Below are 72,089 nucleotides of genomic sequence, written 5' to 3' on the forward strand. Positions count from 1 at the left end.
TTAGTCCATATCATGTTCAGTGAGGTTTGGTCCTCATGGAAATGTCAATTTATTACTTATAGTTTAAATAGTTACTTTCAATTCTGTATTTAACTCACCTTTAACTGGTAACACAATTTATGGGTTGCCACTGGTCCACAATTACACTTCAAACATCACTCTAAGGCAAAATATGACATAAATAAATTATAATTGCTATGATCAGGATCTTTTTTTAAAAAATGGACACAATACTTTTATTTTTTTAAGGTGGTACTGAGAATTGAACCCAGTGCCTCACATATGCTAGGCAAGTACACTACCACTGAGCTGCTACCACTGTCATAACCCCAGCCCCTGATGAGGATATCATTATCACAGAAACTCTGGATATGTTACTATATAAGCTGATCAATAAAATCCCAGAAATGTTTTTTATTTCAATAAAAAATATCTTAGTTTTTTTTCTCTTTTAGGCCTTTTTATTACAGTTTCACCATCTAGTACTTTATATATCACATTTCACACATATGTTTGCAATTTGTTAATTCAATTAGATCATAATAAATAAAGAAGATTTGAGCCAGCTTCCCCAACCTTTTCAAATAATTATTTCACTCAAAATCCATTTACATTTTATGGGCCTGTCATAAAAAAAATCTATGATCACATGCTTTTTTAGGTACCCTCCTTCTTACAAGCAAAAGATTATAATACATGAGGTAAAACATTGCCTTTCTTCTGAGGACAGGAGAATTTGGAATGCAGCTCCAAGAATTAAGAGCTCTGTGCCCATGAAGTAATTTCTTTCTGAATATATAAAATAGGCATTGATTAAAACTGCCTTCTCTGATGATGTTCCTGAGAAGTATGGTCAACATGCAAGGCCTGCAGTCAGATCCTTTATGCCTGTCTTTTGGAGTTTCAAAAAATAACCAAAAAGGGTTAATTTCAAACTATTATGATGCACTCAAACTCTGTTTCCTTAGACACTTTTCTGTATAAAAGGCATGTTATACTAGGTATACCTATCCAATCTTTATTTTTACAGAGAAATGCATGAGTTTTCTTATTTCTGAAAAAAATCCTTACTCAAAAAAGTGAAAAATCCCTAATAAGCAATAATAAAACAGCTATATTTATATGTATTAAATAATGAAAAGTATCTTTCTTATTTCCAAAAACAATTAAGATAGAAACGAATAGCTAAATATGATATTTTAAAAATTAAAAATGGGGGTAAAAATCTATGTTCCAAATAGCTGATCAGTTCAACTATTGGATAAAATTATTATTATACATACATATAAATAGTAAAATATTTCATAGTGAATAAACTAATAATTTTTTAGTTTTTAACATCATATTTCCTAAGAGAATCAAAAATTACAGCAAGTCATTGAGGTGCTACTTCTGAAATGTGACAGAAACCAGTGCATTGCCACTGAATGAAATTGTTATCTGACTGTATCCCGTGGCAGAGGATGTCTGTCTTTTCTATATACAAGCAGCAGCAAACTACAAAGTGGAAGATGATTAGAGGTTCCTATGTCACTGGGCTGAAAACAATTCACTGAAAGACATCTACTTTTCTTTCTTTTTTAAAAGCATAATAGACTTTATTTTGAGTAGTGTTACAGTTTGGATATGGATAGGCTCCTGTGTCAAATTGTCCCCAGTGCAGCAATTTTCAGAGTCCAGGAAGTGATTGGATCATGAGGGCTCTGATCTCATTGAATCAGTGATCAGTTAATGCTATTAAGAAATGGGTAAAACCACAGAAGAGATGACCATTGGTGGCTCTCTCTCTCAGTCTCAAGGTGAGTAGCTGTGCTCCACCAGCAGTCTGGCTTCATCAAAGGCCCACAGACATGGGGGTAAGTGACCACAGACTGAAACCTCTGAAAACCTAAGCTAAAATAAAATTTTCCTCCTTTAAATGAATAGCTTCACCATCTAAAATGTAATCCCTTGTGTTCCACATACACATCTTTCTCTGCTCCCAGTTCAGAAATCTGGCCTGGATCCAAGGCTCTGATTGGTTTTCCTGATTCCCCAGGTTCTGCCTCCAAATTGGGACAGGGGTGTCCCCCCACCATTCCTCATCACAGGGTTAGGGGGTCCAGCAGATCTAGGAACAGGAGCTGCCAGTCAGAGGAGGGTTAAGTGTCCTTGGCCAGCCTACAAAGCCTTGCCTTCCTGTTTTCCAGTTTCCAGGGTTTTCTCCTCATCCATTAACATTACAGAGACACAAAGGTATGGAAACTAAAAGCAAACCCACCACAGAGTGCTGGTGAGACTGGCAGGCTCAGCCCAGAGGGCAGAGGCCTGTAGCAGGAGTGTGGACCAAGAAAAAGGTCAGGATGAGGGACTTGGACACCTTAGGCTTATCTATTCCCCCTGTCCCTGAAGATCACTTTCCTTGATTGCATGATACCTGAGCTTGAAAGGTATTTAGATACATTTTATGCTTTCTTTAAAAGCTGATTTCAGGAGATTAAAACTGGCCTTTTTTATTTCATCTTGGAAGGAGAGAGGTCTCTGAAGTTAAAATAATAATAATCATCATCATCATCATCATCATCAAATTTTAAAAACATGTTTCAAAAAGTTAAGAAAGCATTTTAGAATCTTAAAGCATTTATCAGTTTAACTTATTTTGTTTATGCTCCCCTTAATTTGGTTCCCTAATTCCTCTATTTTGAAATGTTCCTTCTCTCAGGGCCAGAAACTCAGTCAGTAAATTATTCTGATAATTTGCTTGAATAAGTGGTTTCAAAGTTCCTCCCAGGGTGGGCTTTAGGTTTCACAATGGTTTTCAGCTTCCTGCTTAGCCAGGAGGTGAGCAGCTGTGCTCCACCCACAAACCAGCTTCACCAAGAGATCACTAGAGAACTCCTCCCCTGTCTGAGCACCAAGATGACAGCTGCAGAGGCTTCAGTGGAAATGTTAAAGACAGACTTTAGATTCACAGATGGCCTGGAGAAAGCAGGACCTGGTAAAGTAAAAAATGAAATTTGAAAAATACTAAAGGGGATATTTTTACTCTCCAGCCTCCAAATCACAAAGGGAGCTAAATTTCAGTCTTGTGAAATGTCAGGCCCAGGAAGACAAACTCTGGAAGACTTGGAACATATGTGTAATATCATGGAAGTTTTGTATTTTAAAAATAATAGACCTTAAACTCTTTAGATTGCAACCAAAGAAAATGGATCATACAGGGACCAGCTAGAAAAAAAATAGATCAAATATTATTTTCTTGGATTTGAAGAGAATTTTTAAACACAATGCAAAACCCAGAAGTCATAATCAACTCCATTCCTATCAAATTTGAATGAGTTGCTTTAAATTAATTTGAGGACTATGTGTGTGGGGGGATGGTGGGGCAAATAAGAAATGCATATGAAACAAATTGCTTATATGTTGATAATTTTGAAAATTGGTGAAAAGTTAATAGTTATATAGGAACTTATTATATTGTTTTCTTTTTGTATATGCTTGAGATTTTTTTCAATGTCAAAAAAGTAAGTAAAAAAAAACCAAGAAGAGATACATTATAAGGAAAAGGAGATGAGAAAGGAGGGCCTTTTTGAAGACTCGTCAGAGGGGCAAGTTGGAGCTTTATTGAAATTCAAGGAGAAATTTATATATTAGCCCAATGACAATAAAAAATAAATAAAAATTAGGATGCATTGAGTTGTTAAGATACTTTTACTATACAACTAAAAATAATGAGTTGAGATGTTTATGTCAAGCTAAAATCCAAATGACAAAACACTGTGCTTAAAATCAGATAATCCTACATATCTTTGTCCTTGTGTATGCTTTAAGCTGAGGCTCCCTGGTTTATTTGGAGATGTATGCAGAATGAGTATAATGTAATAGAGAAATGGAACTCATCAGAAACTTTTCTAAAAGCATAACTTATATTCAATAAAACTAACTTTTTTGGTGTATGAATTTTGAGTTTTGACAAACACATATAATCATGAAGTCACGGTCACAATCAAGGTAAAGATCCACAACCCACTCCCAATCCCCTCAGGCCCCTTTATAGACATTCTCCTCCTCTGCTCCAAGCCCTTGCCAACTGCTGGTCTGTTTTCTGTTTGCTTTTCCAGAATGTTACATAAATAGAATCCTGCAGTAGAGTCTGTAGTAATGCATTTGAGATTAATCCACACTATGGTACGGATGGATAGTTTGTCATCTACAAACAAATTTGGATTTAGAAAAGGAGGGACTTTATTCAAAAGGACCAATGATATAGGAATAATGCACTTATTTCAAAATATGCAGTGTCTCAAAAATCAAACAGGAAGAGGCCTTGGTTTTATAAAAGAGGTTAAAAATTGTTATCAAAAAATATGTGTGTGAGAGAGCCTGAGATGAAAGAGAGAAGCTTTGTGGTTAAGATCATTCAAGTGAGGTATAAAGGACTTTTGCACATTGCAGCCTTTTTAATCTTTTGAACAAGTCTGACTTTAGGAGCCCCTGGGAAAGACACTTGAAATTTGGCATAGATTTGGTCAAGTCTGTATAAGGTTTTAATAAAGTGTTTTTTTTTTCCTTTGCTTTGCTTTTTCTTACTGCCCCAGTTTAATTTTAACTTTTCCTCATCCTCCCACCCCATAAATCCTGGTGGTATTTTTTTTATCTCTCCCCAGCTAAAGAATATTTGAATTGTTGCAAATTTTTCAGTTTTTCATAATTATCAATAAAACTGAAAAAAAAAGTTTATGTATAGGTTTTTGTGTAAAGTCAAGTTTTTTCCCCAAGTGTAGAATACCTAGGGGCAAGCTGCACAGGGCATATGACAAATATATGTTTTTTGGCCTTTCCAAACACAATAGAAGGACATTCCATTTGCATCTTTTCTTCACCAACACTTGCTGTTGTGACTTTGTTTAATTTTGTTTGCTACTCTGAGAATCATATGGTGACTACCCATTGTGTTTTAATTTGTATTTCTCAAAAGTCTGTTAACATCAAGCATTATTTTATGTGTTTATTTACCACTATGGTATTGTCTTTATTCTTGTTACTTTGTAAGTCATGAAATCTAGAACTCTGATTTCTCCAAATTTGATCTTTTTTTCCAAAATCATTTGGCTATTGTGGTTCTTTTACCTTATCACATAATTAAAAAGTGACCTTCTTGATTTCTACAAAAAATAAAATAAAGTAAATCATGCTGAAGTGTTTACTGGAATTGCACTGGATTTATAAACCTGTTTGGAAATAGTGTGAATATTCCATCCATGAGTTGAACATTCCAATGTATGAACATCTTTTGTTTCTCTATTGTTTAGATCTTCTTTGAGCTGTTTATTGTTCTTGCATGTAGTTTTCATTATACTGATTATGAACATATTTTGATAGCTTTACAGTTAAGTATTTTATCCTGATATTACTACAAATGGTACTGAATTTGTATTTTAATTTGCATTTGATAATTGCTAGTATATGAAAATAGAAATGATTTTTAATGATTAGTATTGTATCTTACAGTTTTGCCAAAACTCATTTATTACATCTACTAGAATTTTGCTCGATTCCTTGACATCATCATCACAGATCAGGCTGAATGGGTACAGCTGGAGGGATTAAAATGCTGCTCTTGCAGGGGGCCATGCTGAGCACCATCAACCAGACACCAGTGATCCTGCAGGTGCAGGACCTGATGACCTCCCAGGTGCAGATGGGCGGCCACCCTACTGAGGTCCTGTGCCTCATGAAGTGGTGCTGCCAGAGGTGCGCCTGGTGGATGAGGAGTACAGGAGATGGTGGGGGACCTGCGGGGTGAGTGCAGCAAGTACAGCTCCTCAAGTCCACCTGGATACAGATGGTATCCAGGTGCCTGACTGCAGCAAGATCCTTGTGGAGCTCACCTCTGTGTGACTACCAGAAATCCATGCAGGACCTTTGCAAATTCGCCAACAACCAGGTTGTCACAAAATATTGTGATCTTGACTCTTAACCATGGGTGAGACTTATGGTAGGGTAGGGGCAGAGCTGGCTGGAGGTTTGTCTCTTCACCTGTCCCCCTCTCCCTCCCCCTCTGAAGATGATGGGCAGAGGAGTGGGAACAAAATGACAGGGGGGTGGAGGGGTGGGAGGTTAGGGAAGGGAAGGGACTGCAGAAGTGCACACAGGCCCACACAGACAAGCACCCACACAGACACAGAGGGAGGGGGTTGGGATGGAGAGGGGCGCACAGCAGGGCAAGTAGGACCCCCAGGACCTCTCCCAAAATAGCCTCCCCACCTTCGACCCCTTTCTCCTCCCCATGGTAGGAACACACTGTGTTTATATTTCATGGCCAAATTATTTTGGATTTTGTTGACTGGCCCTTAGTGCCCTGCCTTCTCCCCTTTGCAGGACCACAGCCCCCTCCCTCTGTTCCTCCCTGGTCCCAGCTCTGGTTTTCCTTGTTTCTTAGTTGGTTCTCTTTTGCCTTCCCCAACAGGCTCCCACCCCCACAATCCTGAGGCCCCTGTCCCTCTCTTCCTCTCAGGGGCAGTTTCATATTTCCTATGACAAAATTGCTCTTTAAACATTTTGTTGTATTAAAAATAAATAAATAAAAATTTTAAAAATAAAAATTTTCACATGCTTTTGCTGCATTTTTGAGATGCTCCTATGTCCTTTCTTTTCTTATTCTGTTAAAATGGTGCATTATATCCCCTCAGAACGGCAATTATCAAGAATACAAGTAACAATAAAAATTGGCAAGGATGTGGGGAAAAGAGAAATTCCTGGTAGAACTGCAAACTGGTGCATCCACTCTGGAAAGGAATATGGAGATTCCTCAGAAAACTTGGAATGGAACCACTATTTGACCCACTCCTTGGCATATATCCAAAGGACTTAAAATTACCATACTATAGTGATGAGCCACATCAGTGTTTTGAGCAGCTCAATTCACACTAGCTAAGCTATGGAACTGACCTAGATGCCTTTCAACAGATGGATGGATAAAGAAAATATGGGACATCTAACACAATGGAATATTAGCCATAAAGAAGAAGGAAAATATGGCATTTTCTGGAAAATGGATGGAACTGAGGACTCTCATGTTAATCTCCAAAAACCAAAGACCAAATGTTATCTCTGATATACAGATGACTCACAATAGGTGGTGGTGGGGAGTGGAAGTTCACCAAATTGGACAGAGAAGAATGGTGGGAAGGAAGGGGAGATGGGAATGGGAAAGACACTAGAATGAATTTGATATAACTTTCCTATGTTCATGATCACTGTAACTCCACATCATGTACAACCACAAGAATGGGAAGTTCTACTCCATATATATATATATGAAAGATATGTCAAAATACATTCTACTATCATGTATAACTAAAAAGAACAGATAAAAAATTAAAAATAAAAAAAGAAATAAGGCCATAAGTTGTTTTACTTGAAGTTAAAGGCATGTGAAAAAAATTCTTTTTTAAAAACAAATCTAGCTTTTTAAATAGAAAACAAAAAGGTGAATTACTATTGTTTATCTTCTAATGTATCCCTCAGTACTTCTAACCAGGTCGTTTATTATGGTGGCAAATCTGGATTGTTTATATGTCCCTTTTTCATCCTGATTTGTCCTCTTTTTTATCTTATACTTTCATTGCCCCTTTTTCCAATAACTAGAAAATCCTGGAGAGGAAATGTTCCATTTCCCTTGTTTGTAGCCCTCTTTCATGGATATTATTGATTGACAGGAACTTTTGTAGAAGAGACTTGCACTAGGAGAGTACAAACTAAACTTGGAGTTGATTCTGTGGCTAATTAACTTTTTTCCTCCCTAAGAGAAAGTATTTTGGTATTTATGTTTTGCAGAAAAATATTTTTTGCAAAAAAAATTTTGCAAGAAAAATTTCTAGCAGTTATATACCCTGTAACTCCTATCAAAATTTATTTGTGCTTTTTTATTACCTTACTCCTAATTGCAAGTGTCATTGCACTTTCCATTATTTTGTCAGGTAAGTTTTTCTCCAAACTATGCAGTATTTTGTACACATTTATAGTGTCAGTAAAATTTATTTAATTTTGAGCTCTGTTTTGTGTATCAGTATCAATCGGAACATAAAACTAACTTAAAGTAATAAGATGCAGGTTCTAATACAAATTTTCTAGTTAGTCATTTATCAGTTTAACTTATTTTGTTTATGCTTTCCTTAATGTGGTTCTCTGTTTTGAAATGTTTCTTCTTTCAGGGCCGGAAATTTGTAGATCAGTAAATTGTTCTGAAAATTTGCTTAAATATGTGGTTTCAAAGTTCCTCCCATGGCGGGCTTTAGTCTCACAGTCCTTTTCAGCTTCCTGCTCAGTCAGGAGGTGAGCATCTGTGGTTCACCCACAATCCAGCATCACCAAGAGATCACTAGTGAATTCTTCTCAGGTCTGAGCACCAAGATGACAGCTACAGAGGCTTCAGTGGAAATGTTAAAAACAGACCTTAGATTCACAGATGGACTGGAAAAAGCTGAACCTGGTAAAGTAATTGATGAAATTAGAAAAATTATAAGAGGGGCATTTTTACTCCCCAGCCCCTGAATTGCAAAGGGAGCTGAATTTAGACATGTTAGTATTTTACAATCTCCGAAGAAGTTCCGGAGAGAGGGGAATAGACTAGGTGTGAGGATAGATATAGAATTGCTACATTAGTTATTGTATTATGATATATGTTTCTTAAATACTCATGAAGCAAGACTAATGAATAGTGAATTTGGTTGCAAGAGGAGGAGGAAACTGTTCCTTGTGTTCAGAGCACTAGTACTCTCTCTTGCCTATGTCTCTGGCAATTTGCACACTTGTAGGTCACACCATGACTTTCAGTAATATGCTCTTTATATTCCGGGTTAATGGCAGACTTCAATGCCAATGACTCTATAATACACCTACTAAGATAATTTACCCTGCAAAAGCTGGAACTTCAAGTTTGCAGATTCTTTGTGGGCAAGATGATTAAAATGAGCTATAGAGGAAGCTTTTTCAAGTTGGGACTCCTGCAATTATTTATTCTTTTGAGCAAGTCTCCATTTAGGCGATCCTGGGAGAGAAACTTGAAATTAGACACAGATGTGGTCAAATCTGTACAAACTTGTAAGAAAGTATTTTTTTTCCAATTTCATTGCTCTTTCTTACCTCCTCCATTTTTTTTATCTTTTCCTCTTATTATTTTTTGTTTCTTTATAAGTCCTGAGTAGTGTTTTTTTTTTTTTTACCAATTCTTCTACTGAAGAATATTTGAATTGTTGAAAATTTTTTATTTTTAATAATCAATAAAAAATAAAACTGCTATAAATGTTCATGTACAGGTTTGAATATAAACTTGAGTTTTTATTCCCCTTGTTTAGAACATCTAGGGGCACCTGAACAGGGCATGTGGCATACGTATGTTTACCATTTTTCCTTGCTAAACACAATACAAGGACCTTCCATTTGTGTCTGTTCTTCAGCAACACTTGCTGGTGTGACTTTGTTTAGTTTTGTTTACTACTCTAATAATCATATGGAGATTACCAATTATGGTTCTAATTTGTATTTCTCAAAAATCTATCAACATCAAGCATACTTTATGTGTTTATTTACCATTCTGGCATTGTCTTTATTGTTGTTACTTTGTAAGTCATGAAATCTAAAACTCTGATTTCTCCAAATCTGATCTTTTTTTTTTTTCCTAAAATCATTTAGGCAATTTTGGTTCTTTTACCTTTTCACATAATTAAAAAGTGACCTTCTTAATTTCTACCAAAAAATAAAATAAAATAAATCATAATGCAATGTTTACTGGAATAGCACTGTATTTATAAACCTGTTTGGAAATAGTTTGAATATTTAATCCATGAGTTGAATATTCCAATCCATTAATATTTTTTTATTTCTCTATTGATTTATGTCTTCTTAGAGCTGTTTGTTGTTTTTGCATATAGTTTTCATTATACTGATTATGAATATATTTTGATAGCTTTACAAGTTAAATATTTTATCTTAATTGGTGTTGCTATAAATGGTCCTGATCTTGTATTTTAATTTGCATTTAGTAATTCTAGCATATGAAAATAGAAGTTATTTTTAAAGATCAGGACTGTACCATAGCTTTGTAAAAATTAATTTATTACATCTAATATCCTTTTGGTAGATTCTTTGATATCATCATCATGGATCAGGTCATTGCTGGGTTGAATGGGATACAGCTGTGGGGATAAAAAGCTGCTCATACAGAGGACCAGCATGGGATCCAAGAACACCAAGCTGAGCACCAGCAATCAGACACCAGTGATGCTGTAGGTGCCTGGCCTGATGAGCTCACAGGTACAGATAGGGGCCCACCCTACTGAGGTCCTGTGCCTCATGAAGTGGTGCTGCCAGAGGCACTCCTGGCTAATGAGGAGTACAGGAGGTCATGTAGGACCTGTGGGATAAGTGCAGCAAGTACAGATCCTCACGTCCGTTGAGATCCCAGGCCTGTGGATGGTGTCCAGGTGCCTGACTGTGGCAAGATCCTTGTGGAGTTCTCCTCTGTGTCTGACTGTCAGAAATCCATGCAGGACCTTCACAAATTCACCAACAGAGTGGTTGTCAAAAAATATTGTGACCCCTGACTCTTAACCACTGCGGAGACATCTGGTAGAAGTGGCCTGGGTAGGGTGGGGGCATGGCTGCCTGGAGGCTTCTCTCCCCATTTGTCTCGCCTTTTCCCCCTCTGAAGATGAGTGACAGCCAAATGACCACCTGATAGCCAGCAGAAAATGGAATGGCAGCAATTAAGTGTGGGGGGTGGGGAGTAGGGAGGTTATGACAGGGAAGGGACTGGGGAAGTGCACACAGGCCCACATAGACACAGAGGGAATGGGTTGGGATGAGGAGGGGTGCACAGTAGGGAGATAAGACCCCCACAGCCCTTCTTAAAACAGCCTTTTCTCTCTTAGACCCCTTTTCTTCTCCCCTTCCCATGGTAGGTAGGAACATACTGTGTTTATATTTTATGGCCAAACTATTTTGAATTTTGTTGACTGGCCCTTGGTGCCCTGCCCTCACCCCTTTGCAGGACCACAGCACTGGTCCTTCAGTCCTCCCTGGTACCCCACCTGTTTCCCCTTATTTCTTAAATAGTTGGTTCTCTTTGGCCTTCCTGACTCTCTCTAACACCCTAGTCCCATGGCCACTTTCCCTCTCTTTCTCTCTGTGGCAATTTCATATTTGCTAAAACAAATTGACTCATTAAACATTTTGTTGTATTTTTTTTTTAAATTCACATGCTTTTACTATATTTCTTGGGATGCCCCTATGTCCTCTCATTTCTTATTCTGTTAAAATGGTGCATTACATACAGTCAGAATTGCAATTATCAAAAATACTAGCAACAATAAGAGTTGGCAAAGATGTGGGGAAAAGGGTACAGTCATACATTGCTGGTGGAACTGATGGTGGAACTGCAACCTGGTACAACCACTCTGGAAAGGAATATGGAGATTCCTCAGAAAACTTGGAATGGAACTACCATTTGACCCAGTTATCCTACTCCTTGGCATATACTCAAAGGACTTAAAATCAGCATACTATAGTATCACTGTTACATCAATGTTTAGACCACCTTCACAATAGCTAAACTGTGGAACCATCCTAGATGCCAATAGATGAATGGATAAAGAAACTGTGGTATGTATACAAAATGGAATATTACTCAGCATTAAAAGAGAATAAAATTATGGTATTTGCATGTAAATGGGTGGAGCTGGAGAATATCATGCTAAGTGATGTAAGCCAATCCCCCCCAAAACAAAGGCCAAATGTTCTCTCTAATATGCAGATGACCCAAAATAGGTGGTGGAATTTCACCAAATTGGACAGAGAGGAATGGCAGGAAGGGAGAGGAGATGAGAATGGAAAGATAGTAGAATGAATTGGACATAAATTTCCTATGTTAATGATCACTTTAATTCCACATCATAAACAGCCACAAAAATGGGAAGTTCGGCTCCATGTATGTATGATATGTCAAAATGCATTCTACTGTTATGTGTAACTAAAAAGAACAAGTAGAGTGATTAAAAAAAGAAGAAGAAGAAATTAGACCATAAGTTATTTTACTTAGAGGCATGTGGAAAGAAAATTTTTTATCTTTTTTAAAAATTAAATCTAACTTTTTAAATGGAAAAAAAGTAAATTACATTGGTTTATCTTCTAATGTATCCCTTAGTACTTCTAACTGGGTCATTTATTATGGAGGCAAATCTGGATTGTTTATATGTCTCTTTTTCATCCTGATTTGTCCTCTTTTTTGTCTTACACTTTCATTGCCCCTTTTCCCAATAACTAGAAAATCCTGGAGAGGAAATGTTCCATTTCCCTTGTTTGTAGCCCTCTTTCATGGATATTATTGATGGACGGGACCTTTTGTAGAAGAGACTTGCACTAGGAGAGTACAAACTAAACTTGGAGTTGATTCTGTGGCTAATTAAAATTTTTCTTCCCTAAGAGATTCCTCCCTAAGAGAAAGTATTTTGGTATTTATGTTTTGCAGGTAAAAGTCTTCAAGAAAAGTTTCTAGCAGTTATATATCCTGTAACTCCTATCAAAATTTATTCATGCTTTTCTATTATCTCAGTCCTAATTTCAAATGTCATTGCACTTGCTGTAATTTTGTCACGTAAGTTACTTTTCCTCCAAACTATGCAATATTTTGTACACATTTATATTGTCAATAAGTATTTATTTAATTTTGAGCTCTGTTATGTGTCAGGCACTGTGTAAAGTGCTTGAGATATATTAGTATATAAAACACACACACACCCCAAAATAAACAATTTCAGCTGTCTTCAAAGTTAATTTCTTAATACAGGTAAAACTAAATAAAGGTAAGAGTGGAACAGGTTGTAATATACCTAGGGTTGCAATATGATCTTCTTTGGGAAGGTATTTAGCAGCATTTTGAAGGGAATGGAAAAGTCATGGTTTACTGGGGAACTGTTCCAGAAAGAAAAAGTAAAGTAAAGCCCTAAGACTTTGGGAGTGTGCTGTAGATAAAGTAGAGTAAGAATGGAGAACAGGAATATAATAGGGGAAGGTACAGCATCCCCTCATTACCTGTGGTTTCAGTTACACATGGTCAACTGTTTTCCAAAAATATTAAATGGAAAATTTTAGAAATTAAACAATTTATAAGTTTTAAATTACACACTTCTCTGAATAATGTAACAAAATCTTGTCCCATTTTTTGTTATCCTGCCCCAAATTTGAATCATCCCTCTGTCTAATGCATCCACAACCTGCCTATGCATCTGATAATGGAGCTGCCTCTATTATCAGATTCATGGTCATGGTATCTGTGTTCTAATAATTTTTATTATTAACAGTACCCCAAAGCACAAAAGTAGTATGTTGGCAATTTGGATATACCAAAGAGAAGTCATAAAGACCGCCTTTTAAATAAAAAGGTTAAACTTTATCAATGGGCTGCTTGTATGTATAGGAATAAAAAGAAAACATAGTATATATAAGGTTTGGTATTATCCACAGTTTCAGGCATCCACTGGGGATATTTTCCATGGATAGCAGGAATCTTGTAAGCTATTTAAAAACTGCCTTTCACTCTGAATGCAATAGAAAGAGAGAGGTGGCAGCATTGAAATTTAATGGCTGAATTACTGATTTCCATACTGAGAATAAACTTTTAGGAGACCAGGATAAAAGCAGGAAGACTTTTCAGAAAAATCTTGTAGAAATCAACTTGAGATGATGATGGCTTACGCCTGATGAAAAAAAGTGGGAGTTGTGGGCAGGGTTGATATTTTGGAAGTTAAGCCAACAGTATTTCATATTAGATGGAATATTGAGTATTAGGAAGACAAAAGTCAATCATAATTTTAAGAATTTTCTTTTGAGCTTGAAAGAATACAAGTGCAATTCACTGATATGAGCAAAGCTGTGGGTAGAGAAATTCCATTTAGGTAAGTATTTCCTGACATGTCCCAATCAGAATTGTCATTCCATTAAAGAATAAAGTAGAGTATGTACTTGAAATATTCTCAGGCAGAGGCTTATCCTTTGACCTTAAGTATTTCATCTTACACTTAAGAAGACTGAGAATGCAGGACAGTATAGAAGAACTATAAATCTCTTTAAAAAATATTCATCCTTTATATATAGGAGCAATATATCACCAGCTTTGCTTGGGGTCTATTAAAGAACTGCTCAGGTAGAGATGACTTTACATGAGAAAATATGTGTATTTTGATTTACAAAAAGTGGTATTCAAATTTTTGTTGTTTCTACAACTTCTGCTATCCACATTTTTTGGAAGGGGGATTGAACTCAGGGATGCTTAATCCCTGAGCCACATCCCCAGACCTTTTTATGTTTTAATTTAGACACAGAGTCTCACTAAGTTTCTTAGAGCCTTGCTAAGTTACTGAGGCTGACTTTGAACTTACTGGCCTCCTGCCTCAGCCTCCCAAGCCATCTTACAATTTCTAAAACATGACCTAAAATAATTTTAAAAACTATATATTACCTGGAATTTTTCATCAGATATTTAAATAGTTGTAAATGATGTAATTTCTAGCACATCAAATATGTTGGCATATTAAAACTTATCTTTATATTGTCATTTTAAATATATCTATTGGAATACAAATTTTGTCATGATTTGAAATCCAATCACCCCCCCAAAAAAAATTAACTTTTTTTTTTTTTAAATAAGCAGGAACAATGTGTCTCGGAGTGTAACTCAGTGGTAGAGTGCTTGCCTAGCCTGCATAAGGACCTGGGATTGATTCCCCCACCACAAAATGAATGAATGAATGAATGAGTAAATGAATGAATTAAAATTAATAATAAGAAAACACATGAAGCAAAACCTTTCTAATGTTTGAAAATTCTGGTTGATTTGTTTTCTTCAAATGTATTTATATCCTAGAATTTTATCATAGTGTAATATGAGATGCCTATTTAAAGTTTATTTCTTCATGCTTAATATGTTGAATATGTAGAAGTTTCATTTAAAAAATCATATAAGACTCTCTTAAAATATTTTTTCAGATTATTTAGAATTATAATTTTAGTAATATTTTATATTTTAAAACAATTTGAGGTGGCTGGGGTGTGACTCAACAGTGGAGTCCTTGCCTCCCATGTGTGAGGCACTGGGTGTGATCCTCAGCACCACAATAAAGATACTGCATGTATGTAAAATTAAAAAATAGTAAAAAGACTATTTGATATAAATTTTGAAAATTATCAAAAGAAAATGCAATTTAATTTTTATCAAAATTTAAATTGTGATTTAGCACCTATCCTGCTCTCAACAATTTGCCATAATGTAATATTATGTGTAGCTCAAATTATGAGTATGTATTAGTTGGAGAGTATGACAGAAAGAATACTACTTCTTCAGTAAATACCTGCACATAGTGTATTTGATTCTGGTATTATCCTGCTACAGTAATTAAAATAAATGATTGATAAAACTCAGAGACTTTCTCATTAAGAAACTCATCCTCTGATGAATTTTTTCTGTGAATATGAGAATTGTATAATTTGCTAATTCTCTCCCACAACATTTAATTCATCCAGCATTTATCATCTACTTTTATGTTTTGTTAATAACAAAAGAATATACTAAGCATTTTACATGAGGAAATAAGATGAGAATTGACTACAGTTGGAGTAACTGTTTCATAAAACTACATAATATGAAAAACATTATTTTCTTAAATTAGCTTTAACTAGCTCAATTAATAATACACAAGTCTAAAAGTCAGATAAATATTTTACCAAAGGGTTTTATTCAATGTCGCCTAAAATATTTAGCAGTCTCTGAAAATAATTCTGTTAATTTAAAAGGAATCAGTGAGAATAATCTTTACAGCTCTTTGTTTTTATCTTCTTACCTAATGACTTATTCTAGTGATCAGAGTTAGGAAGAGCTGTAAAGAATTTCCTACTATTAAATCTAAAGGAAAATAAGTCATTGTTGTTATTTGATAATTTTGCCTGATCTCTTTTCATTTTGCTTTCACTAAACATTCTAAAAAGCAATTTAAAATTTTTAGATGTTAAGGGAGAGAAATTATAGAGCTATGGAATTAAAATATGTGTTCTTCTAGAAAGCTATACTCTGAAATCCTGTTGGTTTCAGGATACCTAACAGTGGCCTTGGTCAAAATATTTGTGCACATATTTAATAGCGCGCTTGCGCGCGCACACACACACACACCAGAAAATTTAGGAAGTCCTTGATCGTACTTTTGGTATCAAAACCAGTATTTTGAATGGTGTCATACACTATATACTAGAAGCTTCTTCATCCCTCAATAAATGCATGATAGTAAAATCGAGGACGGGTAAGGAGTTTTCCTTTCTGTTGTTAAGAACATGGAGGTTGTCCACAGAAAGGGGAGCAGATACCTAAATTGAAGGTCACTGGGCACATGATGATTACACTTGGGATAAGACTTGGTGATGAATCGGGAAAGCAATAATCAATAGCATACTTCAAAATGGAACTCAGAATTAGAATAGAAAAAAACTAAATAAAAGAGATAAAAAAGTTTGCTAATTATCATTCCTTCTGGTTGTCTCAATTTTAGAAAAAAATAAGGAGCAGACCTTAGAGAACTCTGTGTTGTCTTCCTGCCCAAAAGATTGGATAGCATTTGGAAGCCAGTGTTTATATTTTGCTGAAGATATGGGGAATTGGACATTCAGCCAGACCTTTTGCGCTAACTTTGAAGCCGGTATTGGTCAGTTTGAAAGCCAGGAGGAACTGGTAAGAAAAGGTTTGGGATCACTTTTCTTTTTAGAATTCTTTGTGCCCCCTGAGTGGTTTGGGCTGCATAAAGCTAAAGCTGAAATATGAGAAAGGACCCCATCTCAAACAGAATTTGGGGCATGAGAAACATTTTAGTGTGTGCCATTTGTTGAGGTATATACTTGGCCTGGAATTCTGTGAGTCCTTTCAGATATGTTGACATATTAACCTGCAAATTTAGATATACTGTTCTCCTTCTACTCAGAAATATGCTAATCAGATAATTTGTCATCTGCATTGATACATGTTGGATATTGAAGGTGGGCACTAAAAACATTTTGCTGGAATGATAGAAATGAATATATGGTCCCTTATGAAGAAATTTAGGATCACGGATATTAAATGACTTAACTGAGAATTGAGGACTGGTCTTACTTCAAAATCTGTGCTTCTCAATTATACCATGATATCACCTCCAAAAGAGAAGGCTGTAGGGAAATAAACTCAAGATCTTTTTAAAAACATGAACACAGGGCTGGGGTTGTGGCTCAGAGGTACAGAACTAGCCTAGCATGCATGAGGCACTGGGTTCGATCCCCAGCACCACATAAATATAAAATATTGTGTCCATGTATAACTAAAAAAATGTTAAAAAATATGAACACATGTTTTCACTTTCTGTGTTGTATAGCAGAATTTCCTGAAAAGATATAAAGGTCTTTCTGATTATTGGATTGGCCTTAACAGAAAAGCATCGTATCACATATGGAAGTGGACAAACAACACTAAATGTAAAACCTGGTAAGTTTTCAGAGTTTTTTTTTTACTTCCATTGTGTTCATGTGTGCGATTTGTGTGTTTGAGATGAGAAAATTATCCACATGTAAAGTGCATTGCACTAGCAGATAAAAAAATATGAATCCTGGACTCAGTAGTAGACAGTGTGCTTAGTATGCTCAAGGCCCAAAATTCCATCCCCATTAAACTCCACACACACCCAAAATACAAATATTTTTATGCTCTTCCATTTACTACCTGTGTCTCTAGAAAGAAATTATATTATTGTGATTTTGCTTGACATCTTTAGCAGGATGATGGCATCTAGCATAGTTCTTGTAGTCTCATGCATACACTAATTTAGAACTTTGCTGATAAACAGAGAGGACTGTGATATCTAGCCATTGAAGGACTGACATTTGTAAGACTCATATATGTCCACTCTTTACACTGCTGCATCCATTCATAAAAGCAAAGTTTCCAGAGAAACATTGTGAATCTCTTCTAATGTTTCATTATCAGAAGGAAATCAGTGGATAAATCCATTTGATGGGTAATAATTTTAATGGATTCTTGGTAACTGGGGCATGGCTCAGGGAAGTAGGTACATTGACAGAATAATCTGAAACATCAAATACACTATTCTCCTTCTATTTTGAAATATAGTAATTAGATAATTTGTCATCCCCAATGGCATATGTTGGATATTGAAAGGGGCATTAAAAATGTTGTGCTGGAATGACAAACATAGGCTGATAATTTCCCAAATTTTTAAATATAGATATGTAAGAAAAAAAAAAAGGAGACAGAAGCATAGTTATTAGGCAAAAGCAAAAGCTGCTCGCCCAAGCTGCTAGCTTTATTTACATCCTTAGGTTACTTTAGATCATTGACATCATTGGTACATATTGTTCATTGTATTACTAGGCAGGTAACAGACTCAGCAATATTATGAAGCTTATTCCTCAGTTACATACTAAGTTGCAATGGGCAATGTTAGGAGCTTTGTGTAGTTCTCAAGAAAGTCCATTGTATAAAGTTACTGTCATGTGGACAGATTTAGGCACAGTGAAACATTGTAGTTGTCTAATAAGAGAGTTCCATTATTCCCAGGAGGCGTGTGTGTGAGATCAAGGTCAAGGCTGATAAGACACTAACTCAGAGCCTCCTCCTGAAGGACATTGCTCCAGTAGCTGGACATTCTGGGTCTTTGTACAGAAGTTTTCCCAGCAGCCAGGTATTCTGTGTCTTTGCACAGAAACTTCCTAGTCAACCACCATGCCACAGTCATGAAGCTATTAGAGACCTCAATCCCAGACACAGAATCCTTCCATAGATAAATGGCATACACTAGGGGTATGTACTTGGGGAAATCTTAGCTCCTGGTCCCTTCTGCTGTGCCTATCCCTGCTTCCTGAGTGCCATGAGCTGAGAAGGTTACCTCTGCCATGCTCTTCTACCATGATGCTCATCCTCACATCTCTTGGGGTGGCCAGGACCTTGCCAATGAATTCTTACTGGTTTGGAGGGATAAGCCTCCTAAGAAATGAAAGTCTATAAGAATTATTGAAGAACAAAGGACAAAGTCAGAAAGCTATCTTCAAAAAGTTGGAGCCCCTGATAGGTCCAGTCCACACAGGAGCTGGAGCTAGACAATTAGAAAATGACTCCTGAGGTTTATATAAAGGGACACCAAAGGCAGGGACAAGTTTTCAGGAGTAGAGCCATACTTCATGATGTCTTGTAGTCAGCATGTTGATTGGCATCTTGGAAGGTCACACCCATCTAAGAAGGGCTGTGTGGCTACAGCAGGTTACCCCATATACAGTGCTCTGTGGGATCATTGACAGAGCTTCAATGGAGCTCAAAATATGTCTCAGAAGAGGAAATGTTCACTGGAAGTTCCTAGACACCATCTTATCCTTTTCACTAGTCTGTGGAATACAATTGAGTCTACAGAGCCCATGGATGGCTCTCAACACACATAAGGCTGAAAGCACTGGACCTAGCTGACCATGGACTGAAACAATGAGCCAAAAGAAATCTTAGCACCTTTAAATTGTTATAAACATTTCAATTATGGTAAAGTAATCATCTATCAGAACAGATAAAATATAGGGGCACAATCACTTTCATCATAAATGTTAAACTCTTAGGAATTTAGTAGTAAGTGATTTTTAAATATCTTCAGACATTTATGAAACAAGTGGAGATCAAACTAAAAATAATCTTCAGAAAAAGCCACCAATGACAACAGTTTGGAGACAACAGCAAGCACCAGTTAAATACCTAATCAATAACATATAAGTGGGCTTGGGATAGATGAATGATAAACTTGTGTTATTCAAGCAAAGACCTTGAGAATGTAAAGGAAACTAAATGCAGAAATAGTATATATTACCACTGGCACATTTCTCTTGTTCACATTAAAAAAACATGGAGGGTTGATGCTGGACAGTGTAGTGGAGAAGCAAATGTGGATGTCCAGCCTATGAATATTTAATATTTTTGTGTCAGATTTTAGGTTTTCCATCAAAGGATTTGGAGGATGTACCTACCTGAATGGTAATGGGATCAGCAGTGCCAGGAACTACACAGAGAGTGTCGTTGCACCCTCTCTTCCACAAAAAAATCTTAATTAAGCTTCTCCAGAAACCCTTACCATAATTATTCTTAGACTTTTGGCAAAAATTCCTGCAAAAGAATTCTCAGGTGAAGGTATGTTTGCAGAAGCATTGTGAGATAAGACTTATCCAAGGCTTTCACAGAAACATTCGCATTTTAAAAAAAGTCTGGCCAAGACTGTCCATGGGCAGGGAGAACCTAGGCTACAACAAACCCCACCACTACAGCCCACCACTGGTGCTGAAAGTTGGAGCAAGTGAAGCCAGAATTAGACAGGCAGTCATTGTAGATAGGTAGATCAAGTCAGTTGGGTCTTGGAGGCTAATTTTGAGTGAGTCTGGGAAGTTGAAGACTGTGTTACCCCTTCCCCACCCCCAGAGATCTTATCAAGAAGCTGCCCCTGCTCCAACATCATGTCAAGGTAACCTGTCCCAGGAATTTCCCCTCCCTACATGGAGCTATAAGGTTGTTAATGTGTCCTTGGCTACTACACCCCACCCTTCCCCCTTCAGCCCACATATTTCACACCTTTTGGCCATCACACTCAGCATTTCTTGGCCTAGTCAAGTACTCAGGAAGGAGAAAGATAAGGGTGGGAAGGCAGGAGAACATAGGAATCCTAGGACATATAAAAAGAGGTGAACACCTCTTTGCTTCTTGGAATGCCAGGATACCAGCTATGACCCCCTTCTCCTTTGTGGGAGAAGTCTATGTTACCCCTTTTCAAATAAACCTTGCTTCATATGCTTGCCTTGGCGTGCTTCTCTGATGTTCAAAATTCAACATGTGGGGAAACAGGACTCATCACCAATAACCACAGTATCACAAGGAGCCAGCAAGGGGCAAAGAGAAGTGGCCTATGGGGCCACACAGTGCTGCCACAGGGGGATACAATCTGAGAAGGCAAGGCAAAACCATCACTGGGTAGTTGGAGCCAACTTGCTTGTGGTGCACAGAACAAACATGGTGGCTCCCAGCCCAACAGAGTTCCACCAAAAAAGGATATTGTAACTTCAGATGGGCAGATTTGGGAAATGCTCTGGGCAAGATGGCAGAGAGGGTGGAAAGCCCAGTGCTGTGGTCATATTTTCAGATCACATAGAAAAGCAACTCTGGCCACACAGCAGCAGCAGAAGGGTGTTTCCACACAAATGAGTTTTCTTTTGTGCAGGCTTCTTCCAAACCCTGCCTTCCATGGTCACAGCATGGCATGCCCACACAAAGTGTGCTTTAGCTGGCTTCCTCTCAGTCCCTCCCACCATCCCTCAGAGGGGCCTTCCAGCTCTGCTTCACAGAGCGTGCATCTTACAGCCTCTGTTTCTTAAAAGCAAGCACTCAGGTGCAAATTTTCTTTTTCTGTTCCAAATAAATATTAACAACAAATATATATATATATATATATATATATATATATGATTTACTCATCCTGAATCCATCTTAAGATTGGAAGATTGGGAGCCATCTCTATCACAAAGTCATGAAAACTTTATTTCTGTTTTACTGTAAAATACTAAGATTTCTATTTGGCCTGACCATACTTTGATGTTTAATATTGCTGGAAATTCCTGCCCATGCCTTGAACTTACCCCTGCCTGGCTCTCCTTTATTCTCAATGCTTCATTAATAAAATGTAATTCACAATTCCATCAACAGGTTTCTTCATGAAATTGTCTTTAAAGCTACAATGCTAGAGTTCCAAAAATGTTGTAGCTTTAACAAGAGCTGTTCTACTTATGTTTTCTAAGACTTTTTTGTTTGTTTGTTTGTTTTGGTTTTTAGAAATGTTATTAAAAGTTAATCTGACAATTATGAAAACAAAAAGCTGGAAACCTGAAATATTTTGCTTCACAAAGTTTTCATAATTGCCATATTTTTTTTATTTTTCTGATTATTAAATGTATGTATGCAACAATTATGTTTACATTATAACTACATTACAAAATGTTGTAGAGACAGAGGAGGCAGGACACTTAAAGACAGCAGGAAGCAGATTTATGATTTATTTTTATTGGTTGCAACCAGGCTCAGAGGGAAAAGTTTTCACTGTGATCAGTTACTCCCTCTGAACCCTGAGTTCAGGCAGTTTCAGAACTTTCCACCCAACGTGTAGAGGAGGACTCAGAAGTTCACATCTGCCGAAGTTCACACAAAAGCAGCTTTTTCTTTCACTGTTCTGGGCAAGTTAATCCTGAAGGAGAGCACCTGAGAAGGGAAGAGCCTCTTCTCCCCTTTTTCCCTTCCTCCTATCAGCTGTTACAATGGGGCCCAATTAGTAATATCTTCTCTTATCTTTGAAATGTAAACATCTCTGTAAAGCTCTGGCCCAAAGACAGAGGCCTTGTTAAATCATCTGTCTTTCTTATCACACTTTGCATCTGCAAACACACTTTCCACTTGAAAACTATTATATATTATTCCAATACAAAATAGTCCATAAATGTTGTTAAAAAAAAAAAAACAAAAAAAAACTAGTAAGTGGTGTTTAGCACCTGGAATGCTGATCTCTTTCAGTCTTATGGCCAAGTAAGATAGAGGAACAGAAAATAGAAAGCTTAACTACATTGAACTCTTTTGTAGAGATTCTTTTGCTAATATTTCTAATATCAATTATGGTGTGAATTTCTGGGAAAAAAAAACTAATTAAGATTTTCTGTGGAGAAGGGGGTGCTACTACAATAATATCAAAGTTAGCATTAATAAATGCATGCACTCACAATATAAAAATAAAATAAAAATTGATAAAAATACTTTTAATTCACATGATTTGATAAGGTTCAATTTGAATTGGGTAATTCAATAATAAAAAAAACAATGACTTTATCATTAATACACATTTTCCAGCTGGTTAAATGATCTGTTTTCTAATTTCTATAATAATGTTTATATCCATTTATTGTAACACTTTCATTCAACAGGAAAAACATAACTAATATTATTATTTGCATTTACCTCATGCCCTGACTATTAAATTTTAGGTAAATGACATTAATTATATAAATATTCATTACAAGAGACAATTATTGACTTAAAATATTAAGAGGCTAACTATTCGACATAATATCAAGTACACTTAGCTCCTTAAATGACATAAAGTAACATATTTTAGATTATTAATGTTTTCTTAAGCTTATAAAAAAAGTACACATTTATGATTGTCTTATGCCATCACTAAGAACAAGGCTTCTAAAAGTTAAGTCCTAATAGATATAATTCTTTATACAAAAGTGTCCAAAAGTTTTGGCTACATTTTAACTGGAATATTTTCTCTTATTAAAATATAATAATTTGTCTAGATTCAGAGTTTTATAGGGATAATTCTAGAATACAATCACAGTGGATTCTACAGATGAGAAAGACATATTACAAAATTCTAGAAAGAAAGAACAATGCTTCCACACAGAGAAAAGAAAAAAAATGGAGAGTTCTAGAAGCAAGAAAGAAAATGTCTCTGGGTAAAAAAGTCTTTATATATTAAATACTTTGATAGTAGGAAGGAAGAGATTTTTCTAAATGTGAAAATCTTTGTATGGTTATATACAGGAAATTCTAAGTAAGTAATTAAAAAGGTTTGTAAGTAATAAGTTTGTGTGTAATTAAGTTGCAAGTGAATATATGGAACAATAAAAAATATTTAAGGTTTTTCTCCAAGATCAAATACTAATATGTAAATGTAAACCAAAATATAGAATAATTTTTTATGCCTGGTAAGTTCTATTATTTAAAACAGGGCTAATTTAAAAAAAATAAAATTTATATAATTTTGACAAGACAACAACTATTCTCTTAAAATTCTTTTTAAATTTTATATTTAAAGCTTTTTTGAAAGCTATACTTGATTGATTTGAAAACATCAATGTAATAATGACAATTATTTCTTATTTTTATCTATAAATTGTATCTCTGTTTCCTAAATATGTCTTTTATTTATTGATTGATTGATTGATTGATTGATTGGTTGTTCAAAACATTACAAAGCTCTTGACATATCATATTTCATACATTTGATTCAAGTGGGTTATAAACTCCCATTTTTACCCCGTATACAGATTGCAGAATCACATCAGTTACACATCCATTGATTTACATATTGCCATACTAGTGTCTGTTGTATTCTGCTGCCTTTCCTATCCTCTACTATCCCCCCTCCCCTCCCCTCCCATCTTCTCTCTCTACCCCATCTATTGTAATTTATTTCTCTCCCTTGATTTTTTTCCCCTTTCCCCTCACATTCTCTTATATGTAATTTTGTATAACAATGAGGGTCTCCTTCCATTTCCATGCAATTTCCCTTCTCTCTCTCTTTCCCTCCCACCTCTTGTCCCTGTTTAATGTTAATCTTTTTCTCATGCTCTTCCTGTCTGCTCTGTTTTTAGTTGCTCTACTTATATCAAAGAAGACATTTGGCATTTGTTTTTTAGGGATTGGATAGCTTCATTCCCCTCACATTCCCCTCACATTCTCTCTGTGGGCAATAAACCCACAGAGTCCTGAGACTTCTCATGAGACCATGTTGCAAGGGATACCCCATGATCCTGGCTGTTGCCTCTTTCTCAGAATCCAGGTAGAAGTGATGTGGACCCCCTAGAGTGTAGGGAGCTACAGGACTTGGGCACAGGGCTGCTTTGGAGATTGGGAGCCTTCGTAGTGCACCCACATGATACCATGGAAAGAGACATGGGTGCTATTCAAAATCTCCCAGAAGCCACTGGCAGTTCTGGGGTAAATGAAGGCTCTCTCTGAAAATCAGTCCCTACACACTTCAAGTCATGCACAGTCAGGCACAATCAGAGCCAAGAGAGGAGTCCACTCTCCCTCTCTCACTGTAGGACTCAGGGTGGGGTAGAATTGCATGTCATCCCTGGTTCCCCCCCTTCCTGTGTTGTGTCACCTCTGTGTTTGTGTATGACAGACACATGACTCCAGCATGAGGGTTGCCCAGGTGGTTCACACATGCATGGGCACATACAGGTGATGACCATCTCCAAAGCAGAGGGTGGAAGGATCCCGAGGATATATTAGGAAGCTCTGGAGAGCCTGTGAGGCCCCCTGGATTCTTGAGACTCACACCCATGGTCAGAAGGAGGAGATGGGTCTGAACCCAGCTCTGTCTCCCCCAACCAGGGCAGCTTCTGGCAAGACCTAGATCTTCCTGGGGAAGAGATCCAGGCTGTGTTGGCAGAACTCTGTCCACTTGTGCATAGGCCATGGGAAGATGGCAGCAGCCAGCACCCCAGGTGGCCTTTGGAACCATCATGTGTGAAAAAGGGACTCAGGTAAGGAGTCACAGAGGAAGTGACCTCACTTCCTTGGCGATGGAACATACAGAACTTGGAACCCTCCTAGCTAGGTCCCAACAGTCCACCTCCAGCCCCTGTCCGTTCACTTGAGTTGACAAGACAAGCAGAGAGCCATGAGCTGTTGTGGTCCAGTCCTCAGTGGACACACTGGCCTCAGGAAAGCCCTTCATAGTGGCCTTTCACGTGTGTGGAGGCGCTGGGTCAGCCGTGGGTCCAGAACACTCGGGCGACTTTTCACAAGGACACTGGAGGTGAGACAAGACAGACAGTTGCAGGTGACCAGAGTCTAACCCGCTTCTGCGACTCCCCTTGGGACAGCCTCAGAGCCTCACCAAATGCGAGTGGGTGTGGGTGCCTGTGTTTCCCTCATTTCAACTGAGAATTAGAAGGGAAGGAAAGCGTTTTGTTTGGTTTTTCACTTGAATGTATGACAGTGAGACATTTTGCAGATGATACTGTTTCCTGGTTGAAATGTCCCTCTTTGATCCCTGAAACTAGGGAGGTGACAAGCGTTCGTCCCTGGCTGTGTCCCGTCTGGTGGACAGCTTCACCTCACTGGTCCGCCAGGAGTTGGAGAAGGACCTCGTGAATGTCCTGCAGAGGGGGCACTCTTCTTGGCTGGAAGGATTGTTGTGCAGACGCCCAAAGGTGCTCAGCATCCAGAAAGTGCTGGAGCTCCTCAGTCAAAAGTGTGTATGACCTCCAGGCCCCGGGACATGGCCATCTCTTGGGTGGATGGGATGCCGGGCACCACTCTGGACCTCTGGCCACTCTGTGGGATGTAGGATATTCACAGGAGAACCCCACTGGGGTGTCGAGCCAACCAAGTAGGATGAGCCCTAGGAGTGTAGGTCTCAGGCCTTATCCACTGGGCCAGGCTTCCAAGGCCTCAGGACTTCCCCCGGGGTGCCTGTCCTGCCCCTGTGGGGAACTCTTCTGCCTCAGCCCAACTGGACAGAGGCCTCAGGAAGAGCAGTTTGCACGCTGGGGAAGGAGCATGTGGCTTGCATGTGGAAGGGCCGCTGACCTGCCTGGAGGCAGAGCGGGGACAGCTAGGGTGGATGGAGGGGGACCTGGTTGGGTTCATTCATGGGCCCAATAGATGTGAAGCACCTGCCCTTGGCAGGCACATGGCTTATCCATTAGGAAGCAGTGCACACACACCTCCCAGCTCTCCTGAGCTTTCAGTATTGGCAGAAAGTTAGTCAAAGCCACCAGGCGTCTTGGCACATGCAGGGCACAGGATATACGAGGTGACATTCTCCTGGCCTTCTCTAGGTATGAGGACCAGCAACAATGCATGGAGGAAGTCTTCCTACCAGGACAGATGTGAGTGGTTTGGGGGCCACGAGAGTGGGCTTCTGACTCCAGGGTCACTTGGGGAACCTTGGCAGTGGATGGGTGGGCAAAAACGCAGGCGTCCACCTTCTATGATTTGTGGCCCATGGATGTGGTCTGTTGATTTCCCTCTGGAGTGGGCACAGGTAGCTGTGGTGGGACTCTGGGTAGCTAAGGACCGCAGGTGGGGCTGGCGTCTCAGAGCCTGGCCCTGTGAGCTTCCCTCCCCTCCACAGCCAATCCCAGCCATAATGGCCCTCACTTTTCTCTATTGAGGCAAATGTGGGGAGCCCCCGATGCACAGGAGATGGGAGCCTCTTACCCACACATGGCCCTCACAGGATGTCCCCCTTCTCGCCCTGCTGCATGGGACACGCTTGGCCACTCTATGGGAAGCCCATCATCCGGGTGGTCCAAAGGGGCTTCCAGCTCAAGGAGATGCCCAGTCGCTCATGGCTCCCTGCCCCACTCCTATGTCCCCAGGGCCTTCTGCTCCACTGTCCAATTGTGGCTCTACCTATACCCAGAAGATTTTGTGGGGTCCATGGACAGCCTGAGGAGCCTCAGGACCTTCTTGCTCCACACCATGCCGGAGTCAGGGCTGACAGTCCAGGTGGAGAGCCTCCTGACAGGGCTGGAGAACACAGATCCCAGTGAGTCCCAGGCTTGTGATGAGGGGGCCTCGGGTGGGTGACTGCATGTGTGTGTCCGGGAAACTCTGCCGCTCCTGCTGGGAACTGGCCTGTGGTCCCCAACCAAATACTCCTGACCCCACCTGCAGCTGGAGGGCCCTCGTCCGGGAAGAAGTCCTGGTGCCAGGATAGGGGCTGGGCTCTTCTCACAGCCAGGGTTCTTCTGAGAATCGGGAAAGACCCAGGGAAAGGCAGTCATGTTGGGGCTCTTTTCTCTTGCAGCTGCCTCTCCAGGAAAAACCTTCAATTAAACACGGCCAAACACCAGAGGCACCAGGTCACCCATCTCTCAGGCCAGCACCCACTCCACGTGTGCTGGAAAGTTGACACTGCCCTAGAGCTCATGTCTCCTCTGGCCCCTCTACCTTTGTGAGCTCTTGAGGACTACTGAGATCCAGATCCCCACCATGCCTCTCCTCTTCCTCTCCTCCAGAATTTTTTGGATTTCTAAAACTTATTTATTTACTTCCTTATTTATTTATTTATTTATTACCTTGTTTGGTTTAAGGTTTGTTTTGTTGTTTTGGGGTTCTTTCATTGTTGTTATGGTTATTTCGCTATAAGTTTTCATTGTTGAGATAGGTGTGTTAAAAAGTATGTTAATAAATTTTTACATTGTGTGATATCAAGTTGCCTGCTCAATCCATTCCCAAGGCTGTGCCACCACCAACACTGTGTAGCTTCCATGGGAGAGACCCCAGAAGAGCACATGTGTCTTGTGGGGGGGAACACACAGGTCATTCTAGAGGAGGTGAGATAGAGGCCCCTGAGTATGGGGGAAAGGTGACTGCCTAAAAGGTTGAGGATTCCATGCCACCAGAAGGGGCTGCTTTTCTGGGGGCAATGTCCCTTAGGACCATGGACATGGAATGTAGAATCCGAGAGAAGATGTGTCTTTGCCAGTGTGGTCACACTTAGGTCTCCTGCTCTCCAATGTGGAGTGGAACCACCACCCCCTACCTGGGTGGTGTAAACCCAAATGGAAATGTGATGGCACCTGGAATTACCCTGCCAACTCTGGGTCTCAGGCTTTGGGCACATGTCATTGAATCTATGCCAAGACACCATGTAGAATTGGAAGAGCACATGAGTTCGTGTTTAGGAGCCACATTTTCCTCATGCATAGCACTGAAAGCGTCATGGTTGACCTATTTCAAACAACATCTTTCTTCTTTCTTCCTTTTTTTGTTTTGTAAAGTCCTTAATAGTTGAGATATGTGAATATATTTCCTATCTTGAAAGCTTCATCATATATTATTATCTAATCTGTGCCTGACAGTGACTGTTAGTTTCCAAGAGGAAATGGGTGTATACACAACTCAATTTTTCACAAATACTTTCTCCCCTACTTTAAAGGAATGAATTTTTCTTCTGGAAGCTCAGTATCACTTTACTTTTTTTTATTTTTAATATAAAGCCTGAAGGAATAGAAAAGGAAGAAACTTACAACACAATGTCATGTGCATCAGGCAATTATACAAGTAGATAAAATTCTCATGTTAAGCCATTTACAAAGTATATAGATGTGGAATAAATGTCCATTGGTCCATTCCTCCCTCTGAAAAACTCTCCTGTGAATAACTCTAAAGACATTTGACAAAGGACATCCTTTTTCTGACAAAAATCACTTAGTATTAGGCTCTATTTTCTCAGGGGAGTGAAAAAGAAATATTATTAGGGTATTAATTTTTATTTATTTATTTATTTATTTTAATTAGGTATATATGACAACAGAATGTATTTTGGTTCATTGTACATAATTGTAGCACAACTTCCCATTTCTCTGATTGTACACCATGTAGTATTGTACCATATGTGCAGTTAGTCATACATGTACCTAGGGTAATAATGTCTATCTCATTCCACCATCTTTCCTGCACCCATATCTCCTCCTCTTCCCTCACTCTCCTCTACCCAATCAAAATTGCTCCATTTTTCCCATGCCCCCCCATTATGGATCAGCCTCCACTCATGAGAGAGAACATTTGGAGGGTGTTATTATTATTGCCATATTTTAAGGATAAAGGTAAAAGGCACAGAGAATCGAGAAGACTTGCCTTAAAGCTATTGGCTAATAATAAGGACTAAAGTTGTTGACATATATTAGAAATTTTTCTAATATATCTGTATTTTAAAAACTTCTCCTGAAACTGTATTCAAAATATTTAAATATTGGTATGGTGCTTAATACTATTTATTAGTAGTATTTACTATTATTTATTATTATTACTATTTATTATTGAACTAGTAGTTAAAAATTACTCATATTTGTGTAAATCTATTAATTCCTGGGGAACTCTATGAAATTTACATGCACAAAAAAATCAGTATTTCACTAATATCATTAATGTAATCATATAAAATAACTACTACTAAAAATTTAATTCTGTGCCATCTAGTAACATTTTGAAGACAATGCACCATCTACACATCTTTTCTCTATGCAGATGCCCTCAACTTATTATGAAATTACAGTTCAAGAAACTCACCATAAATTGAAAACACCATGAGTCAAAAATGCATTTTGTACCAAGTGGGGTGGCACACACCTGTAATCCCAGCTGCTTGGGAGGCAGAGGTAGGAAGATCAGAAGTTCAAAGCCAGCCTCAACAATGGCAAGGAGCTAAGCAACTCAGTGAAAACCTGGCTCTAAATAAAAAAATACAAAATAGGGCTGGGGATGTGGCTCAGTGGCTCAGTGGTCAAATGCTCTTGAATTCAATCTCTTGTACCCCCCCCCCCCGCAAAAACAAACAAACAACAAAAAAAAAAACTCATGCGTTTTGTGCACCTAACCCAACATCCTAGTTTAGTAGATAGTACAGAGTAGGGTGTCTATTTTCACCATCATGATCCCATGTCTGGCGGGGATCTGTGCTCAGTGTCATGGCCCAAAATTGCCAGAAAGTATCATATTGCATATTGCTACTCCAGGAAAAGATCAAAATTCAAATCCACAGTGTCTGTAGTTGCTACTGAATACACATCACATTTGCATAATGTTAATTCGATCATCATTTGTCAATCACTTCTAGGTTTGTAGCTTTAGTACCAACTATGTACTAGAGACCATAAAATTGACATTTTGATGCACATCTCCTTCCTGAACTCACAGCCATGATTTCCACTTCCCACTTATTATCTGCACTTACGGGCATGCAGGTCTAATAGCATGTTTAAAAAACAGAAGCTCTCCTCATTCCTATAATCTTACTTAACCCATACTTTTCTCCATTTCAAGTAATGGAAATTTAATTTTTTCTGCTTTCTGGGCACAAAATTTTAGAGTTCTCCTTGTTTATGTTCTCTTCCACTCCACATCCAATCCATTAACAAATCTAGTGAGCTCCACCTTCAAGTAACATCTGAAATCTGCCCACTTCTCATCATGGGCACTTCTCTCTAGTCTTTTCTTCCCTGGCCTATCTCAATAACTTCCTCACTGCTCTCCTGATCATCTCCCCTTGTTTCACTACAGCAAAGGGATCCTTTAAAGCATATATCAGATCAATCAGATCATATCTTTCCTCTACCCAAACCCTTCAGGGGTTTTCAATGTTCCTCAGTGTTGAAGCCTAAATCTTTAATGGCACCTATAAAGCCTCATCTCATCTGTGACTTCATATCCCACTAATTTCCCCCTTGCTCACTCCACTCCAGTCACACTGCCCACTCTGTCCTCTTGGAATACATCTGAGATGCTCCAATCCCTAAATTAGGTTTAGTTTTGGTTCCTTTGTTCTGGAAGTACCTTTCCCCAGGTATCTATAAATATTACTTCCTGCCTTAATTATGGTGTCTGCTCACATACGATTTTTACCAATAAGCCATTCAATAGGGAGCCCCCTCTCTCTCCACACCTTGCATTTTCTGATTAGACATGGTTGACTAGCTCACCAGATAAACACTTGTCCTCTTCTAATTTTTTCCATAACACCTATCAACCTCTATCATACTACACATGTCCTTGCTTATTTACCTTACTCCAGAAGTTCAAGAAATTTATTTAAAAAAATTATTATATCACTTCACTTAAAAGAAAACTTGGTACATAACACACAATACATATTTATAGAACAAATGTGATTATGTAAAAGCACTAACAATAGTAGAAATTAAAATCAGCCATGAAAGGAAGGTAATAATTATATCTTAAGGTCCATGCTTATAAGAAAGACCATAAAAATTAGCACAAATATATATGATTAGTGTGATTATATCATGATTAATTATAAATGTGATTATATATGATTAATTTTTCTAAGAGATTAATCATGTCTTCAGAAGAAACTTGGATTGCATCAAAAAATATGATAAAGTGTGTGAGAGAAATGAAAGGTTGAATCTGGATCATGTAGAAGAAAAAGATTTATAACAAAAACAGAACATTTCTCTCATTTGCCCCTCCCTTATATGTGTTTGTCTTCTTTCATTAGATAGTGGAGTGTCTGAAAAGATGTCACTGAGAGTTCCTTCAAATGTGGTTGAAGGATCTGCCAGGGCAACATATTCAGTTTTGGGTGAGTCTCTCAGATCAACAGAAACAGCTGTCTCTCTCCACAATTCTAGTGCATGGGCTCACTACCCAGGATTAATAAAATCACTGACACTCAGCATTGGATTAAAAAAAAAAAAGAACACTAAGCTAAGGATTGCACTCTGTATCAGTTAGAAAAGGGGGTTCAATGAATGTTGTGTGACATGTGATGCCTGGATATAGTTTAAAACGTAAGGAGGGTCACAGTTCTGAACCCTCATCTTCAAGTGGTTTGCTAGGTGGCAATGCTTCCTAGTGGATTTTGAAATGGTTAGTAGTTCCATTTTATGATATGCATGGTCCTTCAGAAAAGGTGTTGTCACCTGCCATTCATTTTTTGCCTGCTTTTTAAAACATCCTAGAAACATCTGTTTTCTCACCTTTTGCTTTTCTTTCATTTTTCTTTCTCACCTTTTGTGCTTTCTGGTTCTTCCCTTCTTAATTACTGTAGCATCTCAGTTATCTAGTCTTCTATTTTCCTAGGCCATCACAAACCACTTCTGTGTTCCTCTGATTTTCTTTTTTATGAATTTCATTACCCAGGAGATATACTAGGATCTGCAATGTACAACCTCCAGAATCTTTTAGATGCCCTATGGTTGTGGAGAACAAAATATGGTTCTTTTTGTCCCTAACATCTATGTCCTGAATTATCTGAATGAGACACAACATCTGACAGAGAAGATCAAGTCCAAGCCATCAGCTACCTTGTCAGTGGTAAGAGATTACCTCAAAAGAAGAAATGTCAATGGACCTCCTAACTATCTTGTGGTGAACTCAAATCAGTATCAGTATATTTACTTTTCTTGTGCTTTCTTCCTTGACCTCTGAGATATTTATAAATGCACCGTTTAATTTTGAAATAGTTGACATGTGGGGTTAGGGTTCCAAATATATTTAGGTGATTGATTTCTAATGTAATAAATCATGAAGAAACACTGTCTGCATGGTTTCAAATTTTAAAAGTAATGGAAATGCTTTTTATATTGATTGTATTGGTTACATACATGTCAAAACTGATCAAATTGCACACTTCAAATATGTGCAGTTTATTTTAATTTCATTTTACCTCAATAAAGCTAGGGAAAAATATTAGATAATTTTAGATTTTGGATAAAAAATAAAGACTTATTTTTTTCAGGGAACTAATCCCATGAAAGCATTGGTTTGGGAAGATTTGACCTATCTGTGCTCTCAGGGTCCACTAGGGAGAGAAGAAATGAAAGGCTAGAAGACAGGTAGAACATTAATTCATATATAGAAGAAACAGGCTGGAATTTGTCTGATGGTGGAGGAATGGAGAAAATGTAAGTTATAAATACTAACATTTACATATTTAACTCTTAAAATATGGTTGCATCATGCATTTAAGTTCCTGGACAGATGCATCTCTCCCAGCTGGTCCCACAAGCAGTTGGATTAGTTGGGAGGAGGTAGAGCCAGGTGGGTTTCCACAGCCAGATGTCCCCTGTGTAAACCTCTTTCCACATTTGATTTTCATCTGGTCACTTAAGCACACTCTGTGTTATGCAATGTGTGTGTGTACTGGGCCAATATTTTGAGCCAAACTTGGGTTTCTCAGGAAACAGCCCTCTCAGCTGCCAGTCCCCGGGCAGTGGCTGAAAAATTATTCCTTCCTGTGTCCTGAGAATTCCACCTGGATAGATGGCAGCTTTTTTCCTTCTACAAGGATATGGTGAAGCATGTCTTTCAGGTTTGTTGGGCAATGTCCTTGATCTCTAAACACTCCGAACCCAGACATGCTTTAGGCTTCCCCCAAAATACAGGTTCCTTTAATTCCCTTATCTCTTCATTATGCTCATGAAGGGACCTCTCTGGCTGGTGCTTCCAGTCTTGCTGTACCACTGGGGATTTCTTATTTTATTATATGCAACCTCCTGTGTCCCCAATCTACATTCAGTGTTAAGCTTTAAATTCCAGTAAAGTCTCCAAGACTTTTTTTGTTCACCCACCTTGCTGAGAAGCTGCCTGTCTGCTTTCTTGGTTTTATTCCCTGGAGAAACCAGGAAAGCAACCTCCTCTATTCTTTCATCATGAAAACCTCCTGCTAAAATTATTTAATGTTTCACCCCAAATATTTCCCATCCCTAGTAATCATAAATGCACAAATCCAAGTAGGCAGAGCCCTTTGGTTTTCTGGAATTGGCTTACTTCCATTTCCATGTGTTGTCTTAAACCCTTCCTGGCACTCCCTGATGCTTCTGTCTACAGAAATGTTCCTTAATACTCAAGGGTATCATTTCTCACCTTCATCAGTCTTCTTTTACTGTCTAGACCACATTTTCTTCTGCCTTTTCTGAATTTTTGAACAAATATTGCTACATGAATTTATAAATTATTGAAATAGCCTTTCCTTATGTCAGATAGTTGTGTCTTATTGCTATATGTTTATTGTAAGCTACTTCAATGAAAAAAATTATTTATTTCCTCCAAAGTACCTAGAATAGTTCATCATTCAAATCTAGATTTGAACTGAATTTAGATTTTATTAATGAATTGTGTTTATTACTAAATAATCCTGAATGAGTATAAATTTGATATGGTTTACATTCGGTGTGATTTAGCTATCTTCCTCTTCTGTAATTTTTGTACCCATCTTTTTTCAGGATACAGTGGTAGCTCTCCAAGCCCTCTCCAAATATGGAGCAACAACTTTCACAAAAAAGTAAGATGGCAGTTTCGGTCACTGTCAAATCTTCTAACACATTCTCTGAAGAATTCCACATAGATGATGACAATCGCCTGCTGCTGCAGGAGGTCATGCTGTCTGAGATTCCAGGGGATTATGACACCACAGTGTTGGGGTCAGGATGTGTGTACCTCCAGGTGAGACTGCCATGGTGTAAGGGATGCTGAGAGAAAGTCTCAAGAGTAAATTCTGAATGTTAAAATAGGAAATGTGTGCTAACAAAAGAAATGAATTGTTTGAAAGTTATTGTTGAATTTTTTGTGTGCAAAGATGAAGTATTTCCCTTTTTTTTTAAGACTTCACTAAGATATAACATCCTTCCCAAGAAAGAAGGGAAAGTTCCCTTCACTCTGCATGTTGATTCTCATCCCAAAATTGTGATGGAGTAGATGCTCACAGGAAATTTCAGATTCATATCAACATTAGGTAAACCCTAAATCACAACTAGACTTTTTTGTAGAATATGAAAACTTTTTTTTCCTTGTATTGGGGGAACTCTATTGTCCAAATTAATTATGTAATGGGTATGGAAGTCTTGTAATATGTATTTATAAGAAAATTGTCTTCACCCTTACTGAAAAGCCTTAACCTTAATAATATATTGCCATAACTGAAGAGTAGAGTTGACAAGGGTGGGTTTGTCAAAGAACAATAACACAGATACAGTAGATAGAGAAACTGAGTGGTACAAATAAACAAGGGGAAACTTCTATCTTCAATCAATTCCAAGGAATTTTATTTGAAGGTTTATCACTCTGCCTTACTTCATAGTTACACTGGCGAAAGACCCAGATCCAACATGGTTATTGTGGATTTGAAGATGATATCAGGCTTCAGTGAAAAAGGTAAACCCAAAATGTCTTACAGATAGCAATCCCATGATAAATTGTGATATTTACATTGTCAACTTGATTTTACTAATGTCCTGGATCTTGCAGCTCTAAAGTATATTCCCATAGTTTTAGTGTGGGTTGGAAGATTATATGATATCAGTTAAGGTAAAAGTCATAAAAATGAAAAATAATGTTCTAGAAGGCTTAGACATCTAGGTATGTGCAGATATACTGAGTTACCTTCCAACTACACAAAAAGAAAAAAAGAGGGTATATAAGTTAACTGTCACATATACCTATAGGATATAAATGTATATTCAATATATGGATATATGAGAGGAATAGGATCAATAAATATTATCATTATTGTTATTCCTGAAGAAATAAAAAGTAGTAATTTGAATGCTCCAGAGAAGTCATTTTGATGATAAATACCTAAAAACTGCTCTCAGTATAGAATTTCTTCATGTTTCTGGCTTATCCCCTTTGTCCATAGCTTCAAGAACAGCCTGAGATTCAAAGGACTGAAGTGAGGACCAATCCTGTCCTAATCTACCTTAGGAAGGTAAGACTTCATAAGACTCTGCTAGGTCTGTAAAACTAATAGAAGTTTTAATAAGTCTATCCAGACTCCAAATAATGCTTTTCACATACACAATGAGGAAGGACAAAAGAGTCACAAAGGGAAATGGGACAACTGGTCAGCGAGGTTCACTTTGCTCCATTTGACTGCCACAGAAATTTTGTCCTTCTTTTTATGTCATTGGGTATGTTAAGCAAGTCACAAAATTCCCCATTCTTTCTTAGATTTTGATAGGGATATAAAGTACAGTTATGGGATTTGGTAATATTTTAAGAAAAGGAGATGGTAACAAGTAAAAAAGCTAATGTTTGATTCCAACTCATTTTTCCTGTCTCTCCAGCTAACCAATCAAGCCCTGAGTTTCTCCTTCTTGGTGGAACAAGACATGCAAGTAAAGAATTTAAAACCAGCTATAGTAAAAGCCTATAATTATTATGAGACAGGTGAGTGAGATTTACATATGCTGAGCTTTAATACAAAAAACTAACACCGTAAACAGTTGCATTAACTGATATGAAACTCCAAGATATTTCACTGGAAGAAAAGGCAAGTTTTGGTCACTAAAAAATCATGTCCCTGTATATTAATCTCACATTTGCTCCCTAAGAAAGTTTTCTTGACACATGAAAACTCCCTGTGTTTGCAACAAGAGGAAGCAATTAGTGATAAAGGCACATCTTAGCCACTGGACACATGTGGCCACTTCTACTTCCCATCTCTTCAGAGGAAGTCTACTCAACCCTCGCATTCCCCCATTTGTAAAGAAACCGGAAAGAGCTAATCAAACAAATCCTCCACTTGCATCTCTTGATATGTATGAGGAAGAAAAATGCAGCAGTGTTCAGGGGATATTCACCTGTGTTTTTTCCCCACACTGATCCCCTCGTTTTGTTGGTTGGTTTGGCTGGTAAGTTGGTAGGTCTCCTAAGAAATTTTGTCTCCAAATAAATCCAGAGCCCAAGCTGTGAACTTCATTACTCTTTTATGCCTGAAAGGAGAAGGGTCCAGGAACACTTGAGGGAACTCATATTCTAAGCTCAGGTGTCCGTGAAATCAATACCTGAAAAAGGATAAGCCTGGAATCACTATGGTTAAATTATTGGAAAATCAATTCCTGAACCCAGAGAGAGAAATCTAGGATTTGAGGCAGAGTTGGATTAGGGAAAGTGAACTCTTAGGAAGTGAGACCACTCTTCTGCTACCAGACTCCTCCCTTGGCTTTTCCTGGCTCTTCTCCTGGTTTCCTCTAATGCTATAGCCGCAGAGGTGAAAGCCAGCCAGACAAGTATACATGTGTTCACATGTGCTGTGTGCATATGTGTGTGTGTGTGTGTGTGTGTGTGTGTGTGTTATACATGCATGCTCAGGTGCATGGATGTGTACATAATAGGCATGAGTATCTGTTGGTGGGGAAGGTTGCAAGGCTGTGTGTATGCATGTGTGCCTGCACACCTGTGCACATACATTTGTTTGTGTATGTGTAGGTGTGTGTTAATTTGGAGTGTAAGTCAAGGAAGGAATGTACCCTTCTTTTGCAGAGGAATCTTATTCTCACTATCCTTCTATGCAAAAGGAAACATGAAAAAAAACACCACTTCACCTTTAAGAAAAATTATGAAAATAAAGTAATATAGTTCTTTTTATTATCCACACATTCAATCAAGACCCAGCCCCATTCATGGAGAGCAGAGGGGCCAACCTTGCAGCCTGGATAGCAGCATTTATCCCCCTGCAATTGCTCTCCCTTTCCTGTGCTACTGGATAGACCTCCATTTCCCACCCCAGCAAAAAAAGGACTAAAATGTGCTGAGGATTCTCTCAGATGAATGAGTTGAACAGAGGGGGTATAGAGAAGGGGGCAAATGCCCCATTCACTTTGGGCTATTGACTTTGATGCCTGTGGAAGAAGAATTTAGCTTCTGGACTTGCATCTGATACTCCTCCTGGGGGTGAGGACAGGGCTCTCAGACTGCAATGCCCCTAGGGGGGCCTGGACTCAGAATAAGGGGATTAGTTGTGCAAAATCAAGTCAGGTCCCTCCCAATCATATATCCTGACCTTATCTGAGCCACACCTCCCCTGAGGTCTTTCAACTAAACCCTCCAAATGTAATGCCCAGTTTCCTTGTTCCCTCCCCCTGATCAAAATCCATATTTCTCCACATTTACTCCTCTTCTTCAAATTTAGAATAGCTTCCTCAATATTGATGTGATTAGCAAGGTACATTGGGAGAAACAAAGGGCATCTTTAGTACAGAGACAGCCAGTATCTGCATTTCCTAGAGCTTCCATAACAAAGTACTGAAACTTTGTGTGACTTTAAACAGAAATGTACTCTCTCATAGTTCTGGAGGCTAGAATTCTTAAATCAAGGTGTTAGCAGGGTCATTTTTCTTCTGAAAGCTGTTGGGAAGGATCCTTTCTTGCTTCTTTCAGCTTCTAGTGGCTTGCTAGCAATCATTAGTGTTCCTTGGCTTGCAGTATTAGAGAAACAATGATCTAAAAATACTTATTAAAGCATGGGAAGATACTTTATCCAGGACCATCATAATAGGTATAGAGACTATTGCAATAGGGTCTTCGGCTGGGGCAGAGGACAGGGAGAGACTTTACTCAACTCCAAAAATCATGAAAGCAAGTAGGAATTCATAGCCAAGCAGCATGGGACAATGTGTATAGAACATTATTAAGAAGAAATATCAGGGTTGAGGGTGAGTCTGGCTAAACTAACAGGATTCTTGTTGGAGATAGACCAGAGTGGGCAGATATCACCCAAGAATGATAGAGGATGAGGACGCTGATCAGAAATGAAGGATGATCAGATATTGGAGAATGGGATGTTCTTGCTAAACTGACATAACAGGGTTCTTTGCCAGCACAGGATTTGACAAGGAGGAGCCCAATGGGTCTAGGACAGCTCAGGAGCCATAAAGAAGACTGGCCAGAAAATCTTGTTCAAGAAAAAAGAAGAGATTTCTTTTTAATAATACAACTCCATATTCTCATTGACTACCTTCTATTTATGAGGACCCACAAACCATATGTAGGATTTGGTAACAGAGGATATTTGCTGTTTGATGCTCACAATCAGGCATTTAATGAGGAGGAATTCCCATGAAAGTAAAGAAAAACAGTGGGAATTCCAGTGTCTGAATCCAGAGGGAATCCAGCTGAGATTTCTCAATGTTAGACTCTAGGATGACAGTGACAATCCAACAGATGCCCTGGTTTACCATTTGAATATCTCTGGGGATGACATCAGATGTTCTGATTAACTTTCTGAGTGGCTCACAGAATGACCAACTCTCTTTATTATCTAGAACACATCTAAAGGATTGTTCCACATGTTAGCCACATCAGAAATCTCTCAAGTGAGTATGATTTACCTTTGTATTTAGCCATTTCTATTCTACTACAATTATGCTCTAAGCCAAAGCTACATCTAACTCTTCTACCAAAATACAAAGGACCCATGTGAAAAAGTCTTCCTGATTTTTCCTATAAGTTCATAAACTTATTCTGTATTCTAATTACTATTTGACTTTATTTTATTTTATAATATTTTATATTTGCAGTAGTGAGGATTGAATTCAGGGCATCAAACATGTTAGGAAGCATGTTGCCACTCAACAAGACCCCAGGCTTTTTATTTTATTATGAGATAAAGTCTTTTACGTCACCAATGTTGGTTTCAAAATTATGATCCTCTTGCTCCAGCCTCCAGAGTAGCTGGGATTACAGGCCTGCCTAAGGATGCCTGGCTCTAATTGTTATATATATATATATATATATATATATATATATATATATATATATATATATATATATATATATTTGCATAGGTTAAGAGCAGAGAAACTTGTGAGTTTTCTTCATTTTTTTCTTTTCATAATAAAATCTTATAGTATTAATGCTTTTAAACTCTGTACCTTCACAACTTTTAGTTGAGCACATTGGGCATTAACAGGAACCAGGTTCACTTCTGAGCTGCTAAGAGGTGACCTGCTGCATGGGATACTGGGTTCTGTGTTCTCTAGAAAGGTAAGAATAAGGAAGAAGTGTAATACAGAATTGACTATCTGATTCTTCATTTTTCAATCTACTGAACATTAACCTACATTAATTAGGCCAAATATATTCTTCTGGATAATGGCAAGTATGCTTTTACATTGACTTTTTCTAGATTGAATGTTTGATAGTTGCTGAGTAACTGAATGTGTCAGTATTTCTATTTCTTTTCTTGCTTTCTGATCTTCTATCTCTTGTGGTGGGGGGCAGTAGCTATGATGAGAACTTCCTCTTTCCACAGCTTTGGGGTTTTTTAACAAAGTTGCTTCTCAACGCTTTCTGCCTCTTTTTCTGGGGTTGAAGTAGCATGTTTTTCCTTCCTGTACCCTGACTTACATGACATCCAAGTCTAACACTAAAGAAAGATTCAGAATATGTCTAACCTCCAAAGGAAACACAAATGTCAGAATTAGAAGGGAACACCATGTGCAGTAGTGAACACCTGCAATCCCAGAAACTTGGGAGGCTGAGGCAGGATGACTGCAAGTTCAAGGACAATACAGGCAATTTAGCAAGACCCTGTCTCAAAATAAATATAAAAAGGGGCTTGAAGTCCTAGCTCAGTGGTAAAGTGCCCATGAGTTCATCCCCCAATGCCACAATTTAAAAAGACAAAAAAAAATATCATTAGTGTGTCATTGTTGGTTCTTTGCTAACTGAAGACGAAAAATTTTGATAGTTCTATAGAACTTTTCTAGTTCCCCCAGTGCTGGGGATTGAACCCAGAACCATGCTAAACCAGTGTTCTACAATAAGCTATGCCCCCAGTCTACTGAGGCTCAGTGGTTGAGTGTTCCTGAGTTCAATCCCTAGTACCAAAAAAAAAAAAAAGAAAGAAAATAGAAAAGAAGGCCAGAGTTTCTCTGATCATTACCAATATCTATTTTTGTTTATCCTATGAATGAATCCCCTCCTCAGCATTATCTCATTTAAAATCTCAGCAACTTGAATCCAAAATCTATACCTGCCATTATCCTTAACCTCACAGCTGTGCAATCCATGAATTTAGATGGTGTATTGTCTATATTAAAATGTTCTCTTCATGAGAAAAGAAAAAGTTAATTGGATAACAGTAATTATGCAAACACTCAAGCCTTTGCAACATTCCAGAGCTTTTGCATGGCTCTCACCTTCCTTCATGCACCCTCACAGTTCTAGTGGCCATTCATTTCTTTGTGCTGCCATTGTGACAGATTGAGGAAACCTGACCAGAAGTTTGTAACTTTCTTAATGTCTTCACCATATGAGAAGCAAGGCTGTATAATTTGAGTTATTCTGGTTTTTCCAAGTTCTCCCATTTTGGGGACCCTACAAAACAGTCTTGGCAGTCTTTCTGCAAGAGCTGTACCAATTATTTACTTCATGAGGCAGGCTGGGAAGGGCCTTGCAACTGTCAGTGTTTGGCCTGTGCTCTGCTCATCATAGCCATTTCCTGATTTCTATAAATGTGCTGTATAGGCTCCATCTAAGTACCAAGTATTTTCCACTAAAGAAAAATAAAGAAAGTTGTATCCAGGGTCAGGGCTTCTAATTGCAGCTGGTTTCTTCCCTTTACATGCTAAATGATTTTGTGTGTGTGTGTGTGTGTGTGTGTGTGCGCGCGCGCGCCCGCGTGCATACAGAATGGCCATCAGTGCTAGTGATCTTCCATTAGCTTTCCTGGTTAATGTGCTGAGTGTCTATGCAGGGAAGCAAGGCTAGGCAATCTGACAGAGGAATCACCACCAGGTATTGGGTGAACCAGGTACATGCCGCACCATGATACATTTTTCTCTCTTCCCTTCTCCTACCATTTGAACTTTCTTTCCTTTCACCTTTGTTGAGCCACTGGCTTGGGATGGGGATGTGGAATGAGGTGGGAATACCCTGGGCATTGCTGGTCCTCTCCACACTGAAAGACCTCAACTTGGTAGTCTTGACAAGGCCCATGTTGTTCAACTGACAGATGACTTCCAAGTGTCCATTCTTCCTTTTCCAACTCTGACCTTGGTAACAGTGTTCAGGTCTTTAGTAGAGAAGAATGAAATTTACCCACTGTATTGAAGCTCCCTAATTTATCAAGAGAGCTACATAGAGAGAGCTGGAAACTATATCCATCTTTCCATCTTCACATGAGTCTATTTAACCCCCACCTGGCTTATTGTGTTTTCCTGCTTTCAACCTATCAGGTCTATGATTACAACAGAAATACCATCACCAACAGCTCAGGTGGGAATTGTTCTCAGAGATATTTGCAAAGCCTTGTCATACATTCCAATGAGCTGCTGGCCCAGGTGACACTCACCCTGTTCCCACATCTCCTAAAAGAGTGATATTTCTGTGTCAATAGACATATTTTGCCCCACAAAATAAGGAGAACATGCAATTTCAATGCAAATTTTGACATTTTAAGATGACTGGTTTACTGTCTCTTTCCCCAGGAAAAGGAAGTTGAAGCATATCTTCCCTGTGAAGAGTGTGCCATAAGTCTGTTTGTTTGTAATGATTTTTTATCAAGAGAATGGTTTTAAATTCTTATGCACGTGTGTTATTGGCCACCCCAAAAGGAAAGAATAAATTTATTTTTGCTTGGCCTTATTTTTTCACTGTGGCCATAGTCTCTTATTTATTTTTTCCTACAGATTAAATTGCCTCACGAAAGCAGAGCTCAGTGATTCTAGCCAGTAATCCCATCAATGCAGGAGGCTGAGATAGGAGGATTGCAAGTTTGAAGTCTGCCTCCAGAACATAGGGAGACACATACATAAAAGAGGCCTGGATGTAGCTCAGTGGTGGAGCACCTGCCTAGTGTAAATGAGGTCCCAGGTTTCATTCCCAGTACTGTGTTATAATAATAGTCATTACAATAATCATTACAATTCAAAAATTAAAGTGCCTCATCTACTGTCTTCTTACTTCACTAAGTTCAATTTATTGCTAACTCTGTCTCATCTCCTCACAAATTCTGCAATTAATTAGTAATTTTAGAAATTAAATTCCTTTAAGATTTTTACTTAAACAACAGGTTCATGTTCTCTCTCTCTCTCTCTCTCTCTCTCTCTCTCTCTCTCACATCACATTCCATGAGCTCTGCTTGTTACAACTCTGGTTTATTCAATTTAGCATTGAGAATTGGTCTGGCTCCTCCTTTGCCCTCCTGTCCTCTACCTTTTGTCCATTTTCATATCTACAAATTCTGCTTTCCACCACAAGCAATGTGCCATGGAAAACATGCTAAGGATAGAAGAAAATGAGATTTGAAGATAACCAGTGATTCATTTTTCTTCATGTGGTAACATTATGCTGTTGACTTAAGCGTGATCACTTCAGACAATCAGTATTGTCTTCGTCTTCAGCACATACTTACGTGGTTCATCTCTAGGTTGTGCAAACCTGATCATCACATTGAGAGAACACTGCATATTCTAGTCACCTCTTAGCACAGCTAACACACTTGCTACAAAATGAATCCAGGCTTTAATGCCAAGGCAGCCTGGAGCACCTCAGCAGGTGATGCTGGACCCTGAGAGCTGAAGTCAGGAAGGATTTGACCTGTTGAAAGCATGAAAAAATCCACATGATTTAGATGTGCTGAGTGTCTAGCAGAGAAGGAAGACTTTTTATCTTTAGCAAAGGAGTTTCTGGCACTTAAGAAACTGAAAACATTGAGAAAACATTCTTAGAATTAAAGTCAAATCCCCGTTATTTACACACTAAGATTATATTTTTGGAGCAAACTTCTCCAACTCACAGGATATACCCAAGTTTTCATGACTGATGTGTGAAGTAGAGAATATTTATTCTTGTTATAGTGGAATTCTTTAATTTTAATTTGGAAAAAGGTTGATAACTCTGATTTTATGAGCACTGACAGCTATTCTGTATCCATACACACACACACACACACACACACACACACACACACACACAATCATTTAGCATGTAAAGGGAAGATATCAGCTGAAATTAGAAGCCCTGGACCCTGAACATAATTTTCCTTTGCTCTGTACCCAAGAGTGTATCAGACTTGGTCTGAAAAACATTAACATCAAGACCTGTTATGAACAGTATGAAAATGGTGGATGTATTAATTCAAAAGACATAGTGGTAGTTGAAGGCCTTGTGCATGATGGAGTATATTAAAACAGAGGCTTGGTTTCCTTGCTGTTTAAGATCTCTTTTCCCTCAGGTTAGATTTGACTATTTCATTGCAATGGTTCCTTTGACTGAAGCAATCTCCTCTGGTGAGAGTGTGATTGTCATGACCAATGCATGAGTGAGGGAGGACATAGATATGGATGGGATTCAGTTTGTTTTCAGTGAGATGTGGACCTTTGTTAAAAAAGAATGATCACTCTGAAACATTCAAAAACTATACCATTGTTGGAGTATTTATATCAACTGGGAACCCATGTACAATAGGTGATAACTGTTTGTTTTTAATGGTTCTAAGTTTGTGCCCACATCAGACTGAACCCCAGCCCTATTGTGGTGTGTGATTAATGCTGACCCATGAAGAGTGATTAATATTTTCTGATGAATTTAAATTCTCAAAAAAAAAAAAAAAACAGTAAAGTGGAGGCTGGGGTTGTAGATCAGTGGTTGAGCGCTTGCCTCGAATCCGTGAGGCACTGGGTTCAATCCTCAGCACCACATGAAAAATAAATAAAACAAAGATATTGTGCAAAATACTAATGAGGTTCATTTTTTTTTCTGTAGTCTATGGAGAAACTATGAATGTTACATATATAATATAATTAAAATAGGATGCTCAAACTAGTAAATTGTTTTCTTAAAAAAGATATTGTTTCCATTTACAATTAAAAGATATTTTTTAAAAAACAGTAAAGTGTTTTTCACAAGAATGAATTTATTTATTACCACTTTATGACTCTTGCTCATGTGTTTCCCCCAAAGCATCAATTCAGTTTTTCTCTTTTGCTTCATTTTATTTTCTGAGGTAGTGGGGTTTGCATCCAAGGATGCTCCACCACTAACAGGCAGCCCTACCCATTTGATGTGGTTTTTTTTTTTTTTTTAATCAGGGCTTGTTACTTTACGCAGGCTGTCCTCAAACTTGCCATCCTGCTGCTTCAATTTCCTGAGTAGTAGTGACTCCAGACATGAGTCACCACACCCAGCTCAAGCATCACACTTGCACAACAAGAGCTTTCACTGCTAAAGTGACACATGGGGTATGAAGCCAGCATCCATGGCCACACTTCTGAATTAAACCCTGGGAAATGGGTCCAGGTGGGAACAAGCCAGTGCTGTGCTGTTTCTAAACAGAAGCTTTGCCTTCCCTATTTTGGTCCTACTAATGTGAGCTGGGTTTCATGTTACTTTTTTTTTTTTAATTTTTTATTGTTGGCTGTTCAAAACATTACATAGTTCTTGATATATCATATTTCACACTTTGATTCAAGTGGGTTATGAGCTCCCATTTTTACCCCATATACAGATTGCAGAATTACATCAGTTACACATCCATTGATTTACATATTGCCATACTCGTGTCTGTTGTGTTCTGCTGCCTTTCCTATCCTCTACTATCCCCCCTCCCCTCCCCTCTTCTCTCTCTGCCCCCTCTACTGACATTCATTTGTCCCCCTTGTATTATTTTTCCCTTTCCCCTCACTTCCTCTTGTATGTACTTTTGTATAACTCTGAGGGTCTCCTTCCATTTCCATGCAATTTCCCTTCTCTCTCCTTTTCCCTCCCACCTCTCATCACAGGAGAGGCTACATGCAAAGGCATGCAGCAGTTGTCAGTTTTGGCTTTGAATTCATCACCAATTCCTAGGGATAGTGAGTTCTAAGGAGAATAAGATGACCCTAATGTCTCACCAGTCCTGCATCCTTCAGATTGCCTGCTTTGCTGAATCTTTTGACAATTAACCTTTTGATAATAAAACCTATACAATAAACATGCTAAGTTACCTCTGAGTCTGTCTGAAATACAGTGCTCCTACCATCCTTTGGCAGAAGGGAGCAGTGAAGACATACCAATGGTTGACATAGAAGATAGGCGATAGCAAGTCTATTAGGCTGTGGACCAGCATGAGTCTCTGTCCCTCTGCTAAAGCCTGTCTTCTAACAATTCTAAATGATAGGCACCTGCCTCTGCTCACAGGCTACACTTCTCATCTCTGCCCACTGTTTCAGGCAGTGTATGTTCCCAACTAGATCACTGCCTTCTGGAAATACATCCTTTTCATTTTATTTTAACCTAACACGTGTTCTGGACTAGTAGAATGTGTTCAAGTTGATTTTCATGAAAAATCACTACTTGCAATGGGAACACTAGACTTTGAAAAAATCTTAAGGTTCATCTAGTCTAACCTCTTTATTTTAAAAGCAAAGAAACTAACAATAGTTAAGTATCTACGAGCTCAAGATCATGAAGCTTGAATTAGCACCCTCATCCTCTGATAAATATTTCATCTTTTTCCAAGTAGCATTCAACTCTTCCATTATAACAAACTAATAATCACCTTCCAACAGAAAACAAAGGAAAAGCAGCTTCCTTTTGGTATTCACTATGTGCCTTGGCCTTGGCAGCCTGGGTGTGTGGAACCTGCTTTTGGAACATTGTCTTACTTAATGCCTAGGATAACTCCAAATGCTAGGCAATAATCACTCAGTTCTACAAAGGAGGAGAATGTAATTTGACCATGATTAAAATAAGTGGGAAAACTTAGATTCTCAGTCTACCAGAGAAACTACATCCTTTACTGCCTCTCATTGAATTTACCCTCCAAATTTTGAAGTTTCACACAGACTCCAGCACAATGCCTACCCACAGATGAGAAAATAATGTTTATATAACTCATTAAGTGGATTATTTGATTCAGTACAAACAAATCTTCTCTTATTGCCTATACCTGCAAAAAGAAGGTCTCATTGTTCAATTCATTACATAATCCCTAAGAAAGGCTTTAACAGTGAGCATTTTGCATACTAACAGGAGATTTAAGGAATGAGACTGACATTTTATCAGCAATGTCTAAGCAGTCCTAGAGCCTGCCTCATCCCAGGACTGACTCCTGGCCTTTCCTAACTAGGGGGCATTAGGAACCACTGGATGCCCTTCAGAGACCAGTGGGTCTAGCTCTGCACCTACTGAAAACACAAGCCCCACAGCAGGAACCACTGAACCTGGACACCAGCAGTTAATGCAACAATGCTGCAGGCTCCTAGTTAAATTGCTGGAGCTGAGTTGGAACTTGTAATCCTTGCCTCAGCCTCCTGAGTCATTGGGATGACAGGTGTGTGCCACCATAACCAGCTTTGACATATATTTTTACAAACAATATGCTGTAAGATTTATACTACTGGCAATATTCGCTTAATTTCTTTGCCGTATGCACATTTGGGACTGCATTTCCAAAAACATACTGTGGCAGATTATATGGAAAAAAAAACAAACCTGTAATCAAAAAAACCAAAAAGAAGGAAATATTCTTAAAACTTAATGTTTTCTAATACTTAGAACTTACAGTATCATTGATAAACATCTCTCAGCAAAAGAAGTTAGTCACATTTGTTAAATAATAAAGAAGCTGATACTGTTATCTGTTTAGGGACATTTATTGTATACACAGCATAATATAACATTGTCTCAGCATTCACAGATTGACTGTCAATAATTACCTTAATCTTTGTGCAGTGGAAAGAGCCCCGTAGTGCACTCAACAATTCATTTGCCTAGGTCTTTTCAGCTTCTCCCAAAAGCAAGTTGAACAGATGTTGCAATTGGTAATTTAAAGGTTGCTTTCACTGATCGTATTGATATTTCAATGACTTAAACACCATACAAAAACTGAACAATATTTGGGTTTTTCAGTTTTATCATAGATGAGCAATAGGTGAATTTAAAATGATTAGTGAGCTATTTGTTTCTGAAATGTTTGGATAGTTCTCTTGAGAATTAGTTAAGTATTATGCATTTCAGAGACACAGAAGAGGGAAAGAGGAAGGAGCAAGGTGGATTCTATACTGGATTGGGTCAGCCTCAACAAATAGCACTGCCAACTGTTAGGATGTCTGTGCATATAGTGAAATCATGAAATATCATTTGGGTCATGAAATCATTTGGGTGAAAAACAAAGAATAATTTTAGCAACACTGAGTACATTTTGCTGCCCCACAACCTTGTCTTCCCTCCCCAAGGAAGTCCTTTTTGCCTGATTCTCAAACTATTGGGCTGGTATGTGCCCCCTAGGACTGATTAAAGCAGGGTGGCACATGCCTGTAAGCCCAGCAATTTGAGAGGGTGAGGCAGGAGGATCATGAGTTCAAAGACAACCTCAGCAATTTAGCAAGACCCTCTCTCTAACTAAAATACAAAAAAAAAAAAGTTGGGGTGTGGCTCAGTGGTTAAGTGACCCTGGGTTCAATTCCTGGTACCAAAATTTAAAAAAACAGCCACAGAACTTGAGGATCAGTAATGTGTTTGGCTGACTCTGCTTCAGTATTCTCTTAGATCATTCTATTCTCTCATATACAGTTTTTGGAAATTGCAATGTTAAATACACCTAAATAAAGGCCAGACCAATAAAATTAAGGGAAACATAAGATAGATTCCATTTCTTTTGTGAGTTGCTTGCTATTAAATATATCAAGAGGTAGGGTTGTCCATCAGTCCTTGCACTGTCTGACACTTTCCCAGGAGATAATTGTGCACAGATTTCAGGTGAGGCTGGCTGCAGAGAATAAGGACTGTGATCATATGTCTTGGCTCATTTTGCCTTCTGCCTCAGCCTGGTTTAGACTTCTGACTGGTGAATGGTAGTATGCAGTGTGGGATGATGTCATAATTAATTGTATGATTTATTAGTCTTAAATAAAACCTCTAGCTTTTAGAAAAAAATGAATGGCTTACATCATCATCAGCAATTCCTACTTTGAGTGATGAGGAGATTCATTTTCCACTAATCTATATTAAAGGGCAGCTTGAAGACTATTCTCTATACTTTGATCCTACTGACCATTTTTTATATGAAGCAATCTCTGTTTCAGTTCCAAGTTAAAATTATTCTTAAAGTAGCAAAGAACATAATGTTTTACAAAGCAAATATTTATGAACAAAACCACATTGCAATACACAAAAGGAACATTTAAATCTCTAAAACATAGAAGAAATAGAAGGAAGAGATAGAAATATTCCTTAGCAACATTTACAAGGGAATGTCTGAAAACTGACTATCTATTTCTTGACACAATTTTAGGGCCTAACTGTAAAGCAAAAGAAATCTACCATCTGAAAATTTTGTTACTATGGTAAAAAAAAAAAGTTCAGCCTTACTATAGAACTGTCAGGGATCCTCAGTGGCCTTTTATACTGAGAAGGGCCCAAGCATATATTTCTAAGGAACTGTGGAACTGTTCTTTTTTTCTTTTTTTTTTTTTTTTGGTATTGAACCTAGGGGCACTAAAACTCTGACTATATCCCCTTTTTATATTTTTTCAAGGTCTCACTGAGTTGCTTAGGGCCTCTCTAAATTGCTGAGGCTGACTTTTAACTTGTGATTCTCCTGCCTAAGACTCCCAAGCTGCTGGGATTACAGGCATACACCACAATGCCCAGCTGTCCCATTTGTTTTTGAAAAAGCAAACTGAGGATATAAGGGTGGCTGAGCATTAATATATAGCAAGAGAGAGCAATTGTTGTTATTTACATTTTATTAAAAAATAGCACGCTACAAAATTCATAAATAAAATTATTCTAATGAAAATAAATAAGGTAGAAGAATGAAAACACACACAGTGAAAACACCATTTTGTCGTCATCCCTTGACCTCATAAAAACTACCTTAGCTCTTGAGAGAGCTGTGCCATTGCCCACCCCCCAACACTGTGGATCACTAATAACCAGAATTTATGATGAGATCAGCTGTAACTTAAGATGTAAACAAGTACAGAACATGACTGAATCTGAAGCAGAGAGCTGCTTACTTACAAGGGAAGACACTCATTGTGATGACAAATGTGTCATCCCCAGCTCGTAGAAGAGCAGTTCTTTGACAAGCTGATATGAGATGAATCTAGTCCCAAAGTCCTGATGTCTTTATATTGCTGATGGACAAATGCTCGAAAAGTAAATGTGACCCAAAATGCTCCTTGGGGATACCTATGACATAACCTGGAAGAATATGATTTTGCCCAAGTAACTGTCTGCCCAGGTGAGCTAATGCTATGGTTTGGATGTGAAGTATCCCCCGAAAGCTCACATGTGAGATAATGCAAGAAGGTCCAGAGAAGAAATAATTGGGTTATGAGACCCTTAACCCAATTACTGAGTTAATTACCTGATGGAATTAATTGGGTGGTAATTAAAGGCAGGTGGGTGGTGGATGGAGGAAGTGGGACATTGGGGGGTCTAGCATTGGAATACTTTTTTTGTATCTGGTAAGTAGAGTTGTTCTCTCTGCTTCTGATCATCATGTGAGCTGCCTCCCTCCACCATGCTCTTCTGCCATGGTGTTCAACCTCCCCTGAGCCTGAAGAATGGAGTCTGCTGTCTATGGATCAAGACCTCTGAAATCCTGACCCCCCAAATGAAACTTTCCTCCTCTAAAGTAGTTCTGGTCAGATCCTTTAGTCACAGCAGTGAAAAACTGACTACAACAGCTAAAGTGGAAATAATAATGTCACTCTCCCTGGTGAAGGAAAAAAACAGCTAGATGCAATGGTTCACACCTCTAATGCCAGCAACTTGGGAGGCTAAGGCAGTAGGAAAGCAAGTTAAAAGACAATTTCATCAATTTACCGAGAGAGAGAGAGAGAGAGAGAGAGAGAGAGAGAGAGAGAGAGGGAGAGAGAGAGAGAAATGCTGGAGATGTTGCTCAGTGTAGATCACCCAGGATTCAATCCCCAGTACAACACATAGAGAAAGAAAACTCAAAAAAGACATGCTCCCTCAGAAAGTGCTAATCCCTTAATGCCGTCCTTGTTGTGGCCAGAGGGCATGGTAGCGGCCAGGAGGAACTTAAGGTTTGCATTCCCTGGAAGCTTACCCAGGACGCCAGCACAGCTTGCCTGACCCAGGCAGGCATCTTCTCCCTGGACCTCCAACCTCGGGTCTGGCTCTTTCTCTCCACTGCACCCCGCCCTGATTCCTGCTGAAGCCTGGGCCAGGGTCTGGACCTCCGTAAGCACAGAAACCAATTAGGACCCAGAAGGCCAGCAGCTCGCTGTCCAGCCGTGCCTGCCGCGTTCTAGCCCTCAGAGATCTGGGTCTGGGTCACTGCGAGGAGACCAGGTTTCCGCAGCTCTTCCCGCGGCCCTTTTTTCCGCCCAGTATTTATTGCCTGACAGCATCTCCAGCTGGCCTGGCAAAGGAGCACCACGTAGATTTCACCGGATGCAGGCCAGTGGGAAGTACTTGGTACTTAAACTTGGGAAGCTGTTTAGGTTTCTCTGTCAGGTGGGGCGGGGGACTCCCAGGCCAGGTGAGCCATGGAAAGATCTAGCACCAGGCAACACAAAAACCCAGTAGAGCTCATGGTCCTTCCCTGGCCCTGTAAATCATCTCTGCCAGACACATCGCCTGGCTGGAAGTTCCAGGAGACCCTGGGGTAGGCGGCAAGAAGCCTTTTGGACTTAGTCACACACTGCTGCAGCCTCCTAGGTATCCGGAATGGTTTTGAGCTCCCCGGGCCTGAGGGGAAGGAGTGTCCCTGCGGGAGGTGCTTTGATGATGCTCACCCTGAACACAGCCAGCGCTACTCAACTCGGTGCACTATGCACACCAGGACGCTCTCGTTGTCCTCATATCAGGTACTCATCCCGCGGGCACTAGGTAGTCCATCCCTTTTTCTGGGGTTTGGGGGTGTTGGGGGGTTGATGGGGTAGGTGACCGCTGCCGCAGTGGAAGCAACAGAAAGGCCCCAGACGGCCAGTCACCTGGTTTCCTGGATGTCCTCCTTGTCCTCTTCTTCCTCTATGAGCCACTTCAATGGAGCCCCAGCAGGGAGCTAGACTTCACTAACCCTCTCCTCCTCCTCTTTCTCTTAAGCCTGTTTGATTAGAGCAAGGTTTGAAGCACTTACCCTATACAGGTGAGAACACCAAACAGAGAACAGCTGAATATCAAGGAAGGAAAAATCTGTGTAAAAGCCTGGCCAACTTCTCCAGAGGTTCTGAACTAAAGTGCTGTTCTTAGACCATGACAAACATCAGTCTTGATAGGCAGGTATTGAGCATTTATAAAGATGTGATGGTGATGTAGGGGTCCATGTCAAACACTGTGTCCAAAGTCAAGTAACTAAATTCACTTTTCCTCTTTCCAAGTAGTAAAGATTTTCATAAAACTTTTAAGCTAATGTTGGGCAGGAGTGTGGTGTACTCCTGTAATTCCAGGAGCTCAATGGCTAGACAAGCAGATCACAAGTTTGAGACCAACTTAGCAGTTTAGGAAGACCCTCAGCAATTTACAGAGATTCTGTCTCAAAATTATATATATATATATATATAAAACCAGGAATTGAACCAGGGAAATTTAGCTACAAAGCCACATCCCCAGTCTTTTCTATATTTTATTTGAGACAGGGTCTTCCTAAATTGCTTAGGGCCTTGCTAAGTTACCAAGACTGGCTTTGTACTTGCAATCCTCCTGCCTCAGCCTCCTGAGTCGCTGGGATTACAGGCAAGCACCACTGTACCTGGCTCAAAATAAAAACAAAAACAAAAATTAAAAATTAAAAAGGATTGAGGATATAACTCAGTGGTAAAGTGCCACATGGTTCAATCTCCAGTACCACAAATAAAGCAAAAGAAAAATAAAAAAAGAAAAGAAATTAACCTTAAGCTAATGCATTCCATTAACTACCATATAAGCCTTATTAATGGTTTATCTTTGATTTTTAGGCCCCCACACCTGAGCTCATCCATGCCTGGGATCTGACTCAGAAGAGAACAGAATTCTAGGCAAAGAGATGAAAGTAAGACTTAAGGCCAGCAATTGAGGTAGTTCCCTTTCTGAGGGACTATAGCCAAAATAAATGAAAGTAACATCAAAACTACCTCATGTAGATAGGGCCAAAATAAAGAAAGAAAAACTTCAATTTAAAAGCAGCATAGCACTGGCCAGTTCCTACCCAGAAGCCATTACCCAGGATGCAGATCCTAAGGGTGGCAATGGGTGTTGAGTCCAAATCACATCAGTCACCTTTAACTGTAAAGCTCTTATGGCTACAAATGTGATGGTTTGGGCTGGGTGCAATGCCTCTCACCTGTAGTTATACCCACTCTTGAGCTGGGGTGAGAGGATCCCAAGTTGGAGGCTAGCCTGGGAAAACTTGGGAGCTCCTGTCTCCAAAACTTCAAAGTGCCTTGGAGACAGCTCACTGGTAGAGCTCCCCAGATTCAAGCCCACTTTCTCAAAGAACAGAAGGAAGCAAGATTTATTTATTTATTTATTTATTTTAAATTTTTTATTGTTGGTTGTTCAAAACATTACACAGTTCTTGATATATCATATTTCACACTTTGATTCAAGTGGGTTATGAACTCCCATTTTTACCCCATATACAGATTGCAGACTCACATCAGTTACACATCCATTGATTTACATATTGCCATACTAGTGTCTGTTGTATTCTGCTGCCTTTCCTATCCTCTACTATCCCCCCTCCCCTCCCCTCCCCTCCCCTCTTCTCTCTCTACCCCCTCTACTGTCATTCATTTCTCCCCCTTGTATTATTTTTCCCTTTCCCCTCACTTCCTCTTGTATGTACTTTTGTATAACCCTGAGGGTCTCCTTCCATTTCCATGCAATTTCCCTTCTCTCTCCCTTTACCTCCCACCTCTCATCCCTGTTTAATGTTAATCTTCTTCTCATGCTCTTCGACTCTGTTCTTTGTTACTCTCCTTATATCAAAGAAGACATTTGGCATTTGTTTTTTAGGGATTGGCTGGCTTCACTTAGCATAATCTGCTCTAATGCCATCCATTTCCCTGCAAATTCTATGATTTTGTCATTTTTTAATGCAGAGTAATACTCCATTGTGTATAAATGCCACATTTTTTTTATCCATTCATCTATTGAAGGGCATCTAGGTTGGTTCCACAGTCTTGCTATTGTGAATTGTGCTGCTATGAACATCGATGTAGCAGTGTCCCTGTAGCATGCTCTTTTTAGATCTTTAGGGAATAGACCCAGAAGGGGAATATCTGGGTCAAATGGTGGCTCCATTCCCAGCTTTCCAAGAAATCTCCATACTGCTTTCCAAATTGGCTGCACCAATTTGCAGTCCCACCAGCAATGTACAAGCGTACCCTTTTCCCCACATCCTCGCCAGCACTTGTTGTTGTTTGACTTCATAATGGCTGCCAATCTTACTGGAGTGAGATGGTATCTTAGGGTGGTTTTGATTTGCATTTCTCGGACTGCTAGAGATGGTGAGCATTTTTTCATGTACTTGTTGATTGATTGTATGTCCTCCTCTGAGAAGTGTCTGTTCAGGTCCTTGGCCCATTTGTTGATTGGGTTGTTTGTTATTTTATAGTCTAATTTTTTGAGTTCTTTGTATACTCTGGATATTAGGGCTCTATCTGAAGTGTGAGGAGTAAAGATTTGTTCCCAGGATGTAGGCTCCCTATTTACCTCTCTTATTGTTTCTTTTGCTGAGAAAAAAGCTTTTTAGTTTGAGTAAGTCCCATTTGTTGATTCTAGTTATTAACTCTTGTGCTATGGGTGTCCTATTGAGGAATTTGGAGCCCGACCCCACAGTATGTAGATCGTAGCCAACTTTTTCTTCTATCAGACGGCATGTCTCTGATTTGATATCAAGCTCCTTGATCCATTTTGAATTAACTTTTGTGCATGGGGAGAGAAAGGGATTCAGTTTCATTTTGTTGCATATGGATTTCCAGTTTTCCCAGCACCATTTGTTGAAGATGCTATCCTTCCTCCATTGCATGCTTTTAGCCCCTTTATCAAATATAAGATAGTTGTAGTTTTGTGGATTGGTTTCTATGTCCTCTATTCTGTACCATTGGTCCACCCGCCTGTTTTGGTACCAGTACCATGCTGTTTTTGTTACTATTGCTCTGTAGTATAGTTTGAAGTCTGGTATCGATATACCGCCTGATTCACACTTCCTGCTTAGCATTGTTTTTGCTATTCTGGGTCTTTTATTTTTCCATATGAATTTCATGATTGCTTTCTCTATTTCTACAAGAAATGCCGTTGGGATTTTGATTGGCATTGCATTGAACCTATAGAGAACTTTTGGTAATATCGCCATTTTGATGATGTTAGTTCTGCCTATCCATGAACAGGGTATATTTTTCCATCTTCTAAGATCTTCTATTTCTCTCTTTAGGGTTCTGTAGTTTTCATTGTATAAGTCTTTCACCTCTTTTGTTAAGTTGATTCCCAAGTATTTTATTTTTTTGAGGATATTGTGAATGGGGTGGTTGTCCTCATTTCCATTTCACAAGATTTGTTTCTGATATACAGGAATGCCTTTGATTTATGCGTGTTGATTTTATATCCTGCCACTTTGCTGAATTCATTTATTAGCTCTAGTAGTTTCTTTGTAGACCCTTTTGGGTCTTCTAGGTATAGGATCATATCAGCCACAAATAGTGATAATTTAAGTTCTTCTTTTCCTATCTTAATGCCTTTAATTTCTTTTGTCTGTCTAATTGCTCTGGCCAGTATTTTGAGAACTATATTGAATAGAAGTGGTGAGAGTGGGCATCCCTGTCTTGTTCCAGATTTTAGAGGGAATGCCTTCAGTTTTTCTCCATTTAGAATGATGCTAGCCTGAGGCTTAGCATATATAGCTTTTACAATGTTGAGGTAAGTTCCTGTTATCTCTAGTTTTTCTAGTGTTTTGAACATAAAGGGATGCTGTACTTTGTCGAATGCTTTTTCTGCATCTATCGAGATGATCATATGGTTCTTATCTTTAAGTTGATTGATGTGGTGAATAACATTTATTGATTTCTGTATATTGAACCAGGCTTGCATCCCAGGGATGAATCCTACTTGATCATGGTGCACGATCTTTTTGATATGTTTTTGTATTTGATTTGCCAGAATTTTAGTGAGGATTTTTGCATCTAAATTCATTAGGGATATTGGTCTGTAGTTTTCTTTCTTTGAGGTGTCTTTATCTGGTTTGGGAATCAGGGTGATATTGGTCTCATAGAATGAATTTGGAAGTTCTCCCTCTTTTTCTATCTCCTGAAATAGATTATAGAGTATTGGTATTAGTTCTCCTTTAAAGTTCTTGTAAAACTCTGCTGTATATCCATCCAGTCCTGGGCTTTTCTTGGTTGGTAGGCTTTTGATGGCTTCTTCTATTTCCTCACTTGATATTGGTCTGTTTAGGTTGTTTATATCATCCTGATTCAATTTGAGTAGTTCATATGTCTTAAGGAATTTATTGATGCCTTCACTATCTTCTATTTTATTAAAGTATAGGGTTTCAAAATAATTTCTAATTATCTTCTGGATTTCTGAATTGTCTGTTGTGATGTTGCCTTTTTCATCCCATAGGCTAGTAATTTGGGTTCTCTCTCTTCTTCTCTTTGTTAGCGTGGGTAGTGGTCTATCAATCTTATTTATTTTTTCAAAGAACCAACTTTTAGTTTTGTCAATTTTTTCGATTGTTTCTTTTGTTTCGATTTCGTTGATTTCAGCTCTAATTTTAATTATTTCTTGCCTTCTACTGTATTTGCTGCTGATTTCTTCATCTTTTTCTAAGGCTTCGAGGTGTAGTGTGAGGTTATTTATTTGTTGGCTTTTCCTTCTTTTAAGGAATGAACTCCATGAAATGAATTTTCCTCTTAGTACTACTTTCATAGTGTCCCAGAGATTTCGATATGTTGTGTCTGAGTTTTCATTTACCTCTAAGAATTTTTTAATTTCCTCTTTGATGTCTTCTGTAACCCTTTGTTCATTCAGTAGCATATTGCTTAATCTCCATGTGATGTAGGATTTTTCCTTTCTCATTTTATTATTGATTTCCAATTTCATTCCATTATGATCAGATAACATGCATGGTAGTATCTCTACTCCTTTGTAATTGCTAAGATTTGCCCTGTGACATAATATATGGTCTATTTTTTGAGAAGGATCCATGTGCTGCTGAGAAGAAAGTGTAGCTGCTTGATGTTGGGTGGTATATTCTGTATATATCAATTAAGTCTAAATTATTAATTGTATTATTGAGCTCTATGGTTTCTTTATTCAACTTTTGTTTGGAAGATCTGTCCATTGGTGAGAGAGGTGTGTTAAAATCTCCCATGATTATTGTGTTGTGGTCTATTTGACTCTTGAACTTGAGAAGAGTTTGTTTGATGAACGTAGCTGCACCATTGTTTGGGGCATATATATTAATGATCATCAAGTCTTGTTGGTGTATGGTTCCCTTGAGTAGTATGTAGTGTCCTTGTTTATCCCTTTTGATTAACTTTGGCATGAAGTCTATTTTATTTGATACAAGTATGAACACCCCTGCTTGCTTCCAGGGTCTATATGAGTGATATGATTTTTCCCAACCTTTCACCTTCAGTCTGTGTATGTCTTTTCCTATCAGATGAGTCTCCTGTAGGCAGCATATTGTTGGATCTTTTTTTAATCCAATCTACTAGTCTATGTCTTTTGATTGGTGCATTTAAGCCATTAACATTTAGGGTTACTAATGAGATATGGTTTGTATTTCCAGCCATATTTGATTATGTATGTTACTTAAAATGATTTGTTTTTCCTCTATGATTAGTTTTTTCCTTTACTGTACTACCTCCCGCTGTTGGTTTTCATTGTTATTTTTCATTTCCTCTTCCTGTAATGTTTTGCCAAGGATGTTTTGAAGAGCTGGTTTTCTAGCTGCAAATTCTTTTAATTTTTGTTTGTCGTGGAAGATTTTTATTTCATCTTCAATCCTGAAGCTTAATTTCGCTGGATACATGATTCTTGGTTGGAACCCTTTTTCTTTCAGCGTTTGAAATATGTTGTTCCAGGATCTTCTAGCTTTCAGAGTCTGTGTTGAAAGATCAGCAGTTATCCTGATTGGTTTACCCCTAAATGTAATCTGCTTCCTCTCTCTTGTGGCTTTTAAGATTCTCTCCTTATTCTGTATGTTGGGCATCTTCATTATTATGTGTCTTGGTGTGGCTCTCTTATGATTTTGTACATTCGGTGTCCTGTAGGCTTCTAGTATTTGGATTTCTTTTTCATTCTTTAATTCTGGGAAGTTTTCAAGCATTATTTCATTGAATAGATTGCTCATTCCCTTGGTTTGGACCTCTATAACCTCTTGTATCCCAATAACTCTTAGGTTTGGTTTCTTTATGTTATCCCATAATTCTTGGATGTTCTACTCATGATTTCTTAACATTCAAGCTGAGCTGTCTATGTTCTTTTCAAGTTGAAAAACTTTGTCTTCATTGTCTGAAGTTCTATCTTCTAAGTGTTCTATTCTGCTGGTAAGACTCTCATTTGAGTTTTTAATTTGGTTTATTGTTTCTTGCATTTCCAGGATTTCTGTTTGTTTGTTTTTTATATCCTCTATCTCCCTATAGAGTTGATCTTTTGCTTCTTGGATTTGTTTATGTAATTCATTGTCAAAGTGATCTTTCATTGTCTGAATTTGCTGTATAATGTCTTCCTTGAGACTCCAGATCATCTGAAGCATGTATATCCTGAAATCTTTGTCTGACATTCCATCAGCTACAGATATTACCTCATCTAATTTTGAATTGACCTGTATTGTTTGTGGTCCTTTCTTTCCTTGTCTTTTCACACTGCTCATGATTCTTTCTAGCTTTGTGAAACTGTTGTGTAAATGTTTTTCCCCTTATATATTTGTATTGTTCTTGTATAACTCCAAAATCCCTCTTTTGCGGAGAAAGACAATGTTAACAGTTCCCAATATCAACAGTACATCATCTAAGCACAAGTTTTCATTATTAATATATGTATAGTTAGATTCTAAGTCTATAGATATTGGTTTTAATTATTACTTAAGAATATATTCATTAGTTTCATAAAAGGCATACCATATCTGGTGGCATATAGAAAACTTAATTTCAGACGAAGGATGTTATACTTAGAGGGAAAGGAGTGAGGGTATGAGGTTAAACTAACTTAGCACCTTTGGAGAACTCTAACCAATAGACTGGTAATTTATGGAAGAATGTATAGCCTCAACCTCCTATCTGTATTTAGATAGTTACTCTATGTATAGATAGCAAAAGTTAGGAGATTGAAAGTGGGATAGAGAGAATACGAATGAAAAAAAAGAAAAAAAAATAACAAGGAAGAAAAGAGAAATAAGAGAGAAGGAAAAGGAAAGTAAGATAGAAATAAAGAAAAAAAATCGGGGGAAGGTGGGGTATATGCAATTCCTCTATATTATATTACTTTGGTAATTCGGTTGTTCATTCACAGTTCTTGGTTGAAGTTGTGGAAGAGAGAGAAGAAAAGAGAGAAAGAAAGAGAAAAGAAAAAAAAGTCTCTCAGAACACTGTTTTCCTTGCTTCCAGTAGGTGATGTTGTCTATTCCTAGCTTGAGCCTCTGTATTCAGGGTGGTGGGTATAGCCATTGTGAAAGGAAATGAGCTTCCACCTGTATCTTCCCTACTCTAGTCTCTGAGGTAGAAACCAGGTGCCTGTACAGTTGTTGTTTTGTGTTGATAGCTACAACCCCCAAAAGCTTGTGGGAAATATTTTGAGTTATCGCAGCTAAGGGTGGGGGAGTTGGAAACCGGGTACCTGGATCAGCCACAGAACCGTGCTTGTAGCCACACCCCCTTTGATGGGTTTTAAGGGTTGATGGGCTTCCTCTGGACTAGCACACAGGGCAGGACCGGGCTTCCTCCTCCGGTCTGGCTTGGCGCCGGGTGGCTTCCTCCTCTGGTCTGGCTTGGTGCCGGGTGGCTTCCTCCTCCGGTCTGGCTTGGCTGTCCCCAAATTATTTTCTATTACATTACTAACTTTTCATGGACATGTCCATCTGCTTTCTCTTTTGGTCTATGTTGTTTCTCTCCACATGAGTGAGAAACACACATCTGTGGATTACCCTCAGAAAATATCTACAGCTGCTTATTTTTGGAATCATTAAGACCTTCCTCCTCTTCTTCAGATGATGAGAACCAAAGAGGTTTAGCTTCTATATGTCCATTTACACCATCTTTTGCTCTTTGATGTGCATCACCAAATGAATGCCAAAAACTATTCTGAGAGAGAATCTGAGAGATACTCTGGGGTCCTTTTTCTAGACTTTCTTGATGGGAGATCAGAAACCCTGGTCTTTATGTTCTTATATTTCCAGGACCATCCTTCATGAATAATCTGGAAGCTTCAATTAATTCTCCTCCTTCTTCTGGATATTCATTTCCTGGCTTTCAGGGTTCTCACCATTCTCCCTGTGATTTGTTTTCAGATTCTGCATAGAACAGAGAACTGGGCTCTGTATCCAGGACAGAAAGCCTTTCACTCATTTGTCATACATCTGGAATTCAGGTGAAGTCGCAGGGTCTGTACAATTAGGAGCCCTCAAAATACAGATGGGAACTGAAGCCTTGGAATCACATCATCTGGGCTGAAAAGTAGAAGGGGAAAAAATTGAGAGGTCTGAGTCCTTATCTGACCCAACACAGAGGCAGGAAGGAGGAGGCTGGACTGAAAGCCCTAAATATGTCTTTAAAATATAAGGTTTAAAAGAACATTTTCCTAAGCTGAAGCTCTCCAAAGTAAAGTTTTATATAATGCTCTCTTACAAACATATATAATAATAACAAACTATTTGAAATTTTATTATATCATTTACTATTTTATAATTATATAAATATGTTATAAAAATTTTATGTTACTCTCTACACTGAGAACTAAACATCTATATTTTTTAAAAAAACAATTAAGAGACACTAACTTATTTAGAGGGTAACAACATGAGATATAAAAACTTTTAAACACCTTCCGTCAAGAAGGTGTTAAAGTTTCTCTTGATTTGTTCATTTCATGCTTTGGATGTGACATTGAATTATGTCAACTAGTTTGCATTAACTGAAAAAAAAATTGCATACCAAAGTTTGTAGGACTGGGCTCGTGGCTCAGTGGTAGAGCTCTTGCCTATCATGTGTGAGGTGCTAGGTTAGATCCTCAGCACCACATAAAAACAAATAAATAAAATAATAAAGGTATTGTGTCTAACTACAACTTAAAAAGAAAAACACAGATATTTAAAGTTTATAGGGTGGTATTCAAATGAAAAACTGGGATTAATTTGAAGATTAAAACACCTTATCTAACTTTTGCCTAGAGACACTGTAACAAATATGTATATTAAAAATTATACATAAGAATCTCTTAAAATTCTATAGTCCATAGATACCTGCTGTGAACATCTAGTATATTGCCTTCTAACCTGTTTTCTATAAATATAGATGTACATATTTTATAAGTATGGAATCATACTGATAATTTCAAAACTTATAAATCATTTTAAATTACACATAATTAATGTTCTTTTACAATGTTGTTTTATATAATTTTATTTTTTAAAATTTTAACTTGTTATATATGACAGCAGAATGCATTATAATTCATTTTACACATACAGAGCATAATTTTTCAAATCTCTGGTTTTACATAAAGTAGAGTCACACCATTCATGTCTTCATACATATACTTAGGAAACGATGTCCATTTCATTCCACTGTCTTTTCTACCTTCATGCCCACTCTCTTCTCTTCCCCCTCTTTTCCCTATCTAGAGTTCATCTGAATTATGAATCAGCATTCTTAGGTCAGAGAAAATATTTGGCATTTGTTTTTTTTTTTGGAATTAGCTTACTTCACTTAGCATTATATTCTCCAACTCCATTCATTTACCAGCAAATGCCATTATTTTATTATCTTTGAATGCTGAATAATATTCCATTTTGTATATATATGACATTTTCATTATCCATTCATGTAATGAAGGGCTTCTGGGTTGGTTCCACAGTTTAGCTATTGTGAATTTTGCTGTTATAAACATTGATGTGGCTGTGTCACTGTAGTATGCTGTTTTTAAGTCCTTTGGGTACAGACAGAGGACTGGGATAGCTGGGTCAAATGGTGGTTCCATTCACAGTTTTTCAAGTATTCTCCATACTGCTTTTCATTTGGCTGCACCAATTTGCAGTCCCACCAGCAATGTATGAGTGTGCATTTTTCCCCACATCCTTGCCAACACTTATTGTTGTTTGTATTCTTAATAGCTACCATTCTGACTAGAGTGATATGAAATCTTAGAGTAGTTTGATTTGCATTTATCTAATTGCTAGAGATGTTGAACATCTTTTTCATATATTTGTTGATTGATTGAACATCTTTTTCATATATTTGTTGATTGATCGTCCTATTCTGAGAATAGGACGTTTAGGTCTATTTAGGTCCTTGGCCCATTTATTGACTGGGTTCTATGATTTTTTTGGTATTTAGATTTTTAAGTTCTTTATATATCCTAGAGATTAGTGCTCTATCTGATATGCATGTATTAAAAATTTGCTCCCAATATGTAGGCTCTCTATTCACCTCACTAATTTTTAGTTTTTCTGAGAAGAAGCTTTTTAGTTTGAATCCATCACATTTATCGATTCTTGATTTTAATTCCTAAGCTATAGGAGTATTAATAAGAAAATCTGGATGTAATCCAATATATGGTGGTTTGGGCCTACTTTTTTTTCTATTAGACACAGGGTCTCTGGTTTTATTCCTAGATCCTTGATCTACTTTGAATTCAGTTTTGTGCAAGGTGAGAGATAGGATTTAATTTAATTTTGTTGTATATAGATTTCCAGTTTCCCCAGCACAATTTGTCAAAGAGGCTATCTTTTCTCCAATGTATGATTTAGCGCCTTTATCTAATATAAGGTACCTGTAGTTATGTGGGTTTGTCTCTGTTCTGTTCTGTATCATTGGTCTATAAGTCTTTTTTGGTGCCAATACCATGCTGTTATTGTTACTATTGCTGTGTAGTATAGTTTAAGGTCTATTGTAGTGATGCCTCCTCCTTCGCTCTTCTTGCTAAGGATTGCTTGGCTATTGTGGGTCTCTCCAGAAACCAGCAACTACTCAACCAAGATGCCGTTTGTTCTCTAAACTATTTCATACAACTTTTTCATATTTTTTCAAAATATTCCAAGTATATTTTTAGAAAGATTACTTGGCATAAACTTGTTTCAATTCTGCCACTACATTTCAATGATTTCAAAAAATTTAGAAGAAAACAACAGCTAATCCAATATAAACTACTATTATGTAGAACAAAAAAAGTATGTCGAAAGGACAACTTCTGATGTCCTTTCCAAAGTCAATGAGGAAAAAGGTACATCATGACTTTTGACTAGTTCAAGGCCCCAAAACCTAAGACTTAGTGGGGAAGAGAGAGCAGCATTAGGAGTGAGGAACTCCCAAATCTGTCCAAGCTAGGCCATATGAATGTTTCAGCTCAAGGAGAGAAAAAAATTCACCCTTCCTTTGCCTGTTTGTTTTATCTAGGCCCTCAGTGACTTAGACAATTCCTGTCCACATTGGTTTGAATGGATCTTCTTTTTTTTTTCTTCTTTTTGATGGTGAGGGAATACCAGGGATTAGACTCAGGGGCACTCAACCACCTAGCCACATCTACAGCCCTATTTTATATTTTATTTAGAGAAAGGGTCTCATTGAGTTGCTTAGCAACTTGCTTTTGCTGAGGCTGGCTTAAACTTGTGGTTCTCCTGCCTCAGCCTCCTGAGCCACTGGGATTACAGGTGTGAGTCACTGGGCCTGGCCTGGATCTTCTTAACCCAGTCTACTGATTCAAATGCCAGAAACACAGAGAGATGAATCTAGAAATAACATTTTGCAACTGTCAGGGCTTCTGTTAACCCATTCAAGTTAACAAATAAAATTAGCCATTACACCAGCTTACTACTTTTCATCTTTTACTCTGTCACCATTTGATTATTTTTGAATTTTACTCTTTGAACAGCTCTATTGGAGGAGAACATGTGCAAATCCTTGTATAAGATTAAGTAAAGGCAATCTGAATGCTAGGATAGCAGTGCTAATTTATTTTAAAATATGTATAAGTGTAATAATGACTTTTAATCAGGGAACAAAGAAAAATGTCTGTATATGTAGGATATATTAAAGTCATATCTTCATAATAAAATGTAAAGAAAGAAAGAGAATTCTCCAAATTAGCTACCTGAAATAACTAACTCTAGTTAATTGAGTTAATATTTTAAAAGGATGTAAATTTGTATATATTTTTTAGTATTCTCATTTTGTATCATCAGTGATAGTAGAGCTTTCCAAGTAAAGATACTGTTTTGCTCATGAAAAAAAAATTTTAAATATTTGGTTGCACTCGAAACAGTTTAACATTTTGTCTTGGGTTCTTCTTGGCATGATAGTTATATGCTGATTTGGCCCATTACATTTTTGTGGGCTGATGAATACTGAGCAATTCTTTGTGGACTGCTCTTTTACATAGGCTTTTGCATTGGAAGCACACCAGATCCAAGTATGTGTCTTTTTGGCTTTTACGATCTGTGAGTAATACATAGCTTAACTAGATCCAGTTTACAAACATAAAAAAGAAAGTATGGAAAATACCAATATCATTTTTGAGTGCTGAAATATTTGGACATGTGAACTTTAGCTTATTTTTTACCCATTTGCAAAACATATTAGTTAGTCTATTTGTGAAGACAAACATATCAGAAAAGGTTAGCCTTTTCCCTCACAATCTAGTTTCTTGGCAGTCAGTATGTGCTGAATGTGAACAGAGCTCTTAAGGAATTGGTTTATTTATCAATTTTTCAAATAGGTACAGAAACTGGCAATACAGAATTCAATCAATAGAAGTATTGCTTCAAGCAGGTGATCTCACTTGTCTCTAGAGTTAGAAGACATCAGTTGACTGCAGTTAAATTAGAGTAAGATTCTCAGGAAAAACTATTTTAAGACATTTATATAGAAACCTAACCATATATCAGCATACATTATCTCTTGATAAAATTATCTTTTACATGGAAGGGGCACAGGATTGAGAATGTTATAATGGTTCTGAGAGAGTTTAATAAATAATTTTAATAAGTATTTATAAATCATTAATTTATTTCATTTATTACTGAGGAAAACAATGGAGCAATATTTATTAACTTTTAGTATTTATGCTCCCCATGAAGAGGCAAGAAAAGTTTGTTGCTTATTTATTTTTCTCTAAATATGAAATAATCATTTTAACAGGATGTTCAAAACTTAAAGCTTTAGGAACTACGTGTGTAATGTGAAGCCCTCCAGAATTGTTCACCATTTTGAATACTTGTTGAATTGGACCATTATGAGGCCCCATCCAGTCAGCAGGAAAGATGCTAAGTATGAAGTGGAGACATCAAGGTCAAAAGGTAGTTGGTGGGGGAAAAAAAGTAATGCCACAAAAGAGTTCCTGTCATGAAGAAAGTGTTCATATGTACAACTTCAAAAATAATGCCTTGATCTGATTCCACCTTTCATTCAGGAACAGCATGAAGGAAATCTTACTAATCTCAAGAAACACCCAACTGTATGTCCTCAGTTTATGACATCCCGGCATCAATCAGGGTACTGAATACCTCAGTAATGCTCTCCAGCTATTTTCTCTCCTTGGACTCAATGTATAAACTGCCCTTTGTTTCCACACAGACATTCCACTGTTTGGAACTTCTGGTAACGCTCGAGTTCATTCCCTTGTGGTAATTGATACATCAGTCACACAAACCATTTTCTAGTGTGTATTCTTCATCGCTGTAGATCAAAACATATAGTAAGTAAAAGGATAAAAGTGACTAGTGTTTAGAAATGTAAAGTTCACTCTCCCTTAACCACCAACTTTGCAATTTCCTCTCAAAGCAGAGTTGGAAGGGCCAATTTTTTTTTCTTTTTTATGTCTTGCAGGAGAACTTAAGTTGTTTTACCCTCTGAAAGGGAAGAATGGATTTTGCAGATATTTCTCATAGGAAACAAACAAAAAACATTTCTCAACAACACAAAGTTGGAAAACCATTGTTGAGTAATACCTTACACTCCACAACAAATTAAAAAAGGTTTTTTTTTTTTTTTTTTTTTTTTTTTGCAAAATAGTAATAATGACAAACAAAAATAGTATTATCAGGCACTGTGCTGTTCAATATATACTAGAGGATTCTGATATTCTACTTCTGACTTCCCTGGTTATCTGTGTGACCACCATGGCCAAAGCAAAGAGATCTCACTGTCCTTACTAAGCTATAGAATTCTAATAATCGTACATTTTCTGCATACCACTCATAACAATTATGAGGAGAAATGAAGCATGTGTTTTTAGAACTATCAAATATTTTTTAAACATCTAGTGTTTTTCATACTAGTATTGATTTCCTTAATCTTACCATCTTAATTTAGTATAGCAATGTAAAATTCATTCATTTACGTAATTGTAAGTTATTCAAAAAATTCACTGTATCCTATGTGATTCACTGCTTCATATGAAAAGTTTGAAAGAATGCTTCCATAGATGTAGTATTTCAGAAATAGAGATAGAAAATAGAATTATTGTTTTCTGTTTATTTTCCCAAGGTTTGGAGAGGTAAAGGGGGAGAAAAATGACACATTATATGTTATTAGACTGTTCAAGTTGGAAATTAATGTAATATAGAAGTTTTAATAAATTAATTTTATAAATGAAATTTAACAAAATCAAATAGGGAAATGAGAAGAGAGGTCCCATGTGCAACTGGAAGAGTTGACAGTACGATGGATTTGGGAAGAATTTACTAACTTTCACAATATATGCCTCATTACTTCTTTTGCTTTTAAGACAATATATCTAATAGTGACTAATTTCTCAAAATAAATTATACCAAGAAGTAATATGTATAGTAATCAACAGCACAAGCTACAATGCAAGACAGACTATGTTTAAATGTTGGTTTCATTACCTAGACATAAATGACCTTAAAATGTTATTTAAAGGGTCTATGCTTCTATTTGTTCATTTGAAAAACTAGGATGAAAGTGACACTACCTTGTGGGTTCATTGTTTGAATAATATAAATTCCCTGGAAGAGTCCTTGGTAAACACCATATTATTTTTATATAATATTGTTATTTCCATATTTTCTCTGCAAAATCTCTAAATAAATAATAATTTAAAAGAACACCACACACTAACTGACAAAAAGGTAAATCATTTCTAAAAAGGACCATCCCTGGTTATTTAGGGCATAAATAATAACAATTACCATACATAGAAATTAGCATTCTGGGCACTATCCTAGACTGCCACATATTGAATTTGTTATCTCAAATCTAAGTAGCTAAAATAATTATTCCCATTTTGCATAAAAGATAACTGAGGCATCCTAACTTCTCCAAGGTTATACATGGCTGAGTTGTGCTTTTATTCCAGACACTCTGTCTCCAGAGCCTGCACTGTTAACATGGAATGCCTTTAAACGTACGATATAGATATAAATATTTATAACTTTGGTATTTCAAGGCTATTTAAAAAGGTAATAATAAAATCTCATTTCTCAAACATTCTGGATAAACAGAATTATATTATATATGCTTTTAAGGCATCACTAAAATTTTTAAAAACTTAATTCTGAGTTTCATTTATAACCTTGCATAGTACACTGCATTAGTAGATTTACCACAAGATGGCAAACTTCACTAAGAATTGCTCACTGTTGTCAGGTGCAAAGATATAATTAGGTGCTGTACAAAGGAGCCAAAAAAAAAAAAAAGATAAAAGAAAAAACTCACCACCAACAACAAAGGGAACAGAATATGAGTGGTCTTTGGTGAGCATTTTACATGAGCAGATATTCCACTTTAACTTACCATGCTAATTCAGGGCAGACAAGTTATAACAATATTATTCAGCTCATGCATTCAAAGTCATGCCTGTTGTTTCTATTTATTGAAAGCATTATATTACATTTTATATGCTCAGTATTCTACTGTTAAGAACAAAGCTCTCAGTCTGACTTTGTGATGCTTTCACATGAAATATTTTGATTACATAGAGTCTTTCATTGTACCTATCCATATGGGTGCTTTGGGTGGAAATAAATATTTGCATTTGAACTGTTCTGTGGCCTGTCAACATCACTATGGCCCATCAACACTGTCAGAGCATTAGCAGGAGACTAAACACTGGGGCAGAAGCCTTGATAATTTAGACAGACAGACTCTGAGACTATGAAAATGGTCCTTTATTGGCAGATGTTGAGCACTAGTCCCATGCTTAAAATAACCAAAGCTTTCAACTGTTTTACATTTCTAGGTACAACAGTATTAAAAAGTGAAATGGAAACACTATGGTATGCATTACAAAAGACACATGCATAATATCAAAATGTCGCCTTTTCTTTTCTTTTCTTTTTTTCAAACTACAGTTCTAATAGAATTCCAAGGTCTTGCTAGGTCTTGAAAAGTTTGGGCATGGTTAAGGAAGATTTTCATGTTTAAGTAACAACTTCCTGTGAGTGAGGGAATCTGCTCAGAGAACTGTCAGTTCTCCTTAAACCGTGTAGTACAATTCCCAGACAGCTATGGGACAGTCCTCTATGAGTGGTGGGGTCAATGAAAAGTCATGGGTGGCTCAAACTTTCTCACCCAGAATCTGAAAGACTGAATCAGTAGAGCTCTGGGCTCTGGCCCGCTCTGGAGTGGAAAATGGATTTGAGAGACTAAACCTAAATCTCTTGTGTATGAAGGCAAGGAACTACATTCAGGACTACTGTGCTGGCTCAGTGAGGATGGAATGCTCAAACCAAACACTGCAGACCATTATCTCTGTGCTGAAGTCTAAACCTTGAAGAACTTTTGCTTCCCTTAGGAGGAAAAAGGAACTTGTAAGATGCCAAGCTTTTATGTATTATTATGTTTTGCTTTCTACTTTTTGTGTGCTTAGTTGTATATACAACAGGATAGAGTTAAGTCTTTTTTTTTAAGTCTTTCTTCGTGGTTCAGTAGAGCCCCACTTATATTTAATTCTGTTAAAAATTAGTGCATCAAAAGGTTTTCTGGAATTCAAAGACTGAAATCCGTGCTCTATCTGTTTCATCTATATTCAAATGATGTTCATAGCAGCACAATTCACAATAGAAAGACTGTGGAACCAACCTAGATGCCCTTCAATAGACGAATGGATAATAAAATGTGGCAGTTATACACAATGGAGTATTACTCTGCATTAAAAAATGACAAAATCATAGAATTTGCAGGGAAATGGATGGCATTAGAACAGATTATGCTAAGCGAAGATAGCCAATCCCTAAAAAAAAAATGCCAAATGTTTTCTTTGATATAAGGAGAATAACTAAGGACAGAGTTGGGAGGAAGAGCATGAGAAGAAGATTAACATTAAACAGGGGTGAGAGGTGGGAGGGAAAAGGAAAGAGAAGGGAAATTGCATGGAAATGGAAGGAGACCCTCATGGTTATACAAAATTACATACAAGAGGAAGTGAGGGGAAAGGGGGAAAAAATCAAGGGGGAGAAATGAATTACAGTAGATGGGGTAGAGAGAGAAGATGGGAGGGGAGGGGATGGGGGATAGTAGAGGATAGGAAAGGCAGCAGAATACAACAGACACTAGTATAGCAATATGTAAAACAGTGGATGTGTAACCGATGTGATGCTGCAATCTGTATACGGGGTAAAAATGGGAGTTCATAACCCACTTGAATCAAAGTGTGAAATATGATATGTCAGGAACTATGTAATGTTTTGAACAACCAACAATAAAAATTAAAGAAAAAAAAAGAAAAAAGAAAAAAAAAAAACAAAAACAAATGATGGCCTTAGGCTGTGCTCTACCCAGAGCAGACCTTTGGAAGTATATTGCTGTGCTAAGATGTGAAGATAGGAAATCAAGAGAGCTTATGTGACTTGTGAAATAATAAAGTACAATAGGACCCTTGGAAATTTGTAGCAGTAATATCATTGAGAGTGTGCCCAGATAAAGACTCAGATCAACTCTGCCTATTGGCCCTTTGGTAAAGACTTCCCAAGTAGTCTATCATGTCTGCTACTTGCCATTTCAAGGCATTTCAGAATTAATGAACAACATTAGAAGAAAAAGATATTCCAGAAAATTTCCATCAACAGTGACTTGTGAAGCACATCCATTGAATAACATAAAAATAAAAAAAAATATTTGTTGCTTATTAGATTTTTTTGTATTGGTTTGTTTTTATTAAATACCTTATAAATGCAATGGTGCAGTGACAGATTCATGTCCAAAATTAAAAAGTGGCAGTATCAGCAAAAATCCCCTTCTATGTAAACCAGGAAGGGATTTGTAGTTCATGATTGTGTTTCCTATATCCATGCTGAGCACTGTTTGCCCAATGCTGCTGAACACTGTTACTATGTGTATTAGATTTCTATTTCTGCTGTAACAAACAACAAACTTGATATTTTGAGATGTCATAAATTTATCATCTCATAGTTTTATTGGTCAAAAGTCCATTGGGATTGCTGGTTTGTCTGAGTATCACATGGCTGAAATGAATTGTATGCAGTTGGGGCCACATTATGCAAGTTGCAACATTTATCAGTGGATTAATCCATCTGAAAGGACTATTGAGTGGTATCAGTGGGCAGGTGGAACATGGTTAGAGGAAGTAGGTCACTTTAAGCATATCCTGGGTTATAACCACACATGGCCCACCCCCTCCACATGGGCATATACACACTCTACTTGCTGGCTGCCATGAGCTGAGTAGCTTTTCCTCCACCAAGCATTTCTTGTACAATGTTCTGCCTCACCTGGGGCCCAGAGCAATGGAGCCAGCTGGCTATAGACTGAACCCCTGAAACTATGATTCCCATATAAACTTTTCCTCCTCTAAGTTGTTCTTGTCAGGTATTTTGGTCATAGTTATGCAAAGCTGACTAACACATGCAGGTGGTTACTAGAGTTCAGTTCTATGTGGCTGAAGGACTGAGATCTTAGTTGGCTATCAGCTGAGAATTTTCCTTAGGTCCTAGAGGCCCTCATGCAATTTCTTGCTCCTACTTCTGCATCCCATACCCAGCAAGGATTAATGGAATATTTTTCAAGGCTCAGCTGTCCTAATCTCTCTTATATTAACTCTTATTGACTCTTTTACCTTTCTATTCTGCTTTTATGGACCCACACAGATAGTCCCTCTAGTTTAATTCATCTGATCAGCAACTTTAATTCCATGTACAAGTTCTTTTTGCCACAGAATATAGTTACAGATTTAGGGATCAGGCAGACAAATTTGAGGGATCATTATTTTGCCTACCACATTAAATGCTTTAAACTATGTCTTGTGAGAGATTTATTCCAACCTCACAAAAACATTTTTCAAAGCTGGATTGTGTGTGTGTGTGTGTGTGTGTGTGTTTAATTTGTACTTATTAGTTGTAGATGATAATAGAATATATTTTGCCATATTATACATACATGGAGTATAACTTATTCTAATTAGGATCCCATTCTGGTGGGTGTATATAATGCAGAGTTACCCTGGTCATGTATTCAAATAAAAAGTTAAGAAAGTTATATCTGATTAATTCTACTGTCATTCCTATACTCCTCCCACCTCCCTACCCTTCATTTCCCTTTGTCTAATCCAATGGAGTTCTATTCTTCCCTTCCTCACTCTTCCTTGTTGTGGGTTAGCATTCACACATCAGAGACAACACTGGGGTTTTGTATATTGGGGTTTGGCTTATTTCAGTAAGCATAGTGTTCTCCAGCTCCATCCATTTACCTGCAAAGTCCGTAATTTCATTTTTCTTTATGACTGAGTAATATTCCTTTGTGTGTATGTACCACATTGTCTTTATCCATTCATCTGTTGAAAGGTATCTAGGTTGGTTCCATAGTTTAGCTATTGTAAATTGAGCTGCTATGAC

At 37.9% G+C, this 72,089-nt stretch overlaps 1 protein-coding gene across 1 annotated transcript; it reads left to right on the forward strand.

Annotated features, from left to right (window-relative positions):
• Nucleotides 1–34,635: 34,635 nt before the first annotated feature.
• Nucleotides 34,636–35,171, forward strand: LOC124093920 (alpha-1-macroglobulin-like). Its single transcript, XM_058579931.1, has 2 exons — nt 34,636–34,849; nt 35,009–35,171. Exons 1-2 carry the CDS (start codon nt 34,664–34,666, stop codon nt 35,099–35,101), a joined length of 279 nt encoding a protein of 92 aa, XP_058435914.1. The 5' UTR covers nt 34,636–34,663; the 3' UTR covers nt 35,102–35,171.
• Nucleotides 35,172–72,089: the final 36,918 nt, after the last annotated feature.

This window comes from Marmota monax, unplaced genomic scaffold, assembly GCF_021218885.2.
Source record: "Marmota monax isolate L192 unplaced genomic scaffold, Marmota_monax_Labrador192_F-V1.1 WCK01_AAM20220418_F8-fsc00953, whole genome shotgun sequence".
Classification (NCBI taxonomy): Eukaryota; Metazoa; Chordata; class Mammalia; order Rodentia; family Sciuridae; genus Marmota; species Marmota monax.

What these genes read in the sequence shown, in the direction of transcription:
- LOC124093920 (XM_058579931.1), top strand. Translation starts at nt 34,664, where the DNA reads ATGGAGCAACAACTTTCACAAAAAAGTAAGATGGCAGTTTCGGTCACT. An exon ending in CAGGATGTGTGTACCTCCAG is followed by an intron (nt 34,850 to 35,008) that starts GTGAGACTGCCA and finishes TTTTTTTTTAAG; the next exon opens with ACTTCACTAAGATATAACAT.